This window comes from Calliphora vicina, chromosome 4 (assembly GCF_958450345.1).
Source record: "Calliphora vicina chromosome 4, idCalVici1.1, whole genome shotgun sequence".
NCBI lineage: Eukaryota > Metazoa > Arthropoda > Insecta > Diptera > Calliphoridae > Calliphora > Calliphora vicina.
Window position 1 is genome coordinate 49,042,771 of NC_088783.1, and position 60,948 is coordinate 49,103,718.

Sequence of the window (60,948 nt, forward strand, 5' to 3'; positions counted from 1 at the left end):
GAGGATTTGAAAAAATGACAGAATTTGGCAAAGAAAATTTTTCTTTTCCTCCAAGACAAAGTATGTGTCTTTGAATCTATGAATTAGGATAAGAAATGCTTTCCTGGTTTTTTCTTAATATCTCAGCCATTTATGGGCCGATTTTAAATAGCAACCGAGCCGGAAGAATTCCCGATATATTGATGAATGAATCAAGTATATAAGTTATTTGGGGGTTTCGGAAAGTTGATTTCAACATACAGACGGACAGACGGACATGGATATATCGACTTCGCTATCTACAACGATGCAGAATAAATCTACTTCGTGGGGTCGCAAATGAAAAATGTAGAAATTAAAAACTGAATGACAAACATGCCACACATGGCGAATGGTATTAAAAGTCACGGACTTGTTGATCCGCCTATGTACTTTGTTCGCCTTTCTCCAATTTGTTTATCCCTTCCAAAAAATAGGATTTATCGAGGTCATCAAAGTATTTTTTGTGAGATAATTTCATCGTTGGGATCAAATCTCTTTCCGCCGAGACATTTTTTCAGGTTTGGCTAAATCCGGAGTAGTATCAGGTGGAAGAGGCAGAATTTCGTAACCTAATTTATGGATTTTTGCCATGGAAACTGCACATGTGTGTACACTTTCTGCTCTCGATTGTCAGCAAAGGCGAAAGCTTTCTCATACCCAAGTGATCATTAACAATTTAAACCACGTGATATGCCTATGTCATCCACAATCTCTCGCACTTTCAATATCCGATAGGACAATGCCCTATCATGATTTTTTTTAACTGTTTTGGGCGAATAGACCTCAACTGATCGTTTAGAACATTCGGCATATTCTGTGCTTGTACGACCACAACGAAAATCAATAAACCACTTTTTTACCATTGAAATTGATGGTGCATCATTCCCATAGTATTTATAAAGCTTGGCCTTTATTTGAGTAATGGAGAAATTCACTTTTTTCCAATTACTATTCTAGTCACTAGTTAGCCTGCTATCAATGACTGTCAAACACAAACTAAATGACGCAGCTTGTTCAAATTTTGACAGGAGTTAGTGTTGACGGATGTAGTTTTGGCTTTTCAGTTAAGAGCCGGGGAATATTATAAAAGTAGAGGACTTATTGTTGTGCATGTAATCGTGCAATTGTTCATACTAAAGGAAAATTTATAGAAACTGTAAGATATCTTTTTTGAGATAGCTTTATTTTAAAGACGATTTTCTATGCTGTATCCTGTTTTAAATAGAACTGCATTTCTAGAAAAAAAAAACTTTGAAATCTTCGACTCATTATCTTTAATATGAAAGCCCAATAATAACATCTGACTAACTATTCTAAAGTTAGTAACAGTTTTCCATTACGTATTTTGCAAGCATTTATTAAAAATATGAATTTCGAACCTATATAAAGACCAAACTAAAACGAATTTCGAAATTCGGAAAAACCAAGTTACCATGGAAAACATGTATACCAAATATTAACTAAATCAGAATAGTAATGGCTTTAAATTCGTTTTTTTAATCGAAAATTTTCATTTCTTCCCTGTGTTTTAAACTTTTTGAATTTTTAATTTCGAAAAAAATAATTTTTTTCTAAAAAAAAAACATTAAATTATAATTCAATTGCTTGACACTGGATTCAAGGCTGGATTTAATATAGATTTCAATTGGAATTCTAGTTAAAATGTTTGTTGTAAAGGAAAAGAATCTATTGAGTGGAAAAAAAATGGCTAAGCAATGAGTTAAGGGATGTATGAATAGAGGGCAACCGCAAAGTAATAGAAAGACGATTTTAAGAAAGATTTACAATTTATTGTTGAGGGATGTATGAATAGAGGCCTCCGAAAAGAAATAGAAAGACGATTTGAAGAAAGATTTACAATTTATTGGTGTTACAATCAACTCTTGAGAAAAATCGATGCAATTGACTCGATGCAAAATCAAATCAATGACCTCTCTAGATAATTAACCAGTAATTTCGAAAAGGGTAGCTAGAACAAACTGAAATTTTCAATAGTTATAAAAATGGTACTTGAAAATATGTAATTTTAAAAAAGCCTTAAATAAATAACATGACATAAAAAAGGGAAATTCGAAAAAATTTTACTCATGTTCTCTTTGAAATGACGGGTTCAATTCAGGACTAGTCTACATTTCACTTATTTCTTCTTAAAGTTACATCAATTGGTGCATTGAAACTAACATCATGTATTATTACCAGTTGCTAATTTTATAAAAAGCATTCATTTATTGACTCAAATAATAACAACCAAGACTTGTTTAACGCTCTCTGTGTTAGCCAAACAGTTTTTTAATCAAAATATTTATATTTGCGATTTCTGGATAACAAACAAAATAGCTCTGTGAAAATTTTGTATTGAAAGCCATCAGTTCTTTAAATAAGTTTTTAAAAGAAAATCAACATAAGGTCTACAATATTTTTTACTAGATCGTATAACACACACTCCTTCGATAGGGCACAAAACATTACCATTAAATATGGAAATATTTAAAATTTTGAGATTCATATTATCAGTATTAAATTGAATATAAAAGCTTCTTAATTAACTGACAAAGACAAGACTTCATTCACATACTTAATTTCAATAAAAAAATAACCTTAGTATTCCTTCCTTAATATATATATGTATATCATGAATTCCATTAAAGAACACAGAATAACAACAAGTTTTTGAACTTGGATCTTCTTTGTAAATATTAAAAAAATAACGTTTGTATGGAGAAACATGTTGCTGTGAAAGATACAAATAAAACTGTACAACACCAAGAAAAATTACATGGTCCGACTAATAAATTGATAGAGGGGACAAAAAAAAAGACACGTGTATCGGCGTTTTGAAAGTTTACATCTGAATTTCATTTAAGGGGTGTTTAAATTTTCCCAACTCCATAAATCGCCATTAGAAACCATGTGATCCATACATTTTAGGTAAGAAATGTGTTCAGCTAGTTTATGTAAAATATTACGGAGAACATTTTTGTGAAATATGCTAAATTTTTGGGGTACTTTAAAATAAAATTCTTTATAAATGCTCTCTTTTGTTATGTATTATTTCTGACTTTCTGGTTGAATTTTCCGTTTAGTGTATTTAGGGACTTATAGTAGAATTTCACGGATATTATTTTTGCGGAACATTTTAACCCCTTAAATCCCTGTTTTAATGGTGTTTTTTGCTCTTTTTTAAAAGAAGGACTAAAAAGTCCTATGCCTTGAGGATTTAGAGGGTTGACATGTTCCACAAAAATGTACTCCGTAATATTCTACATAAATTTGCTGAATATATTTTATACCTAAGATGTAAGGCTCACATGGTTTCTTATGCCGATTAACAATAAGAATGTGCCAGAGTTGGAAAATTTTAACCCCTCTTCAAATGAAATTCAGATGTAAACGCCTAAAACGCACATACAAGTGTCTTTTGTTTTTGTCTCCTTATCAAAATTTATTGGTCGGACCTTGTAATTTTGGGAAAAATATGATTTTGTTGTATAGTATAATGAATCATACATAATACGGTGGGCCATTTAAAATTTTAATCGGCTATGAAAAAATTCAGATTTTATTGGAAATATTAAACTTTGCTATTTAAGAGTCTGACACAATATCATTCATATGACTACCAGGACTGACTCGGCAGTGCCTCATCCGATCAACCCAATTTTTCAGTACATTTTCGATTGTTTCGGCTCAAATCTCTTCAATGGCAACTTCGATTACATCTTTCAATATTTCAATTGTCTCTGGATGGTTTGCGTAACATTTATCCTAAAAATAATCCAAAGAGCTCAAATCACAGCTCAGAGGCGGCCAGTTGACACCACAGTTTATTTGATTTTCAAAAACAGTGGGTAATATATCAATGGTTGCATGGTACTGGGAAATTGGGTTGACCGGATGAGGTACTCCCGAGCCAGTTCATTTTTTTCAATAAAACCAGAATTTTGAAAATATAATACAGTACGACACAATATAAGACACGAACCGGATGATATAAGTATGTAACAATAAATTAAGTGGAGAAAAACTACTTTTTCAGTTTTTCATTTCGTGATCCTGTTTTCTTTTAAAAGGACTTCAAATTTTCAGAGGAGTACATTTTTAAAAAAAAGTTTTAAAATACTTCTGATCATACTGATATGCCCAAATTGGCGTCAAATGATCAAAATGTGTTGTAACATATTTCGTATTATTTTTATTTTATCCTGTAAGGATCAAAAGATGTCAAAAGTGTCCTTTAAAATTTTTATCCTTGAATATCCTTTTTATTTAGAATAATTTTTTACCAAAAAATAGTGAGTTAATGATCCAAATATTGAGTACCACATGCCAAAATTTCATTCTTCTATTGTCACTACTTAAGTGTTAAAAAATATTTTAAATTTGAATTATTTGATTTTTTATATTCTATTTTAATACTAGCTGAACCTGGTCCGCGTTGCTGGCCTAATGATACCCTACACCGAGTATATGATTATAAAGGGTTTTCTTTTGATATGAAACTTATTTGTGTTGAATCTTATTTGAATACCAACATTTTTGGTAGTGGGCCTTATATGGCAGCTATGACTAATTGTGGACCAATCATCACAAAATTTGGTGGGATAATTAGCGAATATATGAAACATATTTGTGTTGAATTTGTTTTGGATGCTGACATATTTCAGAGATTTATGTATATTATAACATTTTCGAGAATGTTGCTTATATCGGAGCTATGGAATATTGTTGACCGATCGTCACAAAATTTTGTCGTGAGAGTTTTTCTATATATATAAAAGAGTAACGTTACTGACTGACTGAATGACTGACTGATTCATCATCCCACAGCCCAAACGACTGAAGCTAGAATCATGCAATTTTAACTGTGGGTTCCTCCCTATCCAAAACGATCCACTAAGAAGGGATTTTTAAAAATTCGAACGTTTAGGAGGTAAAAAAGGGTAAAAAAGGGTAAAAACGGGTAAATCCGGTAATCTTATATCTTCAAAACTAATAAAGATACAAAAAAACTTGAAATTGCATGTTACTCCATTTAAAAAATAAACTGACAGGTGTTTCGTACTTTTTCGAAATTCGAACCTTTTAGGGGAGAAAACGGGTAAAAACTGTATTTTGGTACTTTTTTTGCACCCTATGTATCTTTTAAACCAATAAACACAGAAACAAATTTTAAATCGTATTCTTTAATTAACAAAAAATAAAAAATATAAGTTAGGTACTTTTTGGAAATCGAACCCTTAAGGGATAAAAATTGTGTTTATTTTTGGTACTTTTTCTATAATTTGACATAGACATTGGAATATTTTACTATGCGCTCCCACCACGATACAGAAAATTATTTTAATAATATTTTGCCACCGCAATGGGGATAAAAAAAGGTACCAAAAATTATACCCTTTTCGGGAAAATACATTATATTTGAAATTATTAAGCCAATTTTGATAATTTTTTTAACATTGGTTCCTGGATTCATACAAAAATTAACTAACAGGTTGTTATTTGGAACTCGAGTGCCATGGTGTATTTTAGGCCAAATCCGGCTAAACAGTTTGGTACTTTTTTTAAAACATATTTATTATTGGACACATTAACACAGATTTTAATCGATTGAGACATGTCTGTAGCATAAACAACTTATGCAAAATGGAATATTTTTAAATTTCAAACTTGAGGGGTGTTCAAGGAGGAAAAGGGAAATTGGTACTTTTCTCCTAATGGTACCTTTTTAATATTTTAAATTATTTCACTTATCGCCATTAAAGTTAGCTGATATGTATCTGAGTGAAGTTAGTGTTAGAAATAAGGGATTATATTTGGGTACCAAAATGTGAGAACTGAACTATAGGTACTTTTTCTTTCTTCTAATGGTACTTTTTGAATTTTCTATTACAATGGACTTAGAAACATGAAATTAAGCATATATGGTCCTAAGTGATTGAGAATTCTAGGGGTAGATTTTTTGGTACTTTTTCTTTACTCGAATGGTACTTTTTGTAATTTCTTCACCAATGAACCTAGAAACATGAAATAAAGCTTACATGGGCCCGAGTGGGTGGGAATCCACAAGTGGCTGTTTTTTGGTACTTTTTCTATATTCTAATGGTACTTTTTGAATTTTCTATAATAATGGATATGAAATTAAGCGTATATGGTCCTAAGTGAGTGAAAATTCAAGCGGATACTTCATGGTACTTTTCTTTGTTCTAACGGTACTTTTTTAATTTTCTATAATAATAGACTTAGAAACTTGAAATTAATCATACGTGGTCCTAAGTGAGTGAGAATTCTAGGGGGAGACCTTTTGGTACTTTTTATTTATTCTAATGGTACTTTTTATAATTTCTTCACCAATGAACCTAGAAACATGAAATAAAGCTTATATGGACCCAAGTGAGTGGAAAACTACAAGTATATATGGTCCTTAGTGAGTGAAAATTCAAGGGGATACTTCATGATACTTTTGCATTAATCTAATGGTACTTTTTTGAAATTTCTATAACAATGGACTTAGAAACATGAAATTAAACATATATAATCCTAAGTTAGTTAGGATTCTAGGGGTAGACTTTTTGTTACTATTTCTTTATTCGAATGGTACTTTTAGTAATTTCTTCACAAATGAATTTAGAAACATGAAATAAAGATTATATGGACCCGAGTGAGCGGGAGACTTAGTAGTACTACTTCTTTCTTCTAATTGGGGTGGCGAAGCACACCGGGTCAGCTAGTCTTATATAAAACTTAATTGTGCTAAATTTGGTTTGAATATGTTTATAATTAAGATATTTATGAGAGCTTAACTATTTTTAAATAGGGCAATCGTATGGTTGCTAGGAGATATAATGGACCGATTGTAACCAAATTCAATAGGCTTTGTCCTTGGGGCAATAGAAAGGTTTGTGCCAAATTTTGTCGAATTATCTTTAAACTTGCAACCTGTAGTTTGATTACAAAGTTTACGTGGACGTGTCCGTGTCGCTTAGTCGACTCAGAAAGTGCTCCTGAGCAGTTTGGTATGCTTTAAGGTGGTTGTTGGGACAATATTTTTCTATGTTGCAAACATCAGTCCTAACCCATTATACCTCCCCTACTATGGTGGTGTAGGCTACAAACATGCACTTTTCTTAATTAAACTTTTTTCTCGAAATTTATGTATTCATTTAGGATGAAATTTTGACATTTACTATAGAATATTTGGATCTTTAACTCACTATTGTTTTGAAGGATAAACATTTTAAAGAACCTTTTTGACATTTTTTGATACTTACAGGATAAAATAAAAATAATACGAAATATTTTAAAGCTCTTCTTGATCATTTGACACCAAATTTGGCATAGTACGATGATCAGAAGTATTTAAAACATTTTTTTGAATATGTACTCTTCTGAAAATTTGAAGGCCTTTTAAAAGGAAACAGGATCACGAAATTAAAAACTGAAAACGTAGTTTTTATCCATTTTATTTATTGTTTCAGACGTATATCATCCGGTTCGTGTCTAATATTGAGTGTCGTACGGTGCAATGAGTACTTTTTTTATAGCCGATACAAATTTAAAATTTTAATTGGCCCACCCTTGAACTTTTTCGAAATAAGAATAACTAAAAATGGAAATGTCCAAATGTGTAAGGTGTATGTGTTTACTGAATATAATGAAAATCGGAAGACCCAATATCAATTTGTTCGTGCTGTCTTATGGAATTCATGATATATGAAAATAGCATATTAATAAATTCGAATTAAATTTCATTTTATACACTTAACTGTTAAATAGTATATTTAATAGTAGTGTAGTAATATGTAGTACTTAGTGTAATAGAAAATCAAATATGACAAAAAGCTTATTTCATATATTACTTACAAAAATACAAATAAAGCTTATAATAAAATCTTAAAAATGTAACAAGTATTTTTTCTTTATAAAGACATTCACTTAATTTTACTTAGTTTATGTTGATAACTATAATACAATTGTCAAAACCACCAAACTTATATTCTATATATAAATTAGTTACTTTAATATAAATTGTATTGTTGTTACTGCTGCTATTGTTATTATTTACTTAGTTTATAGTAAGTATTATTAATATTATAATAATAGTTTATAGCAAGGGATACTTAAAATCTAAACTTCCACTTTATCCTCGTTGATAATATCCATCACAACAAAATGTTGCTGCTGTTCACTGCAGCGTCTTGAAGCACCCACAACTGTTAGACCATCCGCATTAGTTACACTATTTCTATGACTTACAATGCCACTACTGCTGGCGACACCACCCCCACCTCCACTGGCACTTATACTGGTGGTGGCTGTGGTATCACCTCTGGCACCAGCAGCTGGTATTTCGGTAACGCTGCTGCAAAAACTTGAATGCCGTCTCTTTTGTTTCCAGCTCTTGTGAAACGGCATTAGAAGAAACCTTTACTAGAGCACAGTCTCATTGGTGTTTGTGCATGTACGTGGTCCATTCACAATGGAATACTTGGACGAATTATCCTTCTTAACGGCCATACTGCCCAAGAAAATCTCCTTGAAAGTCTCACGGAATTGACGCGACATGCCACAATAGATGCCAAAGTTAATGGGATAACTGACAACCAAGAAGAAATTCGTGAATGTTATTAAAATGTTGGCACTATCATAATCCATGAAATTAATATACAACGAGCTAACAATATGCATGGCTGTCACCACCGCTATGGGTATCTCGACAATTAGGAAGACTGTCACCACCACTATCAGCATCAGTGTAGTGCAGTTACTTTCGCGTAATTTCTTGCATTCCTTTTTGCGATTCTCTCTAAATAATAGCTTTCGTCGCTCCTGTGCTTGACGCATGGCCGCAAACAGCAGTATGTTCAGGGTGACCAACATTATGCACGGCACCAGATGTACAAATATCACTCGAAATAGAAAATATGATGCGTAGTATAAGTCCTCGCCAATGTAATCATCCACCCAGCTGGCCGTACGTACTTGACATACTTCCACCATTTTTCCCTCCCAATGTACTTTAACCGGTTCGATGGTATGATCTAATAGTTTTGCACTCTGATGCAGGAAAGCCGCTATGGTTATATAGAGGGTGCAGCGTTTTACTCTTGGCATTGTACACCAGGTATGGGCCATGGGTGCGTGGCAAACGTAGATGTATCTGCAAGAGAAAAAAACAAAGAAATAATAAATTATTAGTTTTTAATGATAAATGTTAAATTTATTATATTGCAATGAAATAAAGATACTATAATTTATGAAACCAAAGCGAGGATTATAGTAAAATGGCCCTTAATTTGGAGAATTTTTATACCCTCCATCACCATAAGTGGTGAATAAGTTTGTCAATCCGTGCGTAACATTGAGAAATATCCATCTAAGACCCAAAAAAGTATATATTTTCTTGATCCTTATGAAATTCTAAGTGTATTGATCTATGTCCGTCTGTATAAACACTGAAATGTCTAAAATAAACAAACAAACTTGATACGATTTCAAATAAAATGTTTACTATTGTCCTAAGCACTTTAATGTCGAAAATCAACTAAATCGTTATAGTGGAACCAGAGCTATGGGCCAAAATGTGAGACAACCTCAAAAGAATTATTTAATTTTCACATATTTCAAAACTCTTTTGAAAACAAGCTAATTTCTTACCGAACTATGGTTCTACAGTATATAAATACCCGTAGAATAGCAGTATCCATTTAAAAATCATAATCCTCATATAAAGATTGACACAGAAAAAACTTATAGACACTATTCTAGCCAAAACTAATCCTTGGTCAAACAAATTATTATTTTTTTAATCACGTTAGCTTTTAATATGTCAGATATTACACAAAAATGACCCCAATAAAATTCCACAATATAATTGTGCCAATAAGAATTCTCTCAGACATTATCTTACATCTTTTTTCAGTTAGCCAAATGCTCGCTACGACCAAAAAAATTAAAAAATTGTAAATCCCTCATTTTTAAGTCATACATCTAATATAATTAGGGATTTAAGAAAATAATGAAGTTGTATGATTTATCTGTATATAAAAATATAATCATAATATTAATAGGCAAGTCGATTTCTTTAGAACCCTTTTACGTTCACATTATACATTTAATTTGGGCAAGAAATATACCATTTTAAAGGGATTTATTCACAGAAGTGCAGAATATGTATTCGGTTCAGTTTTCTAGGAGTTATAAGCGTTTAAAGATGTTACTAACACATATGCAAAAACGTGTACATGTGAACCTTAAGCTAAAAAGTAAACAAAGCAATTCGTGTTTGTCCAATTTGTTGTTGTAAATAAATAAGAGAAACAATTAAACAGTATTGATTTCTCTCTGTTTTAAGTGAGAGTTGTTATAGAAAAGAAAGAAGAAGACTTTAGTAATTTAAATTCGCTTTAATAAATATATTTTATAGGTGTTTTTTTTATTTTCTAACTCCCATATGAATAAACAATTTTTAAATTTATCTCAAGATTTAAACAAAATTTCCATTCAAAATTTGTTTTATAAACCTTTGACAAATTTAAAAACTGTTTATGCATATGGGGGTAAATATGTAATTGTAGATAAGTAAATAGTTATTTTATAATTGTGACGATTTACGACGATTTATCACTGCATGAAGTTTAATGAAAAATGGGACGGGTCGGAAAAAATAGTGAGTCGCCTCCCATACAAAGTAGATAGTTATTTCTAAATATTTTGTAAACTATAATTGCAAGATTCTTCAAACTTAGTCTAAATGGCTCCTTTATAAATTTGCATAGTTTCGCTGAAATTGTTCGGGATTGGAATAGTGGGCGTGGCATACCCTATACAAAGTATATAATTAATTTCGAATATCTGTAGAACTATAATTGTAAAATGTTTAAACTTTTAGCGAATTAATTTCTTATTACTGTGCGGAGTTTAGCTGAATATAGACGGAATTAGATTAGAGGGCACCCAAAATGGAAGAGGTGGGTTACAAAGTAATAATTGCAAGGTTCTTCAAACTTTGTCCGCATAGCTCTCTTACCATTTTACACAGATTGGCTGAAAATGGTCGGGATTGCATTAGTGGTTATGGCGCAAAGTAAATAATTAATTTTGTATATCTGGAGAACTATAATTCTAAAAGAATTTAAACTCTGTATCAATCAATTTGTTACCATTCTAAGGAGGTTAGCTAAATACGAATTTATTCCTGATGCCTGTTCGAAGTTTAGCTAAGCATGATCGGCTTACTAGGAATGACCCCTCCCTTATAAAGGAAAGTTAAAGTAAAGTTTGATATTTACATAAAAGGTTTAAAAATGGGTGGGATCAGAGCAGTGGAGTGGCATCTCCCATACAAAATTAGTTAGTTATTTTCGAATATCAAGTGAACTGTAATTTAGAGATTCTCAAATTTTGTATGTGTTATTTTCGTATTTCCATTTATATTTTTTTTTAATTTTACTAGTGTAGGGGTAGCGAAGTGCACCGGGTTATACTAGTATATATAAAAATTCGATTCGAAATTTTCAGGAGATGGTTTGTAAAGAAAAAAATTCAAAAATTCCGTGTAAAACTCGGATTTTTTTTTTGAGTCCAGTCAACTGTAATAAAAAAGCTCCCTTAAGTATGCAGTACAAATTAAGATATTTTATTTGAAAATAAATAAGAACAGGCAGGTATATGTGGGTTGGAGAAACTTGAAGAACTAACATTAGTACATGCTACCGGGCGAAGCCGGAGCGGTCAACTAGTTTTTGATAAAAATTAATATTTTGTTGGTCTATTGATGTCAGAAAATTTTTAAATTTTATACTTAAATAGAAATGAAATGAATGTTGTGTAATATTTTAAAACAAAGGATTTTTAAATTTGAGATTAAGGGTAAATATCTTAAATTGAAAGGAATTTATTTGATATATTTTACTATTTTATGTTTAAAAGTTTAAGGCAAACTTTTTAAGTTTACATTTTATTTGGTCAACATGACGCACAAAGGGATGGCTTCATAAATTTTTTGTGCAAAAATTATGAGGAGCATTGAAATTTGATACCAAAAATTATATGGGGACTAAATTAAGAAAAACGTGAAATTTTATCAGAATCGTCCACGCCCAACGGCCATTGCGCATAAAATCCAAATCGATTTTTTGGCATAACATTTTTCATATCCAAGCAAAAGTCTAGAAATTTATCATCAATCTTAACGGTTGATGATATCACCATAATTAAATGGTAAATGGTATTATCAAGAAAATTATGCATATATAAACGACTGATTTGTGTGAAAATATAAGTAAATTTTTGCTTAACACCCCTACATGGACTTTACTTAAGTTTTTTCAAAATAAAATAAAATTTTTCTTAAAACTATAAAAGCATATTTCATTTTTAGACATTTCTCTACAAAACTGCATCATTTGATTTTTGAAATTGAGTTGTCGACAAATAGGATTGGTTTTTGACACCAAAATCCCTCTGTGTGACGTATGAGTGATATTGAATTTTTGTATATGAATCATACGGCTCCCATTGTATCAGAATTTTAAATTTATATTAACCATGTTAGTAGTAATTCAAAGTGACGTACTTAATTGTACGTTAAAACTATTCGCCTTATTAAATACTTCACAGTTTTTAGATTTTAAGTACCGAATTTGCTAAAATTTTTAGCATTTGGTTTTATATGACGCAGAACAATTGTTCACCTTGGGAGATTCTAAATAAGCATGCATTATTTTTAGATCAAGCTGAGGAACTATTAGAATTTCTGGGATTTCAAAAACTGTTTTACTTTTTTAAAAACAATAATTCCCTACAACTTTTCGAAAAATGTGCACTCCTTGAGATATTTTATATTGCACATAGCTTTACCTTTTATTGCTGTATGTATACAAATAAATGTGTTTTTACGAGTTTCTTTTCTTTCCCCAAATAACACAAAAATAAAACATAATCTCTTTAGATATTTTTATTACAAATTTCTAGCATACTTTAGCCATTAGCTATCAATATATTCATGTTACAAATACAATTATATTTTATGTTTATTTTAAAAAATTCCTTTTCTATAGAATGTATTTTGTGTTTTATTTTTTTCTATTTTTATGTCTTGGCATAAATAAATTTATTTTTGTGAATGTCTTTAATATCGTAATATTTTTATGGCTTCAATCGTTTTTGAGATGATATTTATTTATTTTTTCACAAGAATAGTAGCGTATACGAATGACTGACTGGTGGATGTGTTTTTTTTTTTTGGAATGTAATTTGACTTTTATTACCAATCAAAATTACTTTTAACTCGTGTGCCAGCTTAAACCCTAGAGTGTTGTTTTCTGTTGGGGTTATTTTAACGATTTTTCATAGAAATTTTTAGAAAATTCTAGAGTTGATTATGATTATTATTAAATTTTGTAATAAAATATAAGACTCAAGACGCAAGATGTCAAAGAGTTTAAGTGCTGTGTATTGTAATCTTAAAGAAACATGCATTATTTCCAGGATTATAATAAAATTTTTATAAATTCAGCATTCCCTTTAAATACATATATAATGAACCACTTCTTGATATTGTACTCTGTTACAGAATCCTTTAATTTCAGTCACAATTAGTGAGTGTGAGTCCTATACATAAATCAAATATCAAGTATACGTCATGTAGTCCAAGCAAATCTAGACTTAAATTCTATAAAAACGATGAATTATTTTTTAAAGCCAATAGTTTTTAATACAATTAAGTACGTCATTTTGAATTACTACTAATATGGTTAATATAAATTTAAAATCCTGATCCAGAGGGAGTCATATGATTGATATACAAAAATTCAATATCACTCATACGTCATGCTGACCAAATAAAATGTAAACTTAAAAAGTTAGCCTTAAACTTTTAAATATAACATATTCAACAATATCAAATAAATTCCTTTCAATTTAAGATATTTACCCTTAAACTTAAATTTAAAAATCCTTTGTTTTAACATTTTACACAATATAGTATCTGTGTTAGTAATTTCCCTTCTGCAAGGTTATTTGTAAGAAAACCATTATTAAACAAAATAAAAAAACAGTTTATTGACTTAAAAAATACTTTAACTTGGCAAAACCACAGCCAAAAAAAACAAAAAGAAAGAGTGGTCATGACCATGAAATAATCTTGTAAAATAGCAAAATGTTATAAACATTTGTATTTTACAATCTACTTAAAATGTTCGTGTTGTACTTCTGCTGGTGCTGTGTTGTTGATGTTGTGGAAACTGCTTGTTTTTGGCTCTGATATCTAAGACTTTGATTTATTTCCAGTTCATTTTAAGTTTATATACGTGTGTATATTTATTTTCTTGTAAAATGCCTTAATATTTTGTTCTCTAGTTTTACGTGTTTCTTTAATTGAAAAGGAGTTTCTTCTTGGCAAATGGTTTATTAATAAAGTTTTTCCTTTTTGTTTGTTTGGTGAAATAAAAGAAATATACAAAAACAATTTAAATGAAAAGTATACAAATATACACAATATTTTATTAAGACCTGTTAAGGTCTATACTTTGCTTTTTCATTTGAGTTTGTTATAGTTAGTTTTTAGTCTTATTAGTTGTTTTTTTCTTTCGTAGCTGTAGACAACTAAATTAGGCCTTTGAGTAAAGCAGTTAACACCATGGTAATTTATTACAATTTAACCATAAAAGCCATCAATTAGTGATAAAATTAATGAAATTTAAAACGAAAATGTTATTTATTAAGAAATAGCTTTTGGTTTTTTTTTAAGTTGTTAAAGGGTAAGGGTTAGAGGTGAAAATATTTTATTGTGTTCAATTAGATGGGAGGAATATGAATATGGAAAATATGTAAATTTGTTTAATAGGATTTCCGATTTCCTACAAATGACAAATGACCATGAACTGCTTAAGTCTGATCCGACTCTTAGAAGAAGGGACACTTAACAGAATGCAAGAACTATACATGCTAGACTGTCATCATCAATTTCAGAAATGAGCTAGCTGTTTTCAGACCAAAACAATCTTGCACCGATCATATAAATAGCCTATGGATCATAGCATTAACGCATGTTAAGTAATCCGATTGGTGTAAGCACCGGGGTACGACAGTTATGTATCCTATATCCGGTGTTATTCAATATTGTATTGAACTCATTTATGCAGCATCAAACATGTATTGGAAGAGGCATTACAAGAGATATGAATGATCGACTGGAGGATATTGACTACGCTGATGATATATGCCTACTCTCATATAACATTACCGACATATCAGCTAAATCAGCTGGCATCTGGTGTTGGTTTTCATATTAACTTCGACAAAACTAATGTTCTACGTATCAATACAACTAATATCTCCAGGTTTAAAGTCAACAACTCGAGGATGTGCAACCGTTTTGCTACTTAGAAAGTCTCATATCTAGCACAGGCGGCTCACGTATCAATACAACTAATATCTCCAAGTTCAAAGTCAACAACATACAGCTCGAGAATGTGTAACCGTTTTGCTACTTAGAAAGACTCATATCCAACACAGGCGGCTCACGTGATGATATTGCATATCGAAATTTTATTCAGATATAAACGCAAATGGCGACAATTTGAAAAACATTTCAGGGGACCAATCTCCTAATTGCCAACTTTAAAAATTCTATACCTACATAAGTCTAGCCATATCTAGAAGTAATAAATCCTAACTTTTTTAGTCCACAGAAATAGAGATATTGAGATCCGTTTAGTATACTTCACACTATCATGCAACTGGACGGCATCAGGGTAAAAGTTAAGCCTTGTCGGACAATTTAAGCACTACGTAAAGATTTTCCGAGGAAGTGTAATTCAATATTCAATAAGAAATTTATACAATTTCCGAATTCACTCTTTCATTATAAAATCCAGTGGTAGTGCATTTAGTAGTGTTCATACGCTTAAAGAGGAAATAAAAAACGATACAATGACACTTTTGTAGGGGAATAGACAAACTGTCACCTTCGTCATACACTTCTTTGACAACCTTTTGGTTGAAATTCCTTTTGGTTGGACTTATAGCTAATCAGACCATACCGGAAGATGGTTGCCTCACAGAGAAAACAGATTCGTGATAGCAACCGAATTTGTTGCCAATCGAATGATTCGGTTGCACACATATAATTTTTCGGTTCTATCAACAGAAAGTCAGTTGAAAAAGAAGAATTTCTGTTGAAGCAACCTAACTTGTGTTATCCCTTCCAAAATTTGGTAGCCACAACAGTAAAATTCGGATACTATGGTAGACTCATTCGATTGGCAACAAATTCGGTTGCTATCACGAATCTGTTTTCTCTGAGCATGTTTCGTGAAACATTTCTACATAAAAGGATGCTTTATTGCCAGCCACTTTGATATGAAAAAAGTTGCTTTGTTTCCAGAAAACTCTTCTAAAGAAAAGCTTATTTTCTCCAGCATCTTTTCTAAGGAAAATGTTGCTTTGTTGCCAGCAACTAATCTCTTCTAATCTCTTGCTTTGTTATCAGGAGTAAGTCCAAAGAAGAGTTTGCTTTATTGTCAGCAACTTTTTTAAGAAGCGGGTTGCTTTGATGCCGGCAAATTTTCTAAAGAAACTCTTGCTTTGTTGCTAGAAACTTTTCTAGAAAAATGTTTGCTTAGTTAATATTATTTTATCCAAAATAAAGTTTGCTTAATTATCTGAAAATTTTCTAAAGAATATGTTGCCTTATTGCCTACAGCTTTTTAAATAAAAGGTTTCGTTTTCGCCAGAAACTTGTCCAAAGAAAAGTAAGCTTTGTTTTTTTAGCAACTTTTCTAAAAATAAAGTTGCATAGTTTTGCCAGCAACTTTTCCAAAGCAAAGTTTTGTTGCCATCAACTTTCATAAAGAAAATATTGCTTTGTGTCCAGCATCATTCATAAAGAAAAGATTGCTTTGTGCCCAGAATAGTTTCTGCAGACAAGGTTGCTTTGTTGCCGGAAAATTTTCTACAGAAAATGCTGCTGTGTTTCCAGCAACTGCTGTGTTTCCAGAAAACTAAATTTTATTGACAGCAAATTTGCTTAATAAAAAGTTGCTTTGCTGACAACAAATTTTCTAATGAATATGTTGCCTTATTTCTTGCTTCTTTTCTAAATATAAAGATGCTTAGCTACCAGCAACATTTCTAAAGGAAAGGTTTTTTTGTTGCCATCAGCAATATTATGAAAATAAGATTGCTTTGTTGCCGGCAAATTTTCTATAGAAAATGCTGCAGTGTTTCCAGCAACTTTTCTAAAGAAAAATTTGCTTTGATGTCAGCAAATTTGCTAAATAAAAAGTTGCTGACAGAACTTTTAAAGGAAAATTTTGGTTTGTTACTAGCATTTTAACCAGATTGTTTTGTTTCCAGCTAATTTTCTAAATAAAAAGTTGCATTGCTGCAACATTTATTTAGAAAATTTTTGCCAGTAAATTTTATAAAGAAAATGCTGCTTTATTGCTAGCAACTTTTCAAAAGAAAAGTTTGCTTTGTTGCCAGCAACTTTTATAAAAAAAAATTGTTTTGTAGCCATCATTTTTTCTACAAATTAGATGCAGCAAGTTTTCCAAAGGAAAATATTGATTTGTTGCCAAAAATATTTATCTATAAAATAGTTATGTTTTGTTACCAACTTTTTTATGGAAAGTTAGATTTAAATCCTGAACTATTCTATGCAAACAGTTAATTTAAATCCAGTAATTTTCTGTTTAAAAAAACTTGCTTTAAATCCAGGAACTCCATACCAATGTAGCTTAAAATTCAGCACGTTTGCCGTACATTTGCTTTAAATTTAGAAACTTTTCTTTGAAAAACAATATTACGTTCAAGTAAATACCCAATGAAAAACAACGCTTTGATCCAATAGAAATTATTACTCTGCTTCCAGCAATATTTTTATTAGAGAATGTTGTTTAGATTTTTCTGTAGCAGAAATTGCTTTAAACCCAAGAAAATTTGCTCTAAACCCTTAAATCTATGTAACAAATTTCTTTAACTCGAGAAATTTTTCTCTATAAAAGTAGCTTAAAATTTTGCAGTTTTCCGTTGATTTAAATCCAGAAACTTTTCATAGAAAACACAAGAAAAACTTTGTTTAAAATAATGTATTTAGCTAAAAAATCTAAGCCAAACATTGTAATAACAACAGCCAGGTCATCATGCTTTATAAAAACAAAATTAGTAGAATTCCTCATTGTACAAACAAATTCCAATGAAGAAGGACACATTTATATTATTATTATTTTTATTTCCACAGTGAAAAAATAGCAAAAAATAAACCAACTAAGAAGAATATAAATAAGTCCTATAAACGAGATGATGATAAATTTCTATGACATTCTCATTATGTAGATACTTACGAGTCTAACAGGGTCTTTATAAATGAGTAGTTGTTATCAATAAAGTGGCTGGGCATTATGTATGTCTATATGATGGTCTTGTTGTCTGTCCCAGCTAGAAAACATACAAACCTACATACATATTTATGTACTTAACTAAGCGAAATTGTGCCTGATTATGTCGTTGTGCGTGCTTGTATCCTTGTTAGTTGTGTTAAATGACAAGTACAAAAAAAAAGGACTCTCTTCAACAAATTATTATTGATAATAATTTATTCAATAAGAGTTTTAACTTGGCCATAAAAGTCTTAGACTATACAGAAACATACTTAAATAGACACAGGCATATATGGGCAAAAACACGATTTTGTTTAAATTTGAGTAAATTTTCTTCATTCCCACTTTTTCATTATGGAAAGTTGATTTCGGAAACGTTGTTTTCTTCAAATCAATTTTCCGTAGCCCCTAAATAATTGATACATCAATATGTCGGAAATTCTTCCGGCTCGGTTGCTATTTAAAATCGACAAAATCGGCCCACAAATGGCTGAGATATAAGGAAAAAACCGGAAAAACCTCGAGTTTTGGCCTATTTTTGATCTATATCTGTATTACTAAGTCATTAATACAGACAATATCGGGTTTCTGGTTTAATCGGTTAATCGAGCCAATAATTAATCAGGGCTTAGATTTATTCGGTTAATAATCGGTCAATTTAAAATTATTCGAATAACCGAATTTATATTTTAATTTTAAATTGGAAATACAACCACGAATTTTGTGTACAAAAACAAAAAAACAAACAAAACATAACTATTCAACCAAAAAATAATAGCAAATATGGTATTTGAGATCCTTTATGTATACACATGTGAGTTTTATAGGATTTTAGTGAGATTTTCCGAAATAGTCTTTTAAAAAAAGAATATAATTTTAATGTTTTCCTTTTAAACGATTTTTTCTTTAGATTTAATAAAACTTGACTTGGAAAAACTATCTCGCTGATTGTAGATGTTGGAGAAATAGAAAGCATGATAAAGAATATCCAATATATCAGTTCTCCATTGGAGTCCTTTTTGGATTGTTTTAGATTTTGAATACTTTTAATAGTTTCGTTAAGTTCTTATAAAAGACTTCTTTCAAAAAAAGTTTCGTTAATACATGTAAATACAAACAAAGTTTCAAATACATGTAAATTAAATATGTCAGATATTATACTCACTAAACATGATTCTTGGATGTTCGAAAAAATATGTATGTAATTTTAATTTGAAATTTGTATTTGAATTGAAACGGAAAAATAAATACAAAAAAACCGATTAACGGTGATAGATATTTTAAAGTCCATTGCAACGATGTGTATAAAGCTATAGTAAGTTGGACCTACAATGGGTAAAAATCGGGAAAAATATATTTTAATCCGAATTTTTTTTTCATCAAAAATTTGAAAATTAAAAAAAAATATTTTACAAAAAAATTAAAAAAAAAATTGGAAAAACCATTTTTAAAAAACAATTTCGAAAAAAAACAATTTTAAAAATATTTAAAAAAAACTTTTTTATAAAAAAATTTCGAAAAAAAATGTTTAAATTTTGTTTACCTAGAAATATTTAAAAAAAAATCATTTTTAAGTACAATTTGATGAAGGGTATCTAAGATTCGGCACAGCAGAACATAGCTCTCTTACTTGTTTTAATTTATCTCATCAATAAAATTTTGTGTGAAGAAAACTTGTTTTTGCCCATATTTATATGGTTCACTGCCTCACACTCCCTATATTTTATACAACTTTAATTTAGTTATTTTTCATATTTATGTCCAACGTCTTCGTTGCATATTGTTTGGCTTGTGTCTTGTACACTCAAGTTAATGTCATCCATGTTTAGATTAGATTATTGAAATATACATGATTTACTTAGCTGTGTTCTGTTAGCAAGTAGACATTGTAGTCTTCACAAATTTATTAGTAACTAGTTATATAGCAAAGAATAGAAGTACACTTGTAATACTCGCATTATTGATAATTCATCATCATCGTTTTCATAAGTTCGAAGTGATTGTTACATCTAATAAAATGTCATGTTCAGTTTGTTGAATTTCTTTTCGTTTTCTTTCTTTTCATTTCTGTAGGATGAAAATAAAGTTATTTTGTTATAATAATTCTAAGATTTTCTACCATTTGTATATAGTTGTAAGAGAAAATGTCAATTATAGTTTTTTCCTGTCTATTTCTATTAGATTTTATCAGTATTTTTAATAATGAGATAAATAATCAGATTAAACAAATTTGTGTTCCGCTTCTTTTTTCTTTTGTATTTCCACATTGTACTTTTTGCTTTATATTATAATAAAAAAAACTGAGCAGTAAAAAATTTGTTTAATGAATGGAGTGAAATGAAAGAAAAAGTTATATTTAGTATAGGTATATTTGAATCGTTTTAGTGTTAATAATTACTTAATGAAGTTTATATACATATATATTAAACTAAACGACTAGATAATGTGTAAGGTAAGGCAATATCTCCACGTATGATATGTCAAGAGAAAAATTTCGCAAGGTTTACACAAGGTTTACATGGACAGCCGACTAGCCAGCCAGACGGACGGACAGACAGATGGACATCGGTTAATCGACTCAAAAGTGATTCTGAGTCGATCGGTATACTTTAAGGTGGGTATTAGACTAATATTTTCGGGCGTTACAAACATCTGCACAAACGCATAATACCCTCCTCACTATGGTGGTGTAGGGTATAAAAATGGTCTATTCTTTATTCCATTGCGACTATTTGAAAATGCTTGACTTATTATATATCCTAGGCAGTCTTTCCAAAACTTAACAGGAATGTATGACTTAAAAATACAGGATTTTTTAAAATTTGTAGCTTTTATTTTGAAACATTTGTACAATATAAATTTATTCATGTTATTTGCCATTGTTAGCTATGACCTTTTCCCACCTTTCTTGCAACATATGGATTCCACTCCAAAAAAACTGCTCATCTTTTGAGGCCAACAACTAATCAAGCCAATTTCGGATACTCTGTTCTGAAGTGCACCGTAACCCAGAAAGAACGTTCTGCATCGATGAAAAAAAAGTATTCGGAGGGGCAAGTTCTTGACTAAAAAGCGGGTGAGGCAACCACTTATTTCTAAATAGTTTTTAACAGGTATTGCAATATGTTGTCGAGCGTTGTCATGATGGAATATTATGGTTTCATGTATGTCTGCATTCTGGACGTCTTTCGGCCAATGAGAAAAATACAGAGAATTATCTTAAAGCCATTAATATTCGGCTTTGGTGCCAATTAGGCTGGATGGCCAGGCTTAATATACGATCACATCGGAATTTAAAGCATCATTTCGGATATTCAAAATCGTCTCTCGTGGTCCCTTAGCTTCAATTCTTATACTTAATTTCCCTGCATTTGGATGAATCCCGCTGCTTGCAAACATTTTTAAATTTCTGTTTGAGTAGCTCCCAATGATTCTGCAAGCTCTTTTTGAGTTTCGCAACAATCTTCATGGATTAATGATTCCAAGCCTTTGGCTTCAAACTTTTTTGGCTGGCCTGGGCGAACTTTGTCTTCCGTGTCAAAATCACTACTTCTGAACCGCACAAACCATACTTTGCACGTTGAAACCAATGGACCACATTCATCGTAAGCTTCGGTGTGCTTCAGCGGCACTTTTTTTAAATGAAAGAAGTAAACTAAAACTTCCCACATATAACGATTCGTTGGTGCATTTTTCGAAGCAGAAAAAAACATTATTTTTTACACTATAATGTTCAATAACTAAGTTACAATAAATGACGGATATGTACCCTTCAAAATGACATATAAGTTCTTATGAACCTTTTCCGGAAACCCTTCCATTAAGGTTTTTATATTGCTTTCTGTCACTTTGTTCGAATAAGTAGTCGATCTCCGTTTAAAATCTATCATACTTTTGGACACCTTTTTGTGTTCTTGAATTATCTTTTAACAAGAGCCCAATATCTCTCCACTGGTCTTAGCTCCAGACAGTTTGGAGGATTTCTGACTTTCTGTGGATAGAACAGAAAAAGTCTATGTTTGCCGCCGAACCATTTGATTGGCAACAAACTCAGTTTTTCTATGTAGCTACCATCAGGACAACAAAAGTAGCATTAGTTACTTATCATAGATTCTCATTTTACTTAGAAGAGCATCTGATAACATATCGAGCCCTAACCGCGAAAATAACGTAAGCGCCAAAAATCCAATTTTATAGGAGAGACTTTTTTTCGTTTTTATTTTAAGTTGTGCGAAGGATTTCTTTGAAAATTAAAATGTAGTCTACTAATGAAATCATACATGCGATAAGTGCATTTTTAAATTAATTGTGTGAGCAACAAATTTGTTTTGGAGCATACGTTATTTTTACCGTCACTATTACAGGCAGCTGTGACTAAATTGTGGCGCATACGATAAATGCTTTACAAAGAAAAAATATTTTCATAAGTTTCGAAAATATATTTCTTAAAATATGCAGTAAATTACACATTTGTTATAAAAAAAATAGTAAAGATTTAACATAATATAGTAGGTGCTTAGGAAATTAAGGCATATATTTCGTTTAAGGCGTCTGTAATATTTTGGGAATATTTTAGGGCAATATATTGGTTATAAAAACATATTTTTATTGCAAAGTGCTATTATATCATTCAATTTATGTGACGAAATTTTTAATTCTGTGTTGTATAGCGGAGGAGGTCCACGGACCGTAGAAGTATTTAAATCAATGTTAATAGTCTTTTCCTCGCTATTGTCTAAATAGCTTTATTTAATTGTAATCACGGTTGTATCAAAAATTGCAGACCACATCGGGCTTAATTTAACTTTCTTTGGAAGAAGCAGATCAGAAAACATTTTCCAGTTTAGAAAATCAGAGTTCTTTAACGATATACACTCATAACCATAGGGTAACATAGAGACGAGACGTAATTGTCAAAAGCTTAAGTCTGTTGTCAAAAACCTATCTCTCGCAACAACAAAATACATGCTAGTCAATGTATTTTGTTGTTGTATCAAACATATTATTTGTTGTATTTTTGTTTGACAAATCGTAGTGCCTCGTCTCTATGTATAATTCTCTATACTCATAACCGTAAGGGCTTGTTCTTGCACTTCGAATAACTGTAGGCCACTCACTAGGAGCCCACATAGTTCGGTTTCGAGTAAATGATTATATTGTGCTGTAAGTAAGTAATTTTAATAGATTTAATGAATTTGGATGATATAATGAAATAAGCTATCATGGTTAACATGCCTTTATTATGATTTTGCACGCACAGCTATCGCAATACAAACTTAAATCGTTCATAGTTTTCCGTTCATCTAAAATAAGGAGATATTTGTACATTGCAGTACAAATTTCATTACAACATCGTTAGCCGTATTTTTCACCCCATAAAAAATACAATCCATAAACACTTAAATTGTAATACTAGTATTTTCTTGAATAAAGCAGTGTAATATTTATATCCTACACCACCATAGTGGGGAGGGTATTATGCGTTTGTGCAGATGTTTGTAACGCCCAAAAATATTAGTCTAGCACCCACCTTAAAGTATACCGATAGTATACCGATCGACTCAGATTCACTGTCTGATTCTATTAAATGATGTCCGTCCGTCTGGCTGACTGGCTGACTGTACATGTAAAGCTTGTGCGCAGAGTACAGTTCGCAATTTTGTACATATAATTTTTTCGGCCCAAAGACGGAGCCTATTGAAACTGGCTGAAATCGGTCCATTATTTCACCTAGCCTCCATACAAATTTCCTACCGAAATTGGACTTCCACAAATTTTGCTCCAAATAAGTTATATATATACGGAATTCACATCACAAAATGTTATTGTGATCGGCCCATAATTAGTTATAGCTCCCATATAAGACCCGCTTCCAAAAATCACTTTAACGTGCATAAATCTCTTAAAAATTTTGGTATACACATAAAATTCAACATAAATAACTTTCATGTAAACATAAATCACACGACCTAATTTCATGGTGATCGGTCCATAATTGGTCATAGCTGCCATATAAGGCCCATTTCGAAAATCACTCAAAAATATAAATTATTGAAATTTTAAGAAAAATTATTTTGCTCTTTTTCTTAGAGTAGGGTATTATATGGTCCGGCTTGACCAGCATATTCAATACTTTTTGAAGGCCGAAACTAGCACATAAAAACAAAACATTTTCCCTCCTTTGTTTTTGTTCCTTCAAAAAAAATTCTTAAACTTAAATTCTTCTGTTTGGATGTGACTGCTGTCTAAATTTTTTCCTTGATCACATTTAGTACATCTATCATTTTGTATTTCAATTTCTTTTGATTTTCTCTCTAGTTATTCGGCTACTCTTACTATCATTTACTGCCCCTTTTTGCTTTTATGTCGCTTACGTTATTTTTGCGGTAAAGCAAAAAGGTGAGTGTCGGTTACGATATAATTGAAACTGCGATATCTCTGTATATATAAACACTAAATTTTCATTACTTCGGGTGTTGATGCGCACGAAAGTTTTCTATCGATTTCCATTAAAAAGTCAATTTTGAAAAAAATGTCGCTTACGTTATTTTTGCGGTTATGGCTCGATATGGAAGGTTATCGTTTTAAAATATTATAATACTGCCATTACAAAGTATTAATATTCAATGTTTGTTCTTGAACCTTCAGTTTTTCATTAACCTTATGATAACATCAAATAAATATGATTTAAAGGTTGTAAATCTGAGTTAATTTGTTCGAAAGATGTTAAGTTTTAAAAATGATAAAAAAGGCAATGAGCAAAATTTATGTTTTCACAAAAAAATAAAGATTTCTTACCCAAACATTTGGTGAACAGTTTACCGAATTTTACATTTTTCTTTTAGTGTATATTAACTAGTTCTGGTTAAAAAAAATTCTTGCCTTCCTTTAATCTAAAAGAAATATTTTCATTTGCAAATCTGATGCATGATGAGCTTACTTTCTAATACACATTTTTAATACTCTTCCTTTCACTTGTTCTTTTTTTCTGAAATCTAAAATAATTCATTGACATGAGATTGTAAAATAAAAAAAAATATAGAATTGAGTTCGACACTCTATTTACTGATACTATTTTTTCAGTTTTAATACAATTATGGCCAACTTTTCTGACATTTCTGACATTTTATCTAAATTTTTTTCTTGTTACCTCTTTGTAAGTAAAGTATTTTATGACTTTGACAGTAGCATCATAGTTCAAGGTAACTGGTTGTCCATTTTTTCTCATTTTATCTAAAAAAAAATATTTTTATGGTTGTTCTCTGTGAATTGCATTTTTTTAGTAAAAAAAGACAAATAGATTCTTTTGTTTGCAAATTGTGATGTGTTTGAATAAATCAGACTTTTTGTGTGAAATACTTTTCAGTAGGCATATGAACATTATGAAAAACCAGTTGAAGCAAATAAGGACAATAGGGAATAAAGTGCAGTTTAGAAAAGGGTTGCTAAGAAACGCAATTAAAAAATTCTTAAGAATCTGAGCTATATTCACGAGGAATCTGGTATTTAGCTTTGGGCTAAAAATATAATTTAAAAATAAATTGCTAAATTGGTCTTAATAAAAGTTGTCCTAAGTAAAGCATTTCAAATACTAAAAAACAATTATTTTGATTTGTCCCAAAAGTCTTAATTAATATTAAAATATTATTATTTTTAACCAAAAACTTAAAGTTTTCAAGAGCCCTTAAATCGTAAAACTATATACATAAATCATTTTTTTTTAACAACATACCTTTGCACCGCCAAAGCCAGCGTCAACCATATTGAGGCCGTATGACACATTGTGGGCATTATCTGTAAAACAAAGATAAAGAAAATTAAAGTCATACAAACAAACAAAGAAAACGAACAAACAACACAAAAAGAAAAGAAACAATTTGTTTTATTAAAACAGGCATTTTTTATTGTTTACTGATGATGCCTTTGAGTTTGTAGCACTTGGACACTTAATGTTTGTTAGTTGCCATTATTTTTTTATTTGTCTGCTTTTGTCTTGCTTTTTTTTTGTAACGAAACAAAGGAATAATGTCAACTTTGACAAATAAAGTACCAGGAAATCAAAATAAATGTCTATGAAAGTCATAAGCTGCTTTTAATAAACTGACTACTTTTGAATAAATGCTGACCTTTTTGTGAAATTTTTTTAGAAAGAATATTTTTGTAGGCTGTTAATGTATTATAAACTAAAGATATGTTAATTTTAGTTTCATTGTTTTAAATTTAGGTATTATTTCCAGGCTTTAAAAAAAGTCCACTTTTTATATAAATAATACACAACATTATAATAAGTAAAATTCGCTGTTGCCTTAGAAAAATTGTACAACTATTTCATTTTCAACCTTGTTATATTGTGAAATGCAAAAACGATAACTAAATTTTTTATTTAGAAAACGTAGTAAGTGAGAACATTCTGAGTCGATTAAACGATGTCCATCGACCTATCTTTCTAGACGGCTAGCTGGTTGGTTTCACATGTAAACTTGTGCGCAAACTACACGTCGCAATTTCATAGATATTTCAAACAAATATTTTGATCCATAGACGAAGCCTATTTTAACTGGTAAAAATATTTCCATTATTTCAGTTAGTCCCCATGCAAATGCCCTCTCAATAGAGGTCATAAATGCTTGATTTATATACAAATGTATGTTTTTTAAATTTGTCATTCTAAATAACAAAATGTAAAAAAACTTGTCAAAAGGTCAAAGGGAATCCAGCAATTCAAAAATGGTATTTTTTACAAATTTGCCCATAGGGTCCACATTTCCTTCGGGGATGGGAAAATACTTTGGGTATAAATGGGAAACACACCAAGGTTTCTAAGAACTGCTTCGCGTTTTTTGATCCCAGCTTTGGGATTTTAGAACATGTGGTGAAATTTTGATAAAAAATTGGTCACATTCCGAAGGGCTTATAGAAAAGTAGAACGTACTTTATATATCGAAATGTTCTTCGTAAATATACCTTACAGAAAAATATAAAATTGTTATATGTTCTTAAGGAAAGTTTATTTTTAATAAAAAAAAGAGTTAAGCCATCTTTTCGACCAAAAAACAGCAAAAATCAACTATTTTTTGAATACTTAACCCTCTAACTGGCAAGGCTGCCTTTAGGCGGGTATGTTAAATGTATGTAATGCTGCTTTATTTGGTTATTTTTTCCGCTATAACGGTAAATATGTATAAAGAGGCAAAGAATTTACTTGTTGTGATAAACAAGAACGTGCACTTGTCTTTTGTAACCTGGTATACTATTTTACCTCGAAATAAAATTGGCCGGTTAGAGGGTTAAATTGAAAATCGTTTATTTTTGGATCCATAATTGATATTGCTCTGTAGTTATTAATAATTTAGTTGTCTAAATAACAAAAAAATTCGAGTCCATTCGGTCCAAAAGTCCGACCTATACTTTGAAAAAAGCGGTTCAAGGTATGGCAAAATTTTAAAATTTAAATTTTGATATATAACTCGGAAATTATAAGAGATAAATAGCACACGCGAGCAAGATTTTTTAAGACCTTGCCGAGCGTTTTCCAAAAATATAAAAATCTTTGAAATCGGATAGGAAACAAAGAAATTGCACGTGTTTAAAAATTTTACATGTGGAAGGTACCCTACTTTGAGCCCCCATAGTGCCACCCCTGGATAATTTTTAGAGCTCATTTTAATAAGTTAAACTCGAATACTCCTTGGCTACGCCCATGTCAAATTTTATCCTGATCGGATGAGCCATTTAGAAATGCCAGTTTTATTTCAAACAAATTTTGATTCTGCCCCACTGTGCAATCCTACTGACAACATATGGATTCCAAGCCAAAAGAACTGCTCATCTTTTAAGGCCAAAAACGAATAAAGCCAATATGGGATACTCTGTTCCAAAGTGAAACGTATCCCATAGAGAGTGTTCTGCATCAATCGAAATAAATAGTAGTCGGAGGGAGCATGGTCTAGACTATAAAACGGGTGAGGCAAAACTTCCCAACCACTATGCATAATGTTGCCGAGCGTTGTCATGATGGAATTCTAAGGTTTCATATCTGGCCGCATATTCTGGGCGTTTTTCGGTCAATGATCGCTTCAAACGAATCAGTTGCGTTCGGTATATGTTCCCTGTGATGGTCTGTCTAGATTTAATCAGCTCCCTTTCGCTCCCACCAAATACAGAGAATTATCTTAGCACCATGGATATTTGGCTTTAGTGATGATTCGGCTGATTGGCCGGGGTTCCACTCTTATGCTTCGGGTTTTTGTAATGTATCCATTTTATTCGCTGCAAAAATTATTAAAAATTTCGGACATGCAAAATTGTATTCCAAGGTCTATCGGCTTCAGTAATAATTGTACCCAATTTCCCTTCTTTTGGATGAATCCTGTTGCTCGAAACGTTTTGAAATTGCTGCTTGAGTAGCTACCAATGATTTTACGGTACCGTGAAATAGCTCCCAAATGAAATAACTCCCAAAAATTAAATAATTCCCAACTTGAAATATGAAATAACAAAGGGTAAAATGAAATTACTCCCAATAATCGGCGGTTTCACAATTTTAAATATATTAGTCCGAAAAAAGCGAAATAACTCCCAATGAAATAAATCCCAATAGAAATGAAATAATTCCCAATGTGAAGCTATTTATTTATGCAATCTAAAACAAGTAAGGAAGTATGGTCGGTGAAGCCCGACCCTACACTAAGTAAAAGAGCAAAAACATTTTTCTTTTAAAATTTCAATAATTTAAATTTTTGAGTGATTTTCGGAAGTGGGACTTATATGGGGTCTATGACCAATCATGGACCGATCACCATGAAATTGGGTCGTGTGATTTATGTCTTTATTAAAGTTAACTATGTTGAATTTTGTGTGTATACCAACATTTAAAGTGATTTTCGGAAGCGGGTCTATATGGGAGCAATGACTAATTACGGACCGATCGTAACAAAATTTGGTAACATGAATTTTGTGTATATAAAACTTATTTGGAGCTGAATTTGTGGAGATACATGTATAAATTAAACATTTATGACCGATAAAGTCCAATTTCGGGAGACATTTGTATGGGGGCTAGGTGAAATAATGGACCGATTTCAGCCAGTTTCAACAGGCTTGGTCCTTGAGCCCACTATGGTGGTGTAGGGTATAAAAAGGAACTACAAAAGTGAAATTATTCTTCGCCTACCAAACAATTTTTGCATTGCGGGCCTATAGCGTAGATCAAAGTTTTACTCCTCTGGGATGTGTCAAAAACTGGCTTCACTCAGAAAATTAGTTTTGGATTGTTTTGCAAAAGTTTTGTGCATTGCCGGCCTTCGGCCGTGCGCTAAGGTTTTCTCCTCCGGGGTGTATAAAAATCTGGCTTCGCTCAAAAACGATTTCTTTCATTGCAGAAAGGTTTTATAATATTTCAGAAAACCGATTTTCATTTCGCACCAGATTAAGTAATCGTTGCAACCTGTCAAAGGCCGACGATGTATAAATAATCTTTTCTGAGCGAAGCCGTTTTTTGAAACACCCCAGAGGAGAAAACCTTTGCGTCCGGCCGAAGGCCGGCAATGCAAAAAACTTTTCTGAATAAAGCCATTTTTTTATATTTATGGGTTCTGCTATTGCAAAGTAGAACCCAACAAAAATTAAATAACTCCCAATACAGTGAAATAACTCCCAATTCCCAAAATAAAATGAAATAAAACCCAACAAAAATTTCATTGGGAGTTATTGCAAAAAATTATGAAATAACTCCCTATGCGTTAGGAGTTGTTTCATAATGAAATAAGTCCCAAGTTGTATGGAAAATTTGTTGGGTGTTATTTAATTTTTTCGTGGGGAGTTATTTCATTTGGGAGGTATCTCACGGTACCTGATTTTACAGGCTTTTGTTGAATTTAGCAACAATATTCATTGAGTATTGCCTCCAATTCTTGGTCTTCAAATTTTTCAAATAAAAGGAGTAAGGCAAAATTTCACGCATTCGACATAAAAAACTTTGTTGGTTACAATATAACGTTCAATAACTAAGTGAGAATAAATGACAGATATGTAGACTTCAAAATTACATATGTATAAGTAATTTATAGCTGATTTCACATTCCAATTTGAGCTGTGTCCAATAACATTCCCTATTCATCAACCTAGCAGCATGAAAGTTTTATTTTAGTTAAAAGGCCACCAATGTCATGATAGAAGTTTACCTAATTTTCTGAGCTAAAAAATGGAAGAAGCTCTGTTTGCGACCGTGATAAAATAAGACTTTCCTAACTTGACTTAAAATATTTTTTTCTTTGAGTCTATTTCCTAGCAGATCTGGTCTCTCTTTGGAAATTTCAATGTCTCTTATCAAGCATCTTGTGAAAAAAGTAAATGAATCGTTAAAACTAATCGCTGCCATGTTTATCAGAAAAAACTTCCACCATCTCTGTGTCCGACAAATCTATTAGAAATTGATTCATTCGACATGGTACCCCATCTGAATATAGGCCTTTTAGCAGACAGTAAATCAGGATATGTCAGTTATGGTTTTACTAAATTTTTGAAGGCACAATGAGCAATTTTATTGACAATTTAGACTTTAAATAACATAACAGAGTTGGAACGAAAAAAAAATTAAAAATTCTTAGAAAATGTGTTAAGTGTTTTGCACAATAAGCTAACGAAATATTAGACTGTACTGAAAAATAAAACAGGAAGAGACAGGACATTAGATTTCTGAAAATGAAATTTTGTGACCAATCTATTAAAATCAAAGGGGTGCAAAACTTTCAATGAAATTTAATTTTTATACTAGAAAATCTAGGTAACCATGAACAGAAAGTTTTAAAATTCATATCATACACCCAAGAAAATCTACATTTTATTTCGAAACTAAAATTAAAATATACTTAACCCAATGCACATATTAAAGCAACAGCAATAAGTTATAATTTTCCAGCTTTTGACCTTTTTCAAACAAACTTTTATTCATTAACATTCAGATTGCCCCCAATAGAGATCCAAACAAAAAGATGGTCAATTATAACCCAAAAGTTTATATACATTTATTTGGTTTTTAGCGTTTGAAATATAAATTAAAAATTACATGTAAAAATACTAACATTGCTGCTCATGCTATAATTATGTCAGGGTAATGCGAAAAAAAAATTCTAATTACTTCTGCTGCAACTGATACTTCATAACCCCATTTCTTGTTTTTTTTTTAATATGCACATGAATTGACTCTTAACTGAACCAAAATACTCATATTTCACTAGACTAAACAAAAAAAGTATAAAATTTCATAACGCTGCGAGAAGTAGATGTAATTTTCAACACCATCGTCAGTAAATAATAAAAGAAATAACCAAAAAGATTTGTTTTTAACTATGCATCCATATGACAGATATCATCGGTTATGTTGGCTTTGAGAGCCGCTACACTGTGATGCAGAATCAAATTTTTGGGAAATACATCTGTCATTTCTAAACGTCTGGTCCGATCGAGTATAAGTTATTAAAATGGGCCCTACAAATGCTTCAAACTTTTTCACATCCCATTTCAAAGATTTTTATATTTTTGGAAAGAGCTTGGTTAGGTCTTGAAAAATATACTTTTTATCATTTATAGTTTCCAAGTTATAGGCAAAATTAAAATTTTGCCACATTTTGGTCCTCTTTTTTTAAAATATAGGACCGAATGGACTCGCATTTTTTTAGTTAGACAACTAAATTACCAATAATATATAAAAGATTTCAGAGCAATATCAATTACAAATCCAAAAATAAACGATTTTCAATTTAAAAATTTCCAAAATAGTAGTTTTTTGCTAATTTTTGAGCAAAAATGTGACTTAACTCTTTTCTTATTAAAAAAAAAACTTTTTTTAAGAACATATAACAATTTTATGTTTTTCTGTAAGGTCACTCGACGGAGGTATAAAAAACATATCTTATTTTTGGCATAGTCGCTATTTCGCCATTAGGAATTTGTCTTATTTTTTTTTTTTATCAAAATTTCAAATTTGAGCCACATGTTCTAAAATTCTAAAGCTGGGATCTGAAAACGAAAATCAGCCTTGGAAACCTTGATGTGTTTCCTATTTATCCTCATAGTATTTTCCAAACCTATGGACAAAATAGTAAAAAATAAAATTTTTGAGATTTTCGTTAAAATTTTTAGGAATTGCAGGATTACCTTTGACCTTTTGACAAAGTTTTTTACTTTTTTTTATTTAGAATGACACATTTAAATAAAAAACGTTGAAATTTTCATTGAGGTTTAAGATTAATTAAGATTTTATTACATATTTATTGAGTTTAAATTTGAATAGGGTTGCAAATATTGGAGACAATTTGATCCACATTTATTCCGAACTAATTATAACCTATACCACCATTGTGGGGAGGGTATTATGCATTTGTGCAGATGTTTGTAACGCCCAAAAATGTTAGTCTAACACCCATCCTAAAGTATACCGATCGAATTTGAACCACTTTCTCGATTAGACGATGTCCGTCCTTCTGGTTGGCTGGCTGGTTGTCCATGTAAACTTTGTGCGCAGAGTACAGGTCGCAATTTTGAAGATATAGCGATCAAATTTGGTATGCATTATTTTTTCGGCGCATGAAACTTGTCTATTGAAACTGGCTGAAATCGGTCCATTATTTCACCTATCCCCCATACAAATATCCTTCCGAAATTGGACTTTATCGGTCATAAATGTTTAATTTATAAATGCGTCTCCACAAATTGCGCTCTAAATAAGTTTTATATATACAAAATTCATTTCACCAAATTTTGTTACGATCGGTCCATAATTAGTTATAGCTCCCATATAGACCCGCTTCCGAAAATCACTTTAACGTGAATAAATCGCTTAAAAATTTTGGTATACTCACAAAATTCAACATAGTAAACTTTCATATAGACATAAATCACACCTAATTTCATGGTGATCGGTCCATAATTGGTCATAGCCCCCATATAAGGCCCACTTCCGAAAATCACTCAAAAATATAAATTATTGAAATTTTAAAAGAAAAATGTTTTTGGTTTTTTACTTAGTGTAGGGTATTATATGGTCGGGCTTGACCGACCATACTTCCTTACTTACAAACATCTGCACAAACGCATTATACCCTCCCCACTATCGTGGTTTAATGTGTATAAATTTTCTTAATATTTTATTCCTAAACATGTAATTTTATGCTAAAAAATAGTGCAATATTTTTGAAAGACTGTGTTTTAAAGTGGCATATACTATTTGAATATAATTGATATACTGAAGTGCTAGCTGAGCGCTTCCAAAAACATAAAAATCACGAGTTCAAAAATTTTACATGTCGAAGGTACCCAACTGTGAGCACCCATGGAGCATTTGTTGGGTCCATCTTAACACCTTAAACTCTAATACTCCTTATCTATGCTCACGTCATTTTATCCCGATCGGAACAGCCGTTTAGAAATATCAGATTTATTTGCAAACAATTTTGATTCTGCCCCACTGTGCGCTGTGGTTTGTGGCATATTTGCATAGACCTGCGATTTAAGAAAACCCCAGCCTATGGAGGTCTAACGGTGTCAAATCCACACCAAACAATGATTTTTTGGACGATCTTGGGTCTCATGTGAATTTGTGGTGCCCCAAATTCCATCCATTCATTCAGAAATGGGCGAAGCCATTTCTCGAACACCCATTTTGATAAAACACTTTTATCATTTTCATGTGTGGTTGAACGTTTATCCGTACATGGTGATTTGGCAAATCAAACTTAAAATAAATTACAGCCAATTCGATAGATTTAGCTTCAATAATATGGCCGCTATCAACTGTTAAACTTCGGAATTCCCCATTGGAATACCCTTTATTTATAGGCTGCATAGCCAATAGGCTCTGTTAATCGATTCGATTGTCTTCTAAGTATTTTGAAAAATTACTATAATACTCACAATCTAATTCACATTTTACAAAACCCTTTACGCGAATTTCCACCATGATTCATTATCGTTATTAAAATCTCGTTTTTTAATTTTTAATATCTTTGACAAGCTCAAGTACAAATAGATTTCAAACTTACACAATAAAATCGTTGACCTAAATCCCCTTCATTAGTAAGTATGCTCTTACACCCACAAACAGAATATATGTCAGCCTCCTTGTCGTTCGTCCTACCTCTGCTCCTTCAGCACACCCTCAGTTGATGCTGAAATTTTAACATTGTGGGTGCAGAAGTAAATATGTACAAAGACTATATATATACTTCCATAGTTATGTGAGTGTGTAAACGCCTTTAATTTAACACTAATAACATGTGCTTTTTTTCTTCTTACTGGCGCTTGCCTTTAGTGACTCTGCTGCTGCTTTCGTTTTGCTGTTTAAGTTAAACACAAAAAAGATACTCAACATTTTTGCCTACAAAACAGTAATAATAATAATAATAATGACGATGTTGTCAAAGTTGTTGATAATGATGATTATATAATGTAAACAACATATGAATATGTTGGCAACAGACATATTTAAAAATTTACATCATTTGTTAGCGGCATTGGAGGAGAAAACATCCTACAAACAATGTATACGATACTACATTTGTATTTGGGTGTAAATATTTAAAGCTTGTTAACCCCTTTTTTCTATAGCAATTGTTGTTGTTGCTGCTGCTGCTATTGTTCACAATGAACTTGTTTGTTTTGTTGTGTAAAAATGTACACTGAACAGGGTCGTAAGGGGCTATTTAGAGCAACCAGGCGCATAGAATTATTATGCAAGTTATTAAGGCTGAACAAGTCAAGTAATTATAATGGATGTTTTTATAAAAATAGGGTGCAAATTTCAACTGAGTAATTTTCTTTAATATTAAAGATGTGTTTAAAGAAAATTTTAAGAAAAATATGAAGTTGATAGATATCAGATATTGAGGTCATGTGAAATATAAATAATATGAAAAACGTTTGTATGCAAGTACACAGTGGTTTCTAAACAACTATAACAATTGCAAAATAATAACTACCCTGTTAAAATAAAAGACGACATACAGGGTGCCAAAGACGACCACATCGGGTGTAAATCATTTTGCAGAACTGGAAGCAACAAATATGAGAAAATCGGGAAATAAAGCAAATTCTTATTATTTATTTAATTAATTAACCCTGCTGTTAGGTTAAAAAAACTTACGAATCTTAGGTAAGGGACCATTTTGGTCCTCTTTGTATTTTTCATAAAAAATTTTACATAAAACTCTTTGACCAGACATTTTAAATATTTATAAAAGTGAATATATAAATTTTTATAAAAAAAATTAAAAAAAATGGAAAATTGACGAAATATTATCAGTGATATTGCCGAAATTCTAAATGAAATTGATTCAGATATTTCATTTTCGTCCATATTAGATGAAAATATTGAAAGAAAGTCATATTGATGAATGTGAAATGAACAATGGTGAAGAAAATGAAGCAGATTATGCTGTAGATGCATTATACATTGCGAAAACCAAAATGCAATGGATTCCTTTACCACGTCACATTGGAGCTTCAGCGGAGAATATTACATCATTACCACCAGGTTTAACGCTTTGTGGTGTGAAAATAATCATGGATAATACGAATAAATGTGGTAGACTTAAATTTGAAAGCAAATGGAAAGATTTATTGGTGTTCTAATTCTTGCTAAGATTTTGGTCTTGTGTATACGTAATTAGGTTATCATAATAATTTTATATTGCAGTGGCAAAAACGAGGATTAGTTTGATGCAAGTTTTGGCATATTGATACAAGTGCTCTCAGCTTGGATGATGTTGTCAACAGAATACAACAAAAAAGTAGTGACAAGTTTGAGTTATGGGACAATTGGGAAACTCTTATTTCAATGTTTTATAACATCCTGATAACAGGTGATAACTTCAGCTTTTGAGTAAGATGCAAAGGAGACGGACATATATGGGAACATTTCGGGAAAACAAAACTTCCACCGAAATTGTTTATGTCCAAAAAAGTTCCTTTATATACATCCGCATTTGCTTTTAGTGAAATCGCAGCACTTGTTTGCTATATATATCGGCCATAAAACTAAAGGAACTGTATTGATGAGCTCCATCAATAATCATAACAAGATACCTGCAATCGTTTCTTATTATAACTGTACAAAGTTTCCTTTATCTATCTTAGGAGGCGTTGATACTGCTGATCAAACGATTAGTTACTACAACACTAAATAGATGGTAAAATGATGTATTTTCAAATATAGATGATACATCCGAGTTTTTACGCCAGTTAGCTATGTGCCTATCAGAAGAATACGTTTTGAAATGGACAGTCAAACCTAAAAATCCATTTGCAGCAGAGCTATTGACTCAACAAAAAGCTTCGCCATCAAATAGTGTACCATCTACAAGAGTTGATATAAAAATTTCAGCTACTAGAAAATGGGTAATTTGCAATTGATGTAAGTTCAAATGTAATGCCAAATGCATTATATCCAACATATTTGTATGCAAATCGAATCGAAAAACAATTTTTTCATCTTGCTTCGAAAATAACAATAAGCCATAATTGTTTTTTCTTACTTTTACTCATATAAAGAATAAAATATATTGCATGGACCAAAATGGTCCATAACCTAAGATTTGTAAATTTTAATTTGTTTCTGTTCTATGTTATCCTATATAGCTAAAAACTAACTAAAATCATTAAAATAGAAAAATAATACCTGAGCAGACGTTTTAAGTTGATACGATAAGCCATTGCAAATTTATATGAAAAATAAAAAAAAATTTGACCAAAATGGTCCAAACCTAACAGCAGGGTTAAAAAAATGGGTAATATTTTTATATAAAGAGTCTGCTAATAGGAACTTCCAAAATTTTACATTTGATAGAGGTATAGTGCTGAAGCTGACGATGAAAATGGCGATGTTGCTTTCTCAAGAGACCAGGTTGTTCACAAACCTTAATTGTGATATTTTAAAAATCTACCAAAATGAAATGCGAAGCTACATGTCATTTACACGTTCAAATGTTAAAATCCTTTTATAAAATCGTCCTACGGAGGGGACAATTCGCAGTATAGTGGATAAATTTTTGTCTATTGCTTCAGTAAACAATAAACTAACACCCGTACGATGAGGAAACACAAGATCTTCCGAAAACATCGCCGTTGTCCGTGAAATTGTGCAGGAGAACTAACAAGAACTCGACCTTTCACAGACCTCAACTTGGCGAATCTTGCGTCGCAAATTGGGCCTGCACCCGTACAAAATTCATGTGAACCGGGAGCTAAAAGTAATCGGTCATAGAAACTAAGCCTAATTTGTATCTAAAAATCATCATCAGTGATGAGGCCGTTGTCTGGATGAATGGTTAAGTCAATAAACAAAATTGTCGAATTTGGGATGATATCAATCCACATGAGGTACAAGAGCGTCTATTTCATTCCGAGAAAGTCACTGTTTGGTTTTGATTTTCGGCTGGCGGCATTGGTCCATAATTCTAGGAGAACGACTTTGGTCACGCCATTACCGTCAACGGTGAGCGCTATAGGTCCATGATTACCAACTTTTTTTGTCCAGAATTGGATGATATGGACACCAACGACATGTGATTTCAACAGGACGTTGCTACATGCCACACGGTTGCATAAAAGTCTACATACATGTGCTGTTTCCATGGAAAAAATTCATCAATTAGGCTATGAAATTCTCCCTCTACCGCCCTAATAACGGGTTTTAGCAACAAGTTTATATTTCTTGTTTCCAAACCTAAAGTCATGTCTCGGCGGAAAAAGATTTGACTCCAACGATTTTGAAGGGAGAAACGTTGGACCAAGCGCATACAGCTCAAAAGAGACTATGTTGAAAAATAAAGTAATTTTGTATCCAAAGACCTTTGTTTCATTCACATCTGATAAACTTCACCCGAGATATCTGGATTTTTACTATTTTTTTACTACAACCTGAACCCGGTCCGCGTTGCTGTCCCTTACAAAACATCTGTTTTATATTGCATCTCGATCTCGATTTTAATACTTTTGGTGGCATTCCTGCTGGTTCCTATGAATTCAAAAATTCAGTAAGATAATTGACGGGTTGTTCTTCGTGCAGAACTGAGTCAACTGATTTGTATTTTATTGTTTCTCTAGGCATTTTCAATAGTATTTGGTCATTGAGCTTGTGAATATCATAATTTTTTGGTGCCAAAATTGCATGTTCCCACATCCAATTCGAATTTTTGTAGTTAGTTGTAAGACTTGGGAATACCTTGACGACAACTGCTTAAATATTCGTTTGGATTTGGCAGAAGTTCCGGAACGAAATCTCAATTGTGACGGGATCAATTGGAATTTTTCCATTTCCGATGTCCAACAATTATTTTGAGAATGTTTCGGCTGAAGGGCCTTGCAGCAGATGCACATGCATGTTCATCGATAGCGTTCGGTTTCTATAGCTTCATTTCCAGTGAAATAAATTTGAAGAAACTTTGCATCATCATTGGGAAGCGGAAGTAATGATCCAATTCTGTGGTACATTTGTTATTGAACTTTAAAGGTCGACATGAAGCCGATGTCATTTGAAAACATGAGTTGCACTTTTTGATATTTTCAAACTTAGAAGCAGCTCAGGCGGCTCAATAATTGGTGGCAAAATAACTTTATCGTTCGTACAGCACATTTCCGCGGATTTCCTAGGGAACTTCAAAACGATGCAATGTAAGCAATGTTTGTACATTGCGCCAATCAGGAGGTTCTTAAGATTCCGGTAGTCATAATACTTCTTGCAATAAAATTCCGGAAACTTTAAATCGATTCTTTCTCTTGATCGAGCCATTGCTTCTAGTCTTTCGATAAAATTTGTTTTCGAAAGGTCTTCTACGTTTAGAGCCTTAGAAACGGAAAGAGAATGGGAATCACGGCTTCAGTGCATCTTCATCAGTGCATTTTCATCAAGAGCTCGTGAAAAATAATCAAATTCAAAATGTTGCAATGAATATGGAAAATGTCAATGGCGGTTTTCAGTATTAAGTGCGAATGGTATTGCATAAATACCGCTAATTATGTTTTCGTCAAAATTTTTGAAGTGATAAAGTTTAATACCCTATAATTCAGCTTGTATTCTAACAGGGTGGTAAATAACTTAAATTTTCTAAAAGCTTATGCCCTTCTGTACGAGTCATTTATATATAATTTTCCAATCAGATTATTAGTTTAGAAGACACCGATTTATTACAATTTTTTTCCAATGTGGAGCCATTCAAAGAATATAAAATAAAATTCCTTTTATATTGTAAACTAATAAAATATTAGGCCCAATAAAACTTAAAGCAGCCTGTGTGGATTTCGTCTTGGGATTAAATTCATTATTTTTCTTTTTTAATTTTTTTTCTATTTCTATATACAGCCCTCATAATCATTTATTAACATCAAAAGTTATTTGCATACTTAGAGTAAAGAAAAATTACAAAAATATTGCCATGTAAACTAATGATTTTACAAAATGTGATATTGATTAATGAAAAACACTAAACAGACACTGTGCATAGTGAGTAAAAAGGAAACCTACAAGAAAAAGAAATTCATACGAAAAAAACTATACAACTGGGAAATTTAAATAATGCTGGAAAAAAACGGAAAACTTTACTGTAAAATTTTTAAAAGTCATTTCATTGTTGTCATATGTCATTCAGAAACTGGTAAAATAAGAACAAGAAATGAAAAAAAAAAAACATAAACACAAACCAAACTAAAGTAAACAATTGTAAGTGTAAAAATATCACACCACAAATACATTTATCACTGTCAGTCTAATGTTTACACATCCGTTCTCTCCTCTCTCTCTTTCTCTTCTCTACACACATTTTAATACTTTGGAGAAAATTAGTTATTTCATGTTGCTCAGCTCAACTCTCATTCATTTCACATCTACCAACTGATATTGATGATATTGTTGCTGTTGTGTGTTGCGGCTTGGTTTATTGTTATTTTATTTGTTTGTGTTGCTGCTGCTTTAGTTTCTTAGCAGCAGTGGCAGACAGCAATATATTGACATGTTGTCGTCATTTTTGAAATGGGAATTGTTTAAAGATGAGGGAAATAAAGTGTGTGCAAAATGTAATTTAGATGATTAAATGTGCATCCTTGATGTAGTGGCTTATGAAGGATTTGCGATTTAATTTTTCGTTATTTTCTTATTAAATAAGTTGCAATAATATGCATTGCGAGTATTAAATTGTTATTAATTTAAATTTACTGATATTATATTTTGTGGTAAGCAAAGGTGCATAGGTAAAAATTATCTTATCGATAAATTTAGAACAGTTAAATTGAGATAATAGTTGAACAACAATAAGACAGATGTCATCAAAAAAAAATTAATGCCACTTGACAAATGGCATTAGTATAACCTGTGGTGGTATAAAATTTAAACGAAAAATTACCAATATTTCAAAATTTTCCAGTCTTTATATAAGCAATGAAATATTAACCCTCTAACCGGCAAGGCTGCCTTTAGGCGGGTATGTTAAATGTATGTAATGCAGATTTATTTGGTTATTTTTTCCGTTATAACGGTAAATATGTGTAAAGAGACAAACAATTTACAAATTGTGATAAACAAGAACGTGCGCTTGTCTTTTGTTTGTTTTTATTCCAACGTATTTCTTTTTTTTTCAAACACTAACCTGGTATATTATTTTACCTCGATATAAAATTGGTCGGTTAGAGGGTTCAGGACTTAAAGGGGAGTAAAAGCTTTAACCAATATATATTCTTAAGAAATTATAATTATGAAGCTGAGAACGTACTTTGTCTGAGCTTATGTCCAATACATAAAATTGTATTTTACTTGATCATTAAAAATTGTACTTGATATACGAGTAACCATCAGTGGTAAGATTATAATTTCCAATTATAATTTCCATATTTGCGATACACACAGAGGATTTGACATATCCATGTCCGCCTGTCTGATGAAATCAATTCTTCGAAGATTCAAATAACTTACAACTATAGTTCTGTTAACTACGCTATTTAAAATTTAAAAAATCGGCAGACATATACATATATTGATTACTGAATCATAATAGTTTTTAATATTTATCCTAAACAGAAATGTATATAAGTTTTGATACACAGAATATGGCACACTTGTATCTTAATCTATGTCTGCGTATACTTAATATTCAACTAAATAAAAATACTCATACGAATGTATGGTAATAAGCAGTGTTGCCAGGAGCTGGCGAAAAAAGAAGCTATATTGGCTTCAAAAAAAGGCCAGAAAAAGCTAAACCGCTTTAGAAAAAAAGCTAAAATATTATAAATTAAGAATTTTGGTTTATATTTATTTTTAAATAACAAATTAGAAAATATGTTCATAAAATTCATCTGCATTACTTAAAGGAAGTACTAAAAAGTTAAATAAAATTTCATAAAATTCATCTGCTTTACTTAAAGGAAGTACTAAAAAGTTAAATACTAGATTAACCATGTCAGAAAATGGACATTGTTGGTTCTATATTTGTCCATTTGTAGTTTAATATATTCTGCCCCTGGGCCTTAAGCTTCGTAATTTTATTAGCACTTTAATTTTTCACTATCAATATGACATAATATATTTTTTTTGGTTTTACTACTTTATTATCAACGGGAAAAAAATTGATTTTGCGTAGAGTTTTCATATGGTAATCTTTGTCGCAATTGCTCAATTAGTTTAATTTGTCGTATTATTTTTGTCATAATCTTCACTAATTAAAACGTTCTTTATTTTATCTCTCATTCATCAAACTAGTATGAAAAATGTGTCAAAAACATTAAACAATTTTCAATTGGCGACGATAATGGATCAAATTCCTTGAATTTTAAATCAGAAAACAGCAAATGATTTATTTATTTTTTGTACTTTGTGCAATACTGGTTTTAAAAAAAGATGGTACGCCAAATTATAATCAGTGTATTAATTACTTAAAAGTTTGGCTTTTTAGAATTGCTGGTTTGACGAAATTAAAACAAAATGGGTTTTAACTCGAAGCATAGATCCACAAGACGTTTAACGGCTATTGATCGCCCTCGAGTATCACAAGCCTTCAAGAGTTTGTGGGGCTCTTGTCCATTATATAATGATGAATATAATGTGTAATAGCAATTTTGTCTTGAAAGAGAATTTGCTAGACATTTAAGCTTTCAGATATAAAGTACTCTATTTCATTTTGAACCACTTGATATTGGCAAATGTTATTTGTTCTTTTAATACTGCACAATTCTTGAGTATGTTGAAAAGCTAAATGAAAATCAGTAATGAATTAAAATGAAAATGGTTCACAAATATAAATTTAGCCCTTTTATTAATTCTAGAAAAACGCCACGAAGCTAAAACCAAAATTTCGAGGCTAAAGAGTAAATAAAAAGGCTAAATTTAGCCTCAAAAAGGCTAAACTGGCAACACTGGTAATAAGAACAGTTTTATCCGAATAGAGCAAAAGTTAAAATTAAAAATTTCGCATCATCTTCTTCAGCTTATGTGATTTCAACGCCAAATTAAAGTAGTCTAGTGGACGAACAATACTACAAAGGACTTTGAAGAGCAATTGCTGGCCATTTTTTGTCATTCCATTTGTAATTTCTAAATTTTTCATTTGCGGCCCCATAAAGTATATATATTATGGATCGCTAAAAGTAGCCGAGTTAATATTGCCAAGTCTTCGGGTTCGGTTGCTATTTAAAATCTAGAAAATCGGTCCACAAATGGCGGAGATATAAAGAAAAAACTGGGACAACCTCAATTTTTGGCCGATTATTTTATCTATATCTGGATTACTAAGTCATTAATATACATATACAATATGATATCTAATGATAGATATTTCAAAGTCCATTGCTAAAGATGGATATATCAAAGCCTATTGCAACGATGTATATAAGGATATAAGTTGGATCAAAATCGGGAAAAATATTTTTTAACCCGAATTTTTTTTTCATCAAAAAAATTTTTTATTGGCTAAATTCTTGTTTCAAAAAAAAGAAAATTTAAAAAAAAATTTCGAAAAAAATTTTAAAAACAATTTAAAAAAATTTAATTTTGTTTAAATAAATTTTTAGTAATTTTTCAATAGGATGGTGACCCAATGCACACGTCAAAAATCGTAAAGAATGGTGTTCCTAGAAAAATTTCTTATTAATGCAGTTATCAGCTCAATGTCTTGAGTTCAATCCCATTGAGAATTAACCGATTAACTCCTACCAATTTGTACGAGCTTTAACAGCGGATTGAGCACGAGAGAGAGAATATTCCAAAAAAAGTTAATGAAAAATTTATAGAAAATACGCCAATGCGTGTAAAATATTATTTACGTAATAAAGGATTTTGAAAATTTTTTTAAAAAATGCAATTTTTCCCTAAAGTGATTGTGGGGTGCAAAATTGAGTACATGCGAGATATTTTAGTTTTGTCTGTTTTTTTATTTAGAACTGGATGTTTTTTGTTTTGAATTGTAATTCATTTTGTTACATATTAGACATAAAATAAATGACAGAAACAAATATTGGATTTGCTTTATTAGTTTCATTTTTATTCCATAAGAAGTGCACAAAATAGAAACATGTACTCATTTGAGCTCTCCACTGTATATCTAGATTACTAGTTCATTCATATATACAATATGGATATCTAATCATAGATTTTTTAAAGTCCATCGTAAGGATGTTTATAAGGCTATAGTAAGTTGGACCTAAATAGGTCAAAATCGGGAAAAATATTTTTTTTTTTTCACCAAAAATATATTTTTTTCATAATTTTTTTTCACTAATAAATGTAAAAAAAAGAAAAAATATTAAAAAATAATTTTCAAAAAAAAACATGTTTAGCTTTATACTGTATATCAGAAGCTTAGGTTTCAAATCAAGCCAAATGTTTGATATGAGATTTATTGGTTTTAGTCCCAAATTTTAAAAACTGTTTAACCGAGTGATATAAACCGGATAAACCGGTTAACCGAAAAACAATTTTAAATTAACCCGTTCGCAAAAAACCGAAATTTCGAAGAAAGCCCGGTACTTCAAATTGGACTCATTCCATAATACATCCAACAGTTTCCATATTAGCTAAAGAGTGAGCCAGAAAAAACTAATACTTGCATAATTTAAATAAAACATAAACCGTACAATATAAAGATTCTCAAAAATTCGTAAATTTATTAAAACATTGTACAAATTCATTAAACATTAAAATATTGGCATATTTCTCGGTATTTAATGCATTCACTTTTTCCGGAAATCCTCCCATTAAAGATTTTATAGTTGCCACTTATGATTAAAACCGGACATGTCTTGGGATACCTTTCCCGTGTTCTTTAAATATTTTTTTACAAGAGCCCAATACCTTTCCACAGGCCGAAGTTCTGGTTAAAAAAATTATAATTTGTTGAACCAAGGCTAAGTTTTGGCTGGAATAGTGTGTATAAGTTTTTTCCGGCTCACTCTTTTAATGATTTTTCAAACATTTTCGAAGTCGGCACTACTTACTACAAAACCTAGAACTTAAAAAAAGTAGTTCCTAATAAACATTACTACAGGACGTATGATTATTTTGATCTATTAAGTATCAATCATACTTAGGGGTGTGCCATTTAATGGATTCATAAACATATTACTTATACAAAAAAATTCTTAAAATTTTATAGATTGTATTAAATATTCAGATTTACTTACCTCATTTAATATTTGATAGATATAACACACCGATACCGGATGCAAAGGTTTATAATGATTACCAAATGTATACATGTACCAAATGCCAGGAGCAGGAAATATCACCGTTAGCATGTCATAAATGGCCATACCTGAAATAAATTTAATTTAATTAATAAAAACTGACATACAAATAAGACTATTTATAATAAATTATTAATAAATAAATATTCTTAAACAAGTCAGTATTTAATACCTCTATAAAGCAAAAAAAAAAATCATATAAATTAATACTTGCAGCACCTAAGACTACTTACACAGAGCAACTGTACAAAAAACACACGGTGATAACGGTATAGGTTCGACTCTACTACCAAAGGGTAGTAAAACCCTATAGTCAGTTTGACGATTTTTATGACCAATTTTTTTATGGGATTTCAAAGCTTCTTAAAATCAGTTGACCCTCACAAAAGGGTATCATAAAATTTTGGCCAAATAAATTAATAAAATTTTCATAAAAGAATTGTTTTGTACAACATTGGTAAATTAAAAATTTTATTAAGCATTAGGTCTTTAAACAAAAATTCCAAGTTATTGGGAATAGTCTAACTTTAATGCTACATCATTTAATTAGTGATTTACTTTTTTCACCAGTAGCAACAATAACTAACTAAAACTTATAATTAGCTTTAAATACATTATGTAGTTGCTAATACAATTTTTAACAGAATTTTATTTTCCATAAAACTAGGACTAGGTTTTTCCCCAGAAATTATTTGGTAGTTATGGCAACTACCATAAAAAGTTGAGAGCAACAAAAACTAGGAATACCTGAAAAAATAATAATTATTATATGTCAAACAAAACATGAGGTTGAAAAAATTTATGTTTTTTTTTTTGCTTAGCTTTAATTAACACACCACTGCTACATCTCTGGTTGGTTCAAATTTGATGGCCATAACAAATATAATGGAAAAGTTTTATTATTTGACATTATGTCTCTCAACACACAGGAAATACTAAACCAAATATGTGGCCACTAGCAATTGGAAGAATGAATTTGTTCTCCAAACTGTTGCTAGTTATTTATATGACAACTACGTTTTTTCTTTAATTATAGCATAATTGGCTTTGTTGTATCTAAAATACACTACAGTCGTTGCAACTTTGATAACCATTCACATTCATCAACGTTTGGGACTCATATACACTTTACAAGAACAAGCAATAGTAGAAATAAAGGAAACAGTTGTTTTTAAAATCATCAAACTTTTTCGGAATGGTCTTATATTTTGGTTTATAACTTGCTTTATGTTGAACAGATTTTCCTGATGCTCAATAAAAAATAATTATGATTTAGAACATTCTAAGTGAATCTTATAAATTTTGGATAAGATTATGGTACCGTGAAATAACTTCCAAATAAGATAACTCCCAATAAAATAAATCCCAACAAATTTTTTTATAAATTTCCAAACTAAAAAAATTAAATTACTCCCAATAAAGGCACATGGTGCTACAGTGATAAAAATTTGGAAAATGACCTAGCGTGGAATAAAGGTCTTGCTCAGAAAATTACAAGTTGTGTCAAAAAATTTCAGAAACATCATCAAATTCAGAAGTTATTCACAAAAACCGTTTTTAGTGATATTCGTAAACTTATCGACCATCAACTCAGTCAGTTTTTATCCGACTTTAAATTTTTTAAAAGGTTTGAAAAGAAAAAAAAATTACATGCATCTTTTTATAAAAACTTTATGATTTTTTTGGTTTTTGTAGATTTTATTTGGTTATTTTGATAAGAAATCTTATACAAATTTATACCAAAGTATAAAGAGTGAATACTCTTGATTTTTCTTTTAATTTTTCAAATCGGATGAAAATTGTAAAAGTTATATTAACACCTGATTAAAAAATTATAAAAAATAAGTAAGAAAGTATGGTCTGTCAAGCCCGACCATTTTTCTTTCAAAATTTCAATAATTTATGTCCGTGGGTTATTTTCGGAAATGGGCCTTATATGGGAGCTATGACCAATTATGGACCGATCGCAATGACATTAGATCACGTGATTTAAGTCTCCATGAAAGTGTGTATACCAACATTTTTAATGCTATGTTCACACTTGGGCTTTTTGATTAAGTTAATCAAAGCCGTTCACATTACACTTGAGATGATTCAGTTGACACTAAAATGATTAAGTTGACAAATAAAAAACAGCAAACAAATTTATATTTCTTTAAGGCATTAAATATGGAAATAAATACTTTATTAAAGATATCAGCAGATTATTTTAAAATTCTTAATTATGAAATTGTGAACATTGATGAATTATTTAAGGTTTTTTAAGGAAAAAAAACTTCTGTCAAAATTTATTTATCGGTACTACACTAAAAGGTGGCCGATGCTATCATTATCGGTTTGGGGTATGTTCAGTTGATCCTACGTGATTAATGAAGTGATTAAGATTTAATCATGTCAATTTGAAGTGATTAACAAATCATCCCACTAAGGGATCAAAAATATCTTAAAGGAATGGACCTAAGCTTTCTTTTCAAAAAAAATTAAAAAACGGCCCACTTTGAAAAAAGTTAGATTTTGCGCAAAAAAAAGTCAAAAATTGTATTTCTTGAGTTACAAAATATTTATTTTGATAGATATCCCACTCGCATCCCACTAAGCGACCAAATAGGTCTTCAAGGAAAATATCTAAGCTTTATTTTAAGAGAAAAAAGGACAATTTTGAAAAAAAGTTTTTGATTTCTGAAAAAAAATGTGTTATTTTTTTTAAATAATTTTTTTCGAAAGATTGAAGACAGAGCTATCTATACTATTTGGGACACATTTAGCTAAGAACAATAGGTAATAAGTTACATGGATAAGAAAAAAAATCCTTCTTGGCCAAAATGTTAAATTTTGACACCCTCTAACTCAGAGAGTTCTCGACCAATCTTGTTGAAAAATTGTGTGTTACTGAGTTAGTATCCAATAGAACTAACCCTGGTGCAAATTTCATACCGATCGGAAGACATCGATTTCAAAAGTTGGTTCACTTGACATGAAATGCTTCATATATAAAACTTGAAATTTGTGCAGATACATACATAAATTAAGCATTTATGACCGATAAAGTCCAATTTCGGGAGAACATTTGTATGGGGGCTAGGTGAAATAGTGGACTGATTTCAGCCAACGGACATAGTTTAATCGACTCAGAAAGTGATTCTATGTCGATTGGTATACTTTAAGGTGAGTGTTATAATAATATTTTTGGGCGTTACAAACATATGCACAAACGCATTATATCCTCCCCACTATGGTGGTGTAGGGTATAAAAAAGTGAAACTTTTTATAAAAACTTACACAGATTACATTTTATGAAAGCTTACCTAGCTGGAGAATTAAATTTAAGGTCTATTTATTGCACATTATGTTGTTTGATGACCAAGGAGAAATTTTAGGTATATTTTATAATACTATTAGATAGGTTTCTCGCTTGTGGTGACTTCAACGCCAAACATTCTTATTGGCGTGCTCGATTAATGAATTCGAGTAGTAGACAGCTGTATAAAGTTCAGGATGATGGCAAAAATTGCTTCAATTTTGTGTCTCCTGGACAAACTTTTATAGGCCAACTGATCCTAGAAATTTTCCTGATCTAATAGACTCGACATATCAAAAATGCCATGATTACCTGAGGACTCTTTGTATATTGAGACAAATTGACTAAAGTATTAGAAATATGGCAGCAGTAACCCAGTATGCAACATTTCGAGTCAGTTCTTTTTATCGAACTTATTTCGAATTAAAATCGAAAATATGAATTTATTATGATGCTCTATCCAATCTACATTTTTTAGAATATCGTATTTTAATATTTTATAGAAATGGCGAATAATGTTCGAGTTTTTTTTAATGTCAAATTTTATTTTTGCACAAATTGACAAAATCATATACATACATATTATTCTTTTGTCAATTTGTGAGAAAATAAAATTTTATTTCTTATCCTATCAATAACACATTCATAAAAATATAGTTTAACACGAAAAATGGATTAAAGACGTCTTAAAAGAAAAGCGCAGCCAATTATTGATGTTGTTTTTGACAATTCGAATCTCATAATCAGCAAACATCAGAAATATGTGCAGAGAAATATGTGAAAATGAAAACACATCTAACGCTACATTATTGGATAATAATAAAGGTATTGAATATGCATTATTTCAAGAAGAAATTGCTCGATTTAATCGAAATCGAATCAATTTAGAACATTTTTAATACCGAAAAAGGTATAGTATATCGATACAAATTAGAATCAGAATAATAAATAATTTTCGACTCTTTATCGCTCTGCACTCTACTTAGGAAAACACGCACATTCTCGACATTATATCGAAGTCGATATCGATAAAATTTTACGAAAAAATGATTCATTTTCGACATAACTTCGAATCATTTTGCATACTGGGAAGTGATTCCACGTTATTGATTATTTCAGCTGTGGAACACTCTAAGTGGAGGAATTCCAAACCCGAATACGCTTATTTTAAATTCGAACATTGAAAGACTTCATCTCGAAAACAGAAGACCCTGGAGATAATAAATAGCACGGGCTGTCCACAGCACTACGGAGACTGAAAATAACCCTTTATTTAAATGAGTATCATATAAACAAGAAAAGTTTGACGATTGCCAAATGCTTAAATTTCTACCCTTGGAAGGCATTAATAAGCACCGGTTAAGACACAAAACTGGCGGTACCTAAGCCCGAAGTGTTATTATTTGCTGATAATTTAAGTAAAGTATTTCAAAATAATTCCTCAGCTATGACTACATAAATAGAGTTATTAAAACAAATTAAACTTGAAAAAGTGACCGGGATATGATTTAATAACACGATCCATGATTACAAACCTGCTAAATGTGGCAAGAATTGTACTGTCTATATTATTAAGTGCGATCTTCAAACTAGTAGTTTATCCTAGAAATATGAAAACTTCTCAAATGATATTGATACCATACCTAGATAAACATTAACCCTAACATCCTCTTATAGACCTATTAGCCTATTTCATCTTACCCGTTTTGAATGTTGTAAACATTATCCCATGTAATTCTTCCAATAACGGCACCATAGAACAGGTCAATCATTTAAATGAAGAGATTTGAAAAGAGGCTTTTGAAAAGGTTATTAAAAAAAACACTGGTAACAACTGAAGTAAATTACAGGTACTTTTAATGTCGTTCTTTTACATATTTCAACAAATTGTTTAATTGTTGTTCTTTTATATTTTTTACTTGTCGTAACCATTTCGAACCATGTTTTTTATCATTTAATCAAAAAATTCAAATTTAAAATTTATGAAAAAATCATATAGCAGTTACACAATGCAATATAATTTTACTTCATAATAAATTACTTCAAACCATACACATACAAAAATTAATAAAAATAATAATCTAATCATACATCATCAAGTTATGAGTGGCAGGCAACCAAGCATATTTCGATTATTATTATTGTAACCGGAGTCTGTTGCTAAGAATTTCCTGTTTTCAACAACAACACAATATTAGACAGACAAACAGACAGTGGTTGTTTCATTTCGCCTTCACTTGATTACGAACGGCGACCCACATAATAAAACAAATTATTATTTAATGCTTTAGGCCATGAAACATGATAATTTTATTAAATTAACTACAAAATAGCAACAGAAGCAGCAGCAGCAACAAAAAAGGCTGTAAAACCTTAACGAAATGAGTTAAAGATAATGAAAACAGAAAATAAATAGAAATAATTCTGATGCGAGCTACTGCTGACGATGATGCTTAAGCTGATGATGTCAATTATTTCAATATAAACTTTTTTCTAGCAAAGAGTTTATTAAACAATTTGTGTTATTTTTTACACATAAATATCTACAATCTTCTTTCATTTTAAAACCATTCTGCTTAAGTTTAGCTTGAATATTCAACCCCTAATGCTTGGTTTTAGCAATTCCCCCTTTTGTAGTAGGGATTTTGTTGTTGTTGTTATGTTTAATTTACCCCATTTTTATTTTTCCATTATTTTATGGACTTTAAAAACTGTGTAGTTATACTCCCATTAATGTTGTTGTTGTCACTACTGTTGCTGTTGCTGTTAAATTATTAACATGATTTAACTGAATAAAAAATATCTTTCTCTTCTGGAGTTGTGGGCAGTACCAAAACGGGGGAGAATTTGAAATAGTTTTTTAACTCTCTAAAAAGGGGGAGATTTATTTACTCTAGTAAAGATTGTTTAGTAAACTCCTTACTGCTCTAAAAGCTCTTTATATCTGATTTTAAATCTACATTGCACAGTGGGACCGAGTGGAATAATTTTCAGGTTTAGCATTCATCAATACAAATCCTTTAATATGCTCCAATACCATGAAGTCAATTCCTACTCATGGGGCAGCGAATAGTTTAATACTCTTATGATATTTATCATCTTTTCAGGAGCGACATTGATCCTTGTTTGTAACACCTAAAGACTTTTTATGTCCTTTAAAGTAACAGTGTCTAGTCATATATACACCTCCTGTCCATCAAATAAAAAAGCTAATATATGTCTTGGACAATTTGGCTCCACATATGATATTGTTGATAATGTCCTAAAAATTTAAATTTACAAAGTCGATAATAAACAAACTGATACTTCCTGATGTAGACAATGTGAACAATAGAGAGAATAATGTTTCTGAATATTTGACTTTATGTTTCCAACATTGTAAAAAACTAGAAAGAATATCACAAAGAATGCATTATCTGAGGAACATATTTTTTCAATTCACAAGGTCTCTTATCATGTCATATCGTCATAATATCCTAATAATCCACAATGGTTTGAAAATGCTATTATTGCCTTTCAAGCAAAAAATTTCCTAAAATAATACTACTCTGTATGTGAATGCATAAGAGTCGGTTAAGCCGAGTCGTAAAATATTAGGACATTATACCAACATGACATGATAAGAGACCTTGTGAATTGACCAACTGTGTTATAAGAAAAAGTTCCTAAATAAAACAATATTTTCTCTTAGTGTATCATCGATAACCATAAACCCACAGTGCCTTTTTCAAAACTAAATGAAAACAATTTCACAGCAAACAACTTCCAGTAGATTTTGTTTTCAAAATGTTTGCTCATTAAATAGAATTGACAAAAGCCATGTACAGTGTTATTGATCATAAAAGTTTATCTATTTACTAACCACAGAGTAGAAAAAAAGCCAAGTTTACATTTCAATTATACAAGGGGATTTTTACTTATACATATATACAACAAAATCAAGCGAATATTTTCTAAATCCAATAAATAAAAAATAATTTTAAAATTTTTTTGCTTCAGCTTAGATTTGGGGCTGTTTTATACCCACCAGCAAAAACATGGGGCTATATGGTTTCTGTCATTCTGTTTCTAACACTTTGAATAAATATCCTGGGTCCTTATAAAGTTCTAATACGTTCAAGTAATGTCCGTCCATCTATTCGTCTGTTGAAGGCACAATAGAGTCCTCAAGGAGGCACTTACGGGAATGAAAATCAGATATTCTTTATTGATCAAAAATTGTTGGTATTGAAAATCGGAAAAATCGGTAATGTACTAAGCTTAAAGACTTTCACAATTTTTGTTCTCCAAATATTCGAAAAAAAAGTTTATCCAATCTGGCACATTTTCAGCCACCTACATGCCATGGTAACGAAACAAATCCTTCAAAGTTTTACTGATGTCTCTGATACAGTTCACTATTATACTACCTATTTATTTTCTGTGTGAGGTTCTATGTATGTCCACTAATAGTAACCAGCCCATTTTCAGCCGTAAAATAATAAAAAAATTTTTATAATTAGTTATAGTATAGTTTCCAAATATTCGAAAGATCAATTTACTTTGTATGTGAGGTGCAACGCCCACTAATCCAATTTCGCCTATTTTCAGCTAAACTCCGTACAGTTTTATGTAGAATTTCATGTTATTCTGCTTAGTTTGATAAATAAAATTATTTCGTTATTTAATTTACTTTATATATTAAAATAAAACTATTTACCAGGGACCGTAAATAATCGGTAGATTCGTATTGGCATGCTCTTTCAGAATCTATGGTTATATTAAAACAAAGATCACAACTGCAAATATTATTTGAGAGGTTTTATACAAGGTGGCGCAGAAGCAATCCTCCTATCAGAAAATGCTATAAATTTTGCTATTGGCTCCTAATGTCAGTTCTGTTTTGACATTTGTGTAGTAATCACATGCGAAATACACGTTAATAAACAATGCTACGCTACACTGCTCCAGAACGCGGAATATTGCTGACTATTTATTTGACCAATAATCGGTCGGTGACTTTGGCACAACTTGAATCAAAAATAATCATGTCTGATTAGGCCCATTTCCATCTTAGCGGATACGTAAATAAGCAAAATTTAAGCTTCTGGGGCACTGAAAATCAGCGTGTAACCCACGAAGAGCCATTACACCCGTTCAAAGTCACTGTTTTCGCTGGAGGAGTCATCGGACCTTTTTTCTTCGAAGACGTCGTGGGCCAAACGGTTACTGTGAATGGTGAGCGCTACAGAGCAATGATCAACGAGTTCTTTTTGCCGCAACTTGATGAATTGGGATTGGAAAACATGTGGTTCCAACAGAATGGTGCAACGGCACACACTGCACGTGCCACAACCGATATGCTGAAGGATGCATTTCCCGGGCGCCTAATCTCCCGTTTTGGCGATTTGCATTGGCCAGCAAGATCGCCTGATTTGACCGCTCCAGATTTCTTTTTGTGGGGCTTTTCGAAGTCGCGGGTTTATGTCAACAAGCCTCAGACTCTTGCAGCTCTTAAAGACAATATCCGTAAAGAATGTGAGGACCTATCGCCGGAAGTTTTGGCCAAAGTGATGGAAAATGCCATAAGAAGGGCTCAAATGACAATCAACTGTGGCGGCGGCCATTTTCATGACATCATATTCTCGACTTGACATAGAAAAAATTAAAAGACCAAATAAAAATAATCCACAAGAAGAATCAAAGTTTTTAATTTTTTTATTAATTACAGCCAAAAACATCGTAAGTTTACTTGTATTTCCCGTCAGAAAAAAACTCATTTGAGGAGTTTTATTTTTTCCGTCATAAAATAAAACTCATTTGAGGAGTTTTATTTTTTATGGTAGGTGCAACTATGTATAATTAATTCGTTAAAAATTTGAAAACTTCCGCAATTATATTTCTAAAGATATTTTGGAATAACTATTTACTTTGTGTGGGATGCTAAACTCCCTGCAATGATCACAAATTGATTCATATAAAGTTTGAAGACTGTCACAGTTATAGTTCTGCAGATATTCAAAAATATATATTTATTGTGTAAGAGCGGTGCCACGTCCATTTATCTAAAAATGCAAATTTTCGGCCAAGCTACATAGAATAGTACCGAAATCCCGTAAAGTTTTGCGACTTTCACAATGATAGTTCACCAGATATTCCTTAATAACCATCTACTTTGCATGTGAAGTGCCACGCCCACTTAAAGTTTCAAATACATGAACAAAATGAGGAACAAAACCTATAAACAGACATGCATTCATTTATATATACATTAGAGTTAATTTCAAAAATTTGATTTGCAGGTATCATAATTTTTCTGAAGGTTTTTGCATAAATAAAAATAATGGCGTCCTTTTTTTCGAAAATTTTCACTCCTTGTTGTGCTTCAAAGCACCTAAAGACGCGAATTTTGAGCATTTTTTTCTGTAGATCAAAAACGGTTGAATATATTGCAAATCTGATTTCACCAATGGATTCTGCATCAAAAATTAAAGGACGCCATTATTTTTATTTATGCAAAAACCTTCAGAAAAATTATGATACCCGAAAAATAAATGAAGTGACCTGGTCACAAACGAAATCGAATATAAATAGCCTCAAAAGTGAGAAAACATAAGCGAATTTATTTATATTTATTTTTTTAAGATCATGAAAACAAAGTCCGAATTAAAGCCTTTTTTCAAAACCGAATCTATTATTCAACTCAATCTCTAACAAACAGAAACTTTTAAATTTTAATCAATCTATGCTTAATCTTTGATATGCTTAGATAAAACTAAAAAAAAACCAACATCTACAATCTGCGAGAGAGTTTTTTCCAGGTCAAGTTTTATTAAACCTAAAGACAAGACTCGCTTAAAATAAAAAAATTAAATTATATTCTTTTTTTAAAACATTATTTCAGAAGATCTCACTAAAATCCTAAAAAAAACTCAAATGTGCATACAAAAAGGATCTCAAATACCATATTTGCTATTATTTTTTTGTTGAATTGTTATGTTTTGTTTTTGTGCACAAAATTCGTGGTTGTATTTTCAATTTAAAATTAAAATAGACATTATTCGGTTAATCGAATAATTTTAAATTAACCGATTATTAACCGAATAAATCTAAACCACCGATTAATTATTTTCTCGGTTAACAGATTAAACCAGAAACACGATTATTTGAATACCCTACTAGTTAGACATGATCCTGAAGAACTTTTTTATATCGTTAATATTTCAGTAAATGTATTATTCACTTTTTCTAAATCATTTATAATAAATTATATTATACCCTAGCTCTTTCTACGTTGCGAATCTTTGCTTAATCAAGTGGTCTTAGGGAATTACACAAATCTGTCCAAAGTTTAATATCATTATCAGTGAACGTGGCTAATTTGAAGTCAGACAGTGCATATAAATTAAACATTTTGAAAAACTTGTTTTTCGAATTGTAATATTTACATATTTATAGAAGCAGCTATCAGACCACTCATGTGCAGTGATCGAGGGATTCCCTTTATCTTTAAATTATTCAATTAATCGAATGATCATTACTCGAATAAATACCCTAGTATATATATAGATTTGCAACAGAAAGCTAATATTAAAATAATTGAAATTTGAAAAAGGTACTACTTATTTCAATAGTTTTTTGATGGCGAACACAAATTTCATATTCGATCCCTGACTTTGGTTTAGATTGGAGTTAATTTTATGGCTTTTTTAATCTAAGAATTTTTAAGATAATTTCTTTATACAAAATACCCCTTATATGTATTATGAGTACTATGTATAGAAAAAACTCTTTTTGTAAGTGTCATGAGGGCATTAATCTAATTTATGGTTTTGGTTATTTGCATTGTTGGCAGTTGTAATAAATTTGAAATACTCGTACCAATTCCCTTTAGATTTTAAGCTGCAGTAAAATTTATGTTAATAGAGATGTATTGGTGGACCATAAAGTTCGATGCAGTCATATGATGGAAGACTTAAGTTTTATGGAAAATACTATATACATAATATTTATGTAAGAAATATGGTTTTACCATAAGCAAGATAACAATTGGTTTAATTTATATGTAAGTTGAAAACTATCTAATTCATTTTATCATAAATAATATTAGAATTTTATTATCTCCAATTACTGCTAATTTTTCTTATAATTATTTAAATTTTACTCACCCATTAGCACAAAATTCGTAGGCGTTGACATTTTCTTTTTACTCAATATCAGGACAATCAATGAATTCGATAGAACTGTCGTTATCAGCAGGAATGGCATGCTATAGCCATACAAAGGTACAATGTATTCTACGGGTGAATCACAAGTTACATTCCAATATGAATGATTCGTTTCAAAATCAAAATTCTGACATCTTTCTTCTCCAAAATACATATCGCTGAAATTCATTGGACCATGTCTTGTATTGTTAATGTTGCTATCGCCTATGTTAAGATAATTGCTGCCTGAATTGATAAACACATCGCCACCAGTTTCAAAACTGCCGCTAGCACTTACACTATTAGCAGCAGCACTATTACTTCCACCACCTCCTCCTCCGCCATCACCTGACCAACCCGAAGGTGCCGATGTATCATAGGAATAAATTGTATTATTATTCTTTATGCTATTATAACTGACTGCCATCGAAGGATCCATGACAGCAGCTACAGTTTCCGTTATAGCGGTACTATAGATTTCTTGTAAATTCATTTTGAATTTAAATATTGGCAATTATTTTCTTAGAATTAAGATTAATTTGTTGTTTGTGTATTCTATAAATTCATTTTTAGGTATAGTATAGTAGCTAAACTAGTTAATTTATGTAAATTTTGTTACATAAGTTCTTCATCATTTCTGTAGTCTTTTCATCCTTATGGTTGACTGCTTTAAAATTTTGCATAATCTGTAAAATAAAAAGAAGAAAGAACATAAAATGAAAACAAAAGTTTAGTTAGTTTTATGTAAATTTCTAATGACCTTGAGTGATTAGTTTAATGTTTATATTTCCGTGTAATTTTTATATACATACAGTTTTTTTTTGTTGTTAATATCAACCCCTCGGGACAAGCATTATTAAAATTTTTTAATAGTTTTACGTGCTACGCTTTTATGAGTTTTTCTCTCGTTATTTTATCATTTCTGTTGGGTTTTTCTTAATAAGTTTTTCTTTTGTTTTATGACTGTGTGGGGTGACCAGATAATTGTAAAAGTAGAGGAATTCTTGGACTATATAATGTCTAACTATATAAGTTGATTACCAATAGAGGAGAAGTTTTTTTTTATAGTGATATTTCTATGGTATCGATATTTGATTATCAACGGTAGACATCTTTCGTTAACAACTTGGAAAAATTACTTTTGGATGACAGATATTTTACAAGAATTTAGTCAACAAAGAAAATTGTCGAATTTGGGACATTATCCACATGAGATCCAAGAGCGTCACTGTTTGCTGTGGATTTCGGAATTGCGGAGTTATCGGTCTATATCTCTTTAACAATGATATTGGGCAGACCATCTCAGTCAATGGCGCATAGTGACGCCCGTAAAACAAGTGAAAATCAAAATTTCATGTGCCCCTAAAAAATATTGAATAAACCTTTTTTATAGTAAATTGTCCAACGATTTCGAAAATGCTACTCTTATTACAATCAGATTTTTGGTTCAGAAGATATAGCCCTTAAAAGTTGATTGATTTTCAGTTTTCAAAAAAACAGACAATTTTCAGGTAATTTGGTCCGTTTTCAGATTATTTTTGATTCTTTTGATAGATATATTTATTAAGAAAAGAATAAACAAAAATTTTACTGTTTGCTTTGTATTTGTCCAGGTAAATCGATATTTATCAACTATCCATTTTTTCAATATTTCTCAACTTTGAAGGAAAATAAAAAAAACTATCAATTTCTATATTTGCCATATTTTAAAAATAAGTTCTTTGATTACTCCTTTAGCTAATGCAAATTTCCAGCTGCCCGTTCTTGCCCCATTTTTGACATGGCTTCAAAAATGATATATGGCCGTGAAAAACCAAGCAAACATTTTTTTTTCTTATCTGGAATAATTTTAAATCATAAGAAGAAACATAAAAAAATAAAAAATATTAAAAAAATATTTTATTTTACTTCCCATAAAATTGATTTCTCCACAAATTTCAACTTTGCTAACCCATAAGTAAGGCCATTTAAATTTTTTAATTATCTCATTCGGTTCAAAAGTTATGATGTTTGCAACGAAAAACCTCAAATGGCGCCACTGTGCGGCGTTCACTATATGTCGTTGAATTCTAGAAACTAAAACACTTAAAATGAGGAGTAAGTAAGATCTCTAAAAAGAAATTAATTTGTATACCGAAATTATTGTTTTTTTTTATATCGTTAAAGGGATAACGAAATTTTGAAAATTTAAAATACTAATTAAATTTCACTTCAATATTGTAAGGCTTACACCTGGTTCTTTTATATACATCTAACAACGCTTGTGAAACAGCATCTTAATAGACATGAGAATTCTTAAGTTATTAGTTATTACAAAGTTTTTTGCTAGTGATGCTTTGGATAGAGATTCGGAGATAGCACAAAAATACTGTTCAGTCACAGTTCAAGTCATCCAAATATTTTTTTATTGGTATTACTAATTTATTGTCTTCTGCGAGAAGAATTTCCTAAATGATTAATGAAGTCCAAATAAAAACAATATATTTTCAATAGAAATGATCCAACAGATTTATGGAAATGTTAGAATACTTGTGTCTCTGATAACTGGACTCAGTCTTAGTTGATGGCTTGCACAAAGGTTGGCTGTGGGATACTATAACATGTGTACGGGATACTACCTTATCATAATAGATCTATCTATGTAGGACTGTGTACCATTCTTACATCACCTAACCTGTCAGAAATCGTTTGGCAAAAGTATTATGTTCAACTGATGCATATCCAAATATTAGTCGTACCTTTTTTTTTTTTTTTTTTTTTAAAAACAAACACAAACTGCGAAGCGTTTTGCTTGTCTGCAGATACACCCAGAGTCTCTGGCGGGAATCGAACCCGCAACCCCCAGATTGATAGTCAAGCACACTATCGTCTAGTCTAACGGGGCACTTTGAATTGAATACCACATGGTTTGACTGATGTTCGTTCACACGACAAATGGATCTTTGCTCCGAATTGATGTAAATGACACTCGGCTAAATATTGGTGTAAATAAATGTTAAAAAGTTTATCGTGTAATTAATATATTATCTAAGTGGTAGCTATTCATAATTTATATATAGGTACACAAAACGAATTCTATCAAGATCCATTTTAAATAGGAATACATGAATCAACAAGACAGTCTAGTAAATCTGAACTCTAAGTTAAGTTTCCTAATATTTATAATATGATCTTATTGCGACTTAGTCAACGCTTTTGATAAGTCCAAGGAAACCAAAACGCAAGATATATTTTTATATATAAATGCTCTACTTAACCCTTTGACGTATATCCCATTTGCTTTTTTCGTCATTACAGCCACAATTTCCATTGGATTTTGATATAAGCAGTGTTGTGCGATAAAAAAAAAACAAATGTATTATTTGCTATTCGTCTTAACACTAAGGTTATGTGATTTCAGAATCAGAAATTTCTATTTTTTTTGGAAAATTTTAGTTTTCTTATATCTCGAGCTCTAGTTGATACTGTTGGATAAACATTTAGTATTATATGTACCAATGCCTTATGTAAATTTATTGACCAACGCATTTTGAATCGATTCTATTCTTTTCCCGGTGAAACTGAAAATATGATGGGACATATGTGTCCCATTCGTCGTTAAAGGTAAAAATAAAGGAGATTTTTCTTTTAATTTTTTTTATTTTATTTAATATTTTATAATTGAAAAACAATGAAAATACAAAAAATTCAGTAAAAAATATTAAAAAAACACAAAATGTTCATTTAAAATTATGAGATCCTGTCATAGAGAATAGACATAGAGCGGAAACTCTCCTGTCAATGACCTAACTCAGTTGTCAGAAACCTAAGTGGTGAGAATGTATTAGTAGAAAAAACTATGTGAAAACAAAAACAACACTCGTATGTGTGATTATTTTGAGTAATATTTTTGTTTCTCTATGGATCCTGTGTTCATAATGGTTAAAAAAATCTAAATCAAAATCGAACTTAGTTGTGATAAAATTCAAAAGAATTTATGTTCCAGTAAAGCACATTGATTTTTTACATGCGAATTGTGTTTGTACGACTATCAATTCAGTTCTTTGTCCTGACTCCTGCATTCTATATTGTGTGATAATGTCCAGCTACATCCATAAAAAAACAGACGAACATAAAATCTGATCATCGATTGATCATAAGTTTATATAATAATACTGGATTATTGGAAATGTTATCGAAATATAACATTTTCTAGGTCTGCTGTCATATCTTGAACAACGGATTCGTCAATGTTAACCTCTCTCTGTGCCTTTTTGCCTGTGTATATATCAGTTTTATATAAATAACCAATTAAAACTCGTAACGACTCCCCAGCTTATGAGTTTGTCTTTCATATACT

General features: G+C 30.9%; 1 protein-coding gene across 1 annotated transcript; it reads right to left on the minus strand.

Annotated features, from left to right (window-relative positions):
- Positions 1-8,444: 8,444 nt before the first annotated feature.
- On the minus strand, positions 8,445-57,249 carry SPR (Sex peptide receptor). Its single transcript, XM_065507948.1, has 4 exons — positions 56,571-57,249; positions 45,063-45,193; positions 26,137-26,198; positions 8,445-9,178 (listed from the first exon to the last, which is right to left on the minus strand). The coding sequence occupies exons 1-4, from the start codon at positions 57,100-57,102 to the stop codon at positions 8,449-8,451; spliced, it is 1,455 nt and encodes a 484-aa protein (XP_065364020.1). The 5' UTR covers positions 57,103-57,249; the 3' UTR covers positions 8,445-8,448.
- Positions 57,250-60,948: the final 3,699 nt, after the last annotated feature.

Excerpts from the sequence above, each read along its gene's own strand:
- SPR (XM_065507948.1), bottom strand. The coding sequence starts at position 57,102 with ATGAATTTACAAGAAATCTATAGTACCGCTATAACGGAAACTGTAGCT. Across the intron at positions 45,194-56,570 it reads TACGAATTTTGTGCTAATGG|GTATGGCCATTTATGACATG; the intron begins GTGAGTAAAATT and ends AATTTATTTCAG. Across the intron at positions 26,199-45,062 it reads TCTATCAAATATTAAATGAG|ATAATGCCCACAATGTGTCA; the intron begins GTAAGTAAATCT and ends TTTGTTTTACAG.